Source organism: Amaranthus tricolor, chromosome 10 (assembly GCF_026212465.1).
Source record: "Amaranthus tricolor cultivar Red isolate AtriRed21 chromosome 10, ASM2621246v1, whole genome shotgun sequence".
Lineage (NCBI taxonomy): Eukaryota > Viridiplantae > Streptophyta > Magnoliopsida > Caryophyllales > Amaranthaceae > Amaranthus > Amaranthus tricolor.
The window spans coordinates 15,663,346-15,735,434 of NC_080056.1; the positions used below are offsets into that span (position 1 = coordinate 15,663,346).

Sequence of the window (72,089 nt, forward strand, 5' to 3'; positions counted from 1 at the left end):
ATTTTGACATCTCGAAATAATTTGATGGTGATTTTATAATTAAAGTTTAATTTTAATGTGTTTTGTGCGAATAAGGAGTCATAGGAGTGTAAGGCCTATTTTGGCATCTATAAATGGTTAGAACATACTTCTGATAATATTTATATATACATGGATTAATTGTTGTCGTTTCGGTACCCGGTGGTGTAAGGCAAAAGAGGCATCCACTGCTAGGGAAAATCGATCATTCTTAAACAGGTCTATTTTAATAGATTGGGGTTCGGTCGACAAACCTTAGAAGGTGGTTGTGTAAGGCCTTCTTATGGGCATCTAACACCACGTTCATTCCTTCTTCACTTGTTGATTATGTTTTCAATGATTTGTGAAACCATACTCCTTTGATTAATTAAATAAAAGCTTTAAATGTTTAAAATTTTTTTTCCAAACGTTGACTAGTTTAAGTTGAATTTATATTTTCATATAACTAATTGTAACTTTTTGAAATTTCGTTGTATTTAGAGACAATATTGTATGTGTTTTATGATTAGAAGAACTAGTTACTCCCCAACGATTGTGGATTTGCATTTTTATACAGATAGTGAATGATTACATGATCACTACCGTGCGGGCTGGAAGTGTGAGATTCGATTCTGGGACTTTTCCTGGCACATGGTTTCTTGCTTTTAGACTTTGAGACTTTTGTTTCTTTTCTTTTAAATATGAGTTTTGCTCTAAAATTTAGCTATTTTAAGTTTTATACACTTTTAGGTTTAGGCATATATTGTTGTTCTTATTATTTAAGAGTAAGCGATAATCGTCTTAAAGGTTATTTTCACGAAACTTTTTTTTGTTTTGAAAGATGAGTTGTTATACATTTTCAAAATTTTTGCACGCCTCTTGCAGTCGGAGTATTTTTTTATTATTTTTAATTATAATTTTAGGTTCTTTTATCAGTTTTTTGGGAAGCGTGTTTCTTAAGTATACTAATATTATAATTCGAGAATTAGGTTTTAGATGCCATTTGTCTTAAAGCTTTAAGTGTTTAATTTTCGTTGTTATTTTTTATCAATTATTTTTCTAGTTTCTTGTTTCTTTCAATTTATATGCCAATAAAAATTTCAGGTGCTATAATTTGTAAGTTTTTCTTTTCTAATTCTTTATCATTATTAATTAATTGAATTCCTTAGTAATTTGTAAAAAATAGTCTTTTAACTTTAAGACTTTTGCGAATTACATCTTTAAAATTTTATTCTTTTGAGAACTAATGCCTCTAAACTATCGAAGTCTACACCATTCAGGCCAAGTGACCGTTGACAACCCAAATGACCTTTGACCAACATAAATGACCGTTGACCATCACTAATCACTTTTGACTTTTGTTGACCATCCATAATCACTTTTAACTTTCCTAATTACCAATAGTACCCTTATGATGTCACTTTTACCCATTATAACGATATTTTTTTAAAAAAACGAACGTCACGATTACTTTTTGGGGTACCTCTTTCGAAAATCTGGTCTACGATACGTATATCGAAAAATATGTTTAACATCATTTTTATCAATCATAACGATATTTTTTCAAAAAACAGACGTCGCAATTATCCTTATGGGATAACTCTTTCGGAAATCTGGTCGAAACAAGTACTAATTCGTCTGTTTCCTGACACGTAGAACGAAAAAAGATATTTAAAAGTAATCGCGACATTTGTTTTCTAAAAAAATATCGTTGTGATGGGTAACCACGAAGTTAAATATCTTTTTCGATCTACGTGTCGAGAAATAGGCAAATAAGTACTTGTTTCGACCAAATTTCCGAAAGAATTTTCCCATAAGGGTAATTGTGACCTCCGTGTTTTGAAAAAATATCGTTATGATGGGTAAAAATAACGTTACATATCTTTTTCGATGAACATATCGAAAAATAGGCAAATAAGTACTTGTTTCGACCTGATTTCCGAAGGAGTTATTCTAAAAGGGTAATCACGACGTCCAATTTTTGATAAAATATCGTTATTTGGGGTAAAAAGACATTAAATTGCTAAGACATAGGGGTACTACTGGTAATTAGGAAAGTCAAAGGTCATTATAGATGGTCAACAAAAGTCAAAGGTGATTAGTGATGGTCAACGGTCATTTGGATTGTCAACAGTCACTTGGCTGGAATGGTGTAGACTTTGATACTTTTAATGCAGTAATTCGCAAAAAACAAACTTTAATGTTGTGATTCACCAAAGCCCTAAACTTAAAGGCTGTTTTGCAAATTACTCTTATTATTTTTATGTTAGTTTCCCTGATAAATGGGTAGATATTTTCTCTAGCAGTGAGTGGTTGATCCCAATTTGTTGTATGGAATGACATTATGTGATTAATTGTATTAAATTGAGTCTATGATTAAATCTATGTTTAATGAATCTTAATTTAAATATGTTTATTAACCTTTTAAAAATAAAGGAAAGTTTAAAATTAGGTTTAATTTTGAATTCATGTATATTTAGGTTAAATTCGTATTAAATTATTTAATTAATAGATTTTAGTATTTCAGTCAGTTGATAATAAGATTAGATATAATTCCACTCAAATATTATTGTTTTGTGCCCCGTTAATATAAAATCAGGCAAATTAATTAACTCGTTTCCTTGATTTCAATCCGCATAACTGCACATACAAATACAAGTACACTTAAAAGTTAAAATATGTTAAAATATTAACTTCAATAAGCATAGAATACAGATCAATTAGACCATCAGAATAAGCAACTAGCCAGCATGGAAAGCAACAACAACAGCAGCAACAGCAGCAAACAGCTCAAAGCCAATAACACGAAGAAACAGCAATCGAGTCACAATTTACAAAGGCACACACTAAAAATCAGTTCCATGAACAACAACAACCCGTGCATCAGCAACAATAATTAACAACAATTTTGTTAATTGTTGAGATTTGCTAAACTGTGGTTTTGGATCAAAATTGAGTATTTTAGTACCTTAGTTTCAGACTTCACAAATGTATTAGTAATTTAGGAATGGGGTTGCAAAATATTTTTTAATGGATCAAAAATGACATTATGTTGGATCAAAAATGGGTAGATATTTTCTCTAGCAGTGAGTGGTTGATCCCAATTTGTTGTATGGAATGACATTATGTGATTAATTGTATTAATTGTATTAATGTATTAGTACGTTTTGAGATGTAAGGACTGTTGTTGATAGGGTTGTACTTTTGAATAGAATAATACTTTTAAATCTTTGTCAATATTCAATAACCAACAGGGCTAGACCAGGGAATTTAGGAATGGGGTTGATACGGTTTTGAGATATAAGGAGTGTTGCTGATACGGTTGTACTTTTGAATAGAATAATACTTTTACATCTTTGTCAATATTCAATAACGAACAGGGCTAGACCCGGGAATATAGGAATGGGGTTGCAAAATATTTTTTAATATGTATTTTAAAGGGCGATAAAATCAAAATTTTATTTTTTGCCTTACAACAATAAAGCATGAGATAAAATATGTAATAATATATTTATTGAAAGTCTTTTATACCAAAAAAATACTAATATTTGATTATCGTATAGGTATTGATCATTTTCCTTCAAAGAAAATATGATCATTATTTAAAATTAAACAAACATATTAGAAAGAAATTTGATACGTATATAATTTTGTAGGGTGAAAAAGAATGCATAACTACAATGTGCTCTTGGTTTACTTCTTAACAAAGTATAATTTATTTCTTAACAAAAAGCTTGCTTTATACAAATACATCAGGAAAACTAAACAAATTTTTACATCTATTTATTTTTTTACTGAAATAAACTTAATATTATAACTAATTAAATATGTTTTTATTTAATACTTCTCATTTGATTTTTATACTTTATCCAATTCATTAATTCAATGCTATATATATTCTCTAATCGAATATAATTAAAAATTAAAAAAACTGATATTAATAAAATTTACATTGACACGAATTAAATAAGATCTCATTTCACTATATTTTAACATTTAATTTCTTTAAATTGGAGGATGTATAATACTCCCTCCGAACCAATTTAGATGTTCCATTTGCTTGGGCACGGTTATTAAGGATGGTGTGGGGTCCATTAAAAAGGGTAAGTAGTAAAGGATAAGTAGTAAAAGGTAGTTGAGTAAGTAAAGTATATGGGGGTATATTCATAATTACTTCTGTGAACTAAAGATATTTAGGTAAAAAAAGATTGGCGAAAATAAAAATGGGACAACCAAAAAAAACTTTGCCAAATAAGAAAATAAGACAACTAAATTGGTTCGGAGGGAGTATTATTGTTTATCAACTCCGCCCCTGGTAACATAGGTGACTTTTGTTGACTAAGTAAAATTTAGAGTTCACTTTATTCCCAAACTCAGACATCAGTCATAGTATTAGTTTTTGGTTTTTTTTTTTTTAAATTAAACTCGAATGTATTAGTGGAATATATTATATTTTAAAAATAAAGGTATTTGATAAAGTATATTTGAGATAAGTATGTTGAACTTAGTTTTTGGGTAGGACCTATTTTGACATCTTGAAATATTTTGATAGTGATTTTATAATTAAAGTTTAATTTTAATGTGTTTTGTGCGAATAAGGAGTCATAGGATTGTAAGGCCTATTTTGGCATCTATAAATAGTTAGAACATACTTCTGATAATATTTATATATACAAGGGTTAATTGTTGTCGTCCCGGTACCCGGTGGTGTAAGGCAAAAGAGGCATCCACTGCTAGGGGAAAATCGGACATTCTTAAACAGGTCTATTTTAATAGATTGGGGTTCGATCGATAAACCTTAGAAGGTAATTGTGTAAGGCCATCTTATCGGCATCTAACACCACCTTCATTCCTTCTTTACTTGTTGATTATGTTTTCAATGATTTGTGAAACCATACTCATTTGATTTATTAAATAAAAGCTTAAATGTTTTAAATTTTTTTTTCAAACGTTGACTAGTTTAAGTTGAATTTATATATTCATATAACTAATTGATCACTTTTTAAATTTCTTTGTATTTAGAGACAATCTTGAATGTGTTTTACGATCAGAAAAACTAATTACTCCCCACTGATTATGGATTTACATTTTTATACAGATAGTGAATCATTACATGATCACTACCGTGCGGGCTGGAAGTGTAAGAGTCGATTCTAGGACTTTTGATGACATATGGTTTCTTACTTTTAGACTTTGAGACATTTGTTTCTTTTCTTTAAAGGAGTTTTGCTCTACAATGATGCTCTAAAATTTAGCTATTTTAAGTTTTATATACTTTTAGGTTTAGGTATATATTTATGTTCTTATTTATTTAAGAGTAAGTGATAATCGTCTTAAAGGTTATTTTCGCATAACTATTTTTGTTTAAAAAGATGGTTGTTACATTTTTAGTTTTATAGTGATCACTATTGGACTGTCTTACGATAAGATCATCTCTATTGGACTGGCCTAATTATACATTTTTAGTTTTAAAGTGATCACTTATAATGTTAAAGTGATTACTTATAATTTTCAAATAATCACTTTTTATAATCTGATTATTCATAACCTTAAAATGATTACTTACGATCTTAAAGTAACTAATTAAAGAAATTTATTAATTATATGAGCCCATTTCAGACGACCTATAAAAAAATACAATAAGAGAGACTTTATAGTTGGCGTGATTTTTAAATGAAAAAATATGATGATTTTACAAAAACGACAAATCATTATTTAAATTTTGAATCATTCTTTCTTAAAATAAATTAATACGCCTAATGATTTTATTCTTGAGTCCCAGATTTTACAAGACGCTAAGTCTCTAATTATCTCATTTAATAAAGTTATGATTATTTGAGTTTAAACTTATTTAAATTTTGTTAATAACTTTTATTTACAGCACTGAATATAATGATGATGGACAAAAAATATTGTAACTCCTTCGCAAACCAAATCATCTAAAAAAAATTGTTATATCTTTTATTACTCTTATGCCTTGACGAGTAGTTTGTACGTTACACTTTTGATATTTAATGTTAAGATAACTTTTAATGTCACAATTTTGGATTATTTTAATATCATAATACATTTTATTTGCTAATATTTAATATTTTTGGTTGAATGTAATTACAAGGTTATCCAAACAATACTATAGAATTTTAATTTGGAAATTAAACTCCAATATTTTTCAAACAACTATGTGGATTTGAAATATAAAAATTTAATTCTTTGATATAAAAATTTAACTCTTTAACATTAGGGTTTTTGCGAATTACATCTTAAATTTTTTTTTTTTGAGAACTAATGCCTCCAAACTATCGAAGTTTACACCATTCAGGCCAAGTGACCGTTGACAATCCAAATGACCTTTGACCAACATAAATGACCGTTGACCATCACTAATCACCTTTGACTTTTGTTGACCATCCATAATCACTTTTAACTTTCCTAGTTACCAATAGTACCTTTATAACGTCATTTTTACCCATCATAACGATTTTTTTAAAAAAAAAACGAACGTCACGATTACCTTTTGGGGTACCTCTTTCGAAAATCTGATCGAAACAAGTACTTATTTGCCTATTTGTCGATACGTATATCAAAAAATATATTTAACGTCGTTTTATCCATCATAACAATAATTTTTCAAAAAATGGACGTCGCAATTATCCTTATGGGATTACTCTTTCAAAAATCCGGTCGAAACAAGTACTAATTCGCCTGTTTCCCGACATGTAGATCGAAAAAAGATATTTAAAAGTAGTAGCAACGTTTCTTTTTTTAAAAAATATCGTTGTGATGGGTACGTAACAACGAAGTTAAATATCTTTTTCAATCTACGTGTCGAAAAATAGACAAATAAGTACTTGTTTCGACCAGATTTCCGAAAGAATTTTCCCGTAAGGATAATCGTGACCTCCGTTTTTTTCAAAAATACCGTTATGATGGTAAAAACAACGTTACATATCGAAAAATAGGCAAATAAGTATTTGTTTCGACCTGATTTTCGAAGGAGTTATTCTAAAAGGGTAAACGCGACATCCATTTTTTGATAAAATATCGTTATGATGGGTAAAAACGACATTAGAGTGCTAAGACATAGGGGCACTACTGGTAATTAGGAAAGTCAAAAGTCATTATAGATGGTTAACAAAAGTCAATGGTGATTAGTAATGATCAACAGTCATTTGGATTGGTCAAGGATCACTTGGTCGGAATGGTGTAGACTTTGATACTTTTAAGGCAGTAATTCGCAAAAAACAAACTTTAATGTTGTAATTCACCAAAGCCCTAAACTTAAGGCTGTTTTGCAAATTGCTCTTATTATTTTTATGTTAGTTTTGTTGAGAAAAGAGGCGATATAATACACACACTTTATCCCTTTGTGTTGTTAGATGAGCAAAAATAACCAATCCAATCAAACAAACAATAATAATCCCACAATCAAGCACAATAAAGTAAAAATGCGAAAATAAAGCTCACACGATATTTACGTGGAAAACCCAATGCAGGAAAAAACCACGGGACCGTAAGTGGTACCACACTCTTCTACTAATCGCCAATAAAATTAATGGGTACAACCAAAAATCCTCTCTAGACAACACTAGATGTAATACAAACACCAAACAACCCTAAAACATCACTCAAAAGTGGTAAAATAACAATTAGAGTAAAATTAGGGCAAAATAAAAATCACCCACTTACAATGCACAAAACAACAATCCAACCGTTGAATAGGTAGGTTGGGTAGATAGGAACAACATGTCAAAATTTGACGAAAAACGGAGCACGAATGACCTTCGATCGGATCGCCGAAAGAACCAAAAATGCTACGTTGCACTCCTACTGCGCCTGGTTCTCTTTTCTCTGTTTTGTGCGCAATCTCAATTACAAAAACCAATAAAGGTTGCTGCCATATGTTTTTCCTTTTATAGTATTACCCCTTTTTTTTATTATTATTAATAAATAATAATAATAATATTATTATTATTAGCCCATTATTATCAAGCCCATAATTAAATATATTAATTTGGGCCTTCCTCCAAGTGGGAGGGAATAACCCAACAAATTTCCCCCTCACTCCAACTTGGGGGGTATGACAAGTCCCGCTTTCAAACGGCACACCTCTAACTTGTCTCTTGGAAGGATCTTCGTCAACATATCTGATCCATTTTCATGAGTACTGATCTTCACAATCTCAAATATTTTTTGTTCTATCTAATCTCGAATCCAATGATACCTCCTTCGTATATGTTTCGTTCGACCATGATAGGTAGCATTCTTAGCTAGGTGAATGACACTCTGACAATCACAATGTAACAAAAAATCGTCTTGCTCCAAACCCAAATCCTCAAGGAAGTCCCTCATCCACACTAACTCTTTACCAGCTTCAACAACTGCCACATACTCTGACTCAGTAGTTGATAGAGCAACACATTTTTGCAGTTTAGATTGCCAAGAAACAGCTCCCCTGCAAACGTCATCATGTAACCAGAAGTAGACTTACTAGAATCAATATCACCTGACATATCAGCATCTGTGTAACCATCCAACACAGGTTTGCCAGGACCAAAACATAAACTTACTCTAGAAGTGCCCCTGAGATACCTTAGAATCCACTTAACTGCAGCCCAATGCTCCTTTCTAGGATTAGACATAAACCTGCTAACTACCCCAACAACATGAGCTATATCAGGCCTAGTACATACCATAGTATATACATCAAACTACCTACAGCGGATGAATAAGGCACATTTTTCATCTTTTTCTTATCTTCATCTGTTGTAGGACATTGTTTGGAACTCAATTTCATATGCACTGGCAGTGGAGAACACACAGGCTTAGCATTGTTCATATTGAACCTTTTAAGCACCTTTTCAATGTATTTCTCTTGTGATATCCACAATTTCTTATTTTTCCTATCACGATAAATACGCATGCCTAAAATTTGTTTTGCAGGGCCAAGGTCCTTCATAGCAAAGGACTTGCTCAAACTAGCCTTTAAGTCAACAATCTTATTGGAATCACGACCAACAATCAACATATCATCAACATATAACAAGAGAATGAGAAAGTCACCTTCAGCAAAATTCTTCACAAACACGCAATGATCAGCATATGTCTTGTGGAAGTCATTATCAACCATGAATGACTCAAATTTCTTGTACCATTGCCGAGGCGCTTGCTTAAGACCATACAAACTCTTCTTTAAGCGACACACAAGTTTCTCCTCTCCCTTGACCTCGAAGCCTTCAGGTTGCTCCATGTAAATTTCCTCCTTTAGGTCACCATGGAGGAAAGTAGTCTTCACATCAAGTTGCTCAATCTCCAAATTCATGCTGGCAGCCAAACTAAGTACAACTCTGATTGAAGACATCTTCACCACTGGAGAGAAAATTTCATGAAAATCAATCCCCTTCTTCTGTTCATAGCCTCGCACAACAATCCTAGCCTTGAACCTAGGTGGTTGACCATCTTCTCCGTGCTTCAACTTAAACACCAATTTATTCTTGAGTGCTCGTTTTTCGTTAGGTAACTTTTCCAGATCATAAGTGTGATTCTCATGCAAGGAATTCATCTCATCTTGCATGGCATTATACCACTCCTTACCTTTCTCATGTGACATAGCCTCCTGAAAGTCTTCTGGCTCTCCCCCATCAGTTAGTAACACAAACTCTGTAGTAGGATACCTCATAGAAGGACGTGGTCCTCTAGTAGTTCTTCTCACATCATTAGGCTGTGGTTGCGGTTCAACAACTGGAGGCTCAACTTCAGGTTGATCATCATCACCAATATTGTCATCATCATCCTGAATATCTCCCCCTTCAACTCTAGGAGTCATCTGCGGTAAGACTGGATCAAAATTGATTGGAGTATGAGAGGATGTTTGTTGCTTTGGCTTTTCAATATCTTCAATAGTCTGATCTTCAAAGAACACAACATCTCTACTTCTGAGAACTTTCCTATCTACTGGATCCCATAACTTGTACCCAAGAGCATCTTCAGAGTACCCCAAGAATATACACTGCTTTGTCTTCTTATCTAACTTGGATCTCTCATCTCTAGGAATGTGAACAAAAGCACGACATCCAAATACCCTCAAGTGCGTGTAGGAGACATCTTTACCGGTCCAAATTTCTGAGGAACATCACCATCAAGAGGATTTGAAGGTGAAAGGTTAATCAAGTACACAGCTGTAACCAATGCCTCTGCCCAGAAAAACTTGGACAACTTTGCATGAGAGAGCATACATCGGATTTTTTCTTCAATTGTTCTGTTCATCCTCTCTGCAACTCCGTTCAATTGAGGTGTCTTTGGAACTGTTTTCTCAAGCTTGATGCCTTGACCCTTGCAGTAGCTTTCAAATGGGCCTCTTTACTCACCACCATTATCAGCTCTCACGACCTTGAACTTTCTACCAGTTTCTCGCTCAACTCTAGCCTCAAACTCCTTGAAAGCAGAAAGTACCTGATCCTTGGTTTTCAACACAGTAACCCACACTTTTCGAGAATAATCATCAATAAAAGAAACAAAGTAAAGAGCACCACTATGGTATTTAGCATCCATAGAACATACATCAGTGTGGACAAGATCAAGAGGATACTTTCTTGTAGATGGGGGGCGAGAATGAAAAGCAACCCTATGTTGTTTACCAGCTAAACAATCAACACAGGATCTAAGAGACATACCTGAGACATCAGGGAGATATTGCTTCTTAGAGAGAATCTGCATACCTTTCTCACTCATATGGCCAAGTCTATTATGCCATAACTCACTAGAACATTCATCTGCAACATTTACCTCACCCGCGCAAACCTTCGCTTGCATCATATAAAGAGAACCTTGCTTCTTACCTCGGGCTGCTATGAGATTCCCCTTGCAGAGCTTCCACTTACCATCATTGAAGTGGCTGAAGTAACCCTCTTCATCAAGTCTACCTATAAAAATGAGATTCAATCTGATATCAGGAACGTGTCTAACATTTCTCAAAATCAGCTTACAACCGGTGGAACTCTCCAAGTAAATAGTGTCTTTGCCGACAACCCTGGATGACCCATCATTCCCTATTCTAATACTACCAAAATCACCACTAGTGTAGGACGAGAAATAGTCTTGATGCGAAGTAAGATGATACGAAGCAGCTGAATCAATCACCCAATTGCAGTCATCACCTGCTACATTCAAACACTCTTTATCACCAATGAAGAGCAAATCATTATCACTGATTGCTAGAGCTGTAGTATTTTTCTCTTAAGACTTCGACTCAGATGAATCACCCTTTCTATCTTTTGACTTGTCTCTTTTCATCTTTCTGCAGAACCTCTTAATATGTCCCGGCTTGTCGCAGTAATGACAAATAATTCTACCCTTGGATTTAGACTTGTCTCTGGAATTGTCTCTACCTCGAGAAGGTCAATTTTTGCTTCTTCCCCTATTAGACTCTTGTGCAACATAATGAGCTTCAGAATGGTTGGAGGAACCCATCTCCTTTCTCCTAGTCTCTTCATTCAGCAGACTAGCTTTGACACTCTCCATTATCAACTTACCATCAGGAGCAGAATTTCTAAGTGATACAAATAGTGTGTCCCAACTCTCTGGCAATGAGGAAAGTAGTAATAGTGCCTGCAACTCATCATCTAAGGACATTTTCACTGCAGACAATTAATTAATCAAACCTTGAAAATCATTCATATGTACTACCATGCTATTACCATCGTGAAATTCTAACTTTACCAATTTTCTTATCAATGACGCTTTACTTAGGCATTCTTCCTCTCATACATAGCCTCAAGTTTCATCCACAATTCATAAGCATTCGTGTCATTGGAAATATGTTAGAGCACACTAACATCAACAAATTGTCTAATGGTTCCTACCGCTTTCCGATTCAAAATTTTCCATTTACTTCCATCTTGACCAGTGGGCATAGTCTCATTTAAGATTGGTTCATACAAATCCTTCACATAAAGAATATCTTCCATCTTAGTCTTCCACACAGCGTAATTGGCAGAGTCCAAATAAATCATACCGTGCATACTAGATTTTTCATCCATCATAAACCAACACAAGAGTATCACCCAAGAAAATATAAACCAAGCTCTTGATACCACTATGTTGAGAAAAGAGGCGATATAATACACACATTTTCTCCCTTTGTGTTGTTAGATGAGCAAAAATAACCAATCCAATCAAACAAACAATAATAATCCCACAATCAAGCACAATAAAGTAAAAATGCAAAAATAAAGCACACACGATATTTACGTGGAAAACCCAATGCGGGAAAAACCACGGGACCGTAAGTGGTACCACACTTTTCCACTAATCACCAATAAAATTAATGGGTACAACCAAAAATCCTCTCCAGACAATACTAGAGGTAATACAAACACCAAACAACCCTAAAACATCACTCAAAAGTGGTAAAATAACAATTAGGGTAAAATTAGGGCAAAATACAAATTACCCACTTACAATGCACAAAACGACAATCCAACCGTTGAATATGTAGGTTGGGTAGATAGGAACACCATGTCAAAATTTGACGAAAAACGGAGCACGAATGGCCTTCGATCGGATCGCCGAAAGAACCGAAAATGCTACGTTGCACTCCTACTGCGCCTGATTCTCTTTTCTCTGTTTTGTGCGCAATCTCAATTACAAAAACCAATAAAGGCTGCTGCCCTATTTTTTTCCTTTTATAGTATACCTCTTTTTTTATTATTAATAAATAATAATAATATTATTACTATTATTAGCGCATTCTTATTAAGCCCATAATTAAATATATTAATTTGGGCCTTCCTCCAAGTGGGAGGGAATAACCCAACAAGTTTCCATGATAAGTGGGTAGAATTTTCTCTAGCAGTGAGTGGCTAATCCGAATTTGTTGTATAGAATGATATTATGTGATTAATTGTATTAAACTGAGTCTATGATTAAATTTATGTTTAATGAACCTTAATTTAAATATCTTTATTAACCTTTTAATAAAAGGAAAGTTTAAGATTAGGTTTAATTTTGAATTCATGTATATTTAGGTTTAATTAATAGATTTTAGTATTTCAGTCAGTTGATAGTAAGATTAGATACAAAAACGTGAAAACGAAATAAAGTAAGAAACATTTACATTAACATCTTTTGATGAAATTACTTACCCAAAAGCTTAGAAACAACATAAAGTGAGAATCTTTTGTATGATATTTAGAAATTTGAATAAGAAATTCAAATTGAATTTGGTTAACATATCTAATGCAGTAATTATTACTATTTAAATTTGCCATTTTATTATAAAATTAACTACAATTTTATTAAGAAACAAACAATTTAATATATTTTGTCAATATTTAAATTATGTTAGATAATAACTCTATTTATTATTGAATGTTAATCAATTACCTATAATCAAGAATATTATGTATCATAAAAAACATGTGAATTTCCTAAATCATATATTCTAATATGTAAATATATTGACATAAAAACTTAAAAACAAAATAAAGTAAGAATTATTTACATGACATACATAAATTTTAAGTTAGAAATTAGAGAACAAAACATAATAATAGCATCTTTTAATGAAATTACTTACACAGAAACTTAAAAACGACATAAAGTAAGAATCTTTTATATGATATTAATAAATTTATATAAGAAATTTGGGTGTAACATATCTATAACATCTTTTTTTTTGAAGAATTAAGATTGACTAATTGAAATTGACTGACCTATCTAATACAATAATTAATATTATTAATATTTGGCATTTAAATGTGGAATTAATTACCATTTTATTATGAAACAAACATTTTAACATATTTTGTCAATATTTAAATTATGTTTGATAATAACTCAATTTATTATTAAATGTAAATCAAGAATATTATATTTCATATCAAACTATGAGAATTTCCTTAATAATATATTTTATTATAAAAATATATTGACACAGAAATTTTAAAACGAAAAAAAAAGAATCATTCACATAACATACATAAAATTTAAATTAGAAGTTAGGAAAAAACACAATAATAGCGTCTTTTAATAAATTACTCACATAGAAACTTGGTCACGAAATTAAGTAAGAATTTTTTATATGATATTCAGAAATTTATATACGAAATTAGAAAACAAAATATTTATAACATCTTTTGATTTGAGTTGATATATGATTCAACCCATTAAGCAAGCAAAGGTCTATTGTTTTACTATCATCCCATTTGTATGTTAAAATACATTGTATATATATTATATAACCATCATTTGCTAACCTATAATACATATTTGCTTTCTAGAGTTATTAAACTCTCTTATCACTCGATTTATTTTGTAGCAATAATTAATTCAATTAATAATTGTTAAAAATTTATTATAATGATAACAATATTTGAACGAAAAAATTCAAATAAGATAAAGATAATATGTGATTGAATTATAAACTGAAACTAAATTTGAGATATTAATATTAATATTTGTATGATTTGAACCTAAGATCTTTTGTATTGAAACATGCTGTAGGAGGATATTAATGACCAACTAAGCTAAAAGCTATTTAAGTAACTCTTATCTCTTGATATTTTTATTCACCTTTTCAAGGTATGATTTTTATAAAACATATTTAAAAATAATTTATTAATTATTACTTACTGATTGTTGCGGTGTTTTTTTTTTTTAAAAAAACTCTGTTTTAAATGAAGAGTTGAAGCATGTTCTTGATCATTTATTTGAATTTTTTTATTTAGAGGAGAATGAAATTATGAAAAAGTGGGATTTTTTTACTTAATTGCAATTTGATATGCAGAGATACTTTAATTCATTATTGTTGGTGATATTTTAAATTATTTAATATGTCGAGTTTAGAATTTCAGAGTGTCACTTATGGAAAAATAAGAAAATTCGATGAGATAGACTATTATATTAAATATTATTTTTTAGGGTTGAATTGAATACATAAATTTTTAACATATATATTTATGATTTTTTTTTTTGTGTTTTTAATTGGAATGTTTTTGTCATACATGTGTTCTCACTTAATTTGAGCCCTAAATTCGCCATTGATGATATGTTATGGGAAAATGTATGTCAAATCATACATCATACTAAAAAGCTTGAAAAATTTCAAGTGTGACGATTAAAAAGAGCTTTTGCCAAATGGAACTCAATTATTGGCTAAAGAAAAAATGATATGACATTTAATCTTGAACAATATGACTACCATTAAAGTATCTTTCCTTAGCATTTATTTATAGTTAAATTGAGTAAAATAGAGAATATAATATAATGTATAATATATTGGTGCTAATTTTCAAAATTATGGGAGTAATTTTAGGCATACAACTCTCAGTATTGAGTATTTCAAATGCATAATATCGTCGGTTTATTTTTTAAATATCATATGTTTACATTTATTGATGTTTAAAAAAATCGTGCATTGCATGGATTTCCGAACTACTAATTAATGAATTATTAGTTAAATTTATCAACAATTATCGATTAGCGAGGATAGCTCAGTTGGGAGAGAGCTTCGGACTAAAGATCTGACGGTTGCGTGTTCAATCCATGTTTTCTTTTATAAAGTAATTCGCTTTACTATTTTGAAGTCGATAAAATTTTTGAAATTAATTTTTATTAATTTAAGTGATATTTGTTTAGTTCGTTTTAGTATATACTAGAGAGTGTTTTTTAGTATTTTTGATTGGATTGTCTTTGTCATACTGGTTTTTTCAAAGAGTTTGAGTCCTGGATCCACTACTGATGGTATTATATGGGCAAATGTATGGAAAATTATACATTATACTAACAAGCTTAGAAAATTCCAAGTGTCGTCATAATTAAAGAGAGTTTGTCAAATGAAACTCAATTATTGGCTAAAGAAAAACCAGAAGACATTTAATCTAGAGTAATATCTCTACCTTTAAAGTATCTTTGTCTAGCATTTATTTATAGTTAAATTGAGTAAGTTAGAGAATATATTATACTGCATAATATATTGGTGCTAATTTTCAAAAATATGGGGTAATTTTATGCATAAAACTATCAAAATTGAGTAAATCTATTGCATAATATCTCTGACTTTATTTATTTAATATTACATATTTATGTATGTTGATGTTAAAAACTTGCACAGGTTTCCACTCTAATATTGAATGATTAGTTAAATTTATCAATAATTATTAATTAGCGAGGATAGCTCAGTTGGGAGAGCGTCAGACTGAAGATCTGAAGGTCGCGTGTTCGTTCCACGCTCATCGCATTTTTTTAATTTTTTAAAATTACATTTATTAAAATATCTATCACTTAATTAGATTAACTAATGAGATGATTGGATATGAGTCGATCATACTTCTATGTTAACAATTGGTTTAGGTTTACAGCAGCTCAATCTAAATTTTGTTCGGGTTAAATCGGTTTTAGTCGGATCGAGTTTGGTTTCGAGCATAATTCGAGTAGGATATCACTCAGGTCGCTCATTATTAGGTTCGGGTAATCTTGGTTAGCGGTTATGTGTCGGTTACAAAAATCAGTCACAACTCGGGTTCAGTTTTCCCATTTTTCGGTTGTCAACCGGTTCGGGTACGACTTCGGTTCGGATAATGTCGATTCGATAAACCTAAAAAAAAGGAACACATTATCGGGTCGATTCACTTCGGTTTCGGTTTGGATTATCAGGTCGAATCAGTTTTGAACGCCTCTAAAAATAACCTAGAGTGTTATTGTAATATTGTCAAATTTCATATTCATTAAAACTCTAGTTTTATAGCTCAAATTAGTAAAATTGTCGAATAGATTATCGATGGCAACCATGGAAGCTTCATCAAATGAGGAAGGAGGTGTCTTTTAAGGGTCACGTGACGGTCAAAGGTTAAAATTAACGGTCAACTGTTAAAATCCGTTAAAAGGTAGTGTTTTACAAAGAATTATATTATACTCCCTCCTATTCAGCTTAGGTTTCTCATTTCCTTTTATGGTCAAGTCACCTTAATTGTTCCATTTCTATTTTTGGTATGCACTTTTGACTATTATGCCCTTAGTAGTTTATCCTATTTTCAATTATACCCTGCATTACCCTTATTAATTATTCCTCCCTTTTAATTAAAAACCCATAATACTACTCTCTCTCCTACCCTTAGGGTCCCATTTTGACTTTTCTTAAAATCCGTAAAAAGTCAAATGAGACACCTATCCTAAATAGGAGGGAGTATAAGGTAGTTTTTTGCAAAGAAATTTAGATAAGGTAGTTTTTTGCAATTAATATTATCCCCTAAATTTAGGAATTTAAGATAATGTGTTATTTTAATTAGTATTCAAAATTCAAATCAATCTTTATTTTCGCATTATGATTTTCTACCGGAGTAATCATCAAAGTTATTGTTAGTTTGGTTGAATTGAATTGGTTGTAGTTGTCATTGTGAATCTCGTACTTGTATCATCATCATCATTATTATTATTATTATTATTATTATTATTATTATTATTATTATTATTATTTTCTTTTCTTTACTTGTTTTTTCAGGGTTTGTAAAACAAAAAATTCTCATTTTCTCAAGACGGGAGCAAATACTGAAAAACTTTTTTAGTACTGTAGTTTTGATGTAATCCTTAAGCCTGAAGGACCTATGTTTAATTATTCCTTTTTATTTTTCATATTCAAATTTCAAAATTTTCTTTTTCAAAAAATCTCAATTATTTATTAAATATTAAATAAACTAGTAAACTACTCAATTAGTATTACAAGTATACATAATTAAGTTTTCAGATACGGATTTCCTATTAAAATATACTCTAACTTATTTATAAAACAAATATTTTTAAAAAATGTCTTTTTAATGTCAAAGAATTTCAATAATGTACTCCATTAAGTTATTCAATGATTGTCATATGACTATAATACGAGTATATTTGAAGATGTGTTGCACATATATATTAAAATTTTGATGAAAGATTTTTGTAAAAGTATTTATTGTTTGAGCAATTTAACTAATTAGATATAATAAATTAGTATTAGTTTAAGCATTTTTTTGTCTCCTTTTGTTTTCATCAATTTTTGAAAATAAACATTGAATATTGTTTAAGTAATGAAACGTGAAAGAGCAAAAAATACTTAAAATACATGGATATAAGGTGTACTTGGGGAGAACTATCAGTATGTTGAAAGTGCTTATAATCTTTCTACTGATGAGACCTCAAATCTTGCAATACAACGTTAGCCTTGCCCGGGGTGGTTTTCCTAGAAAATCCTTATGATGCTCAAGTCAGATCGGAAAACAGAAATCAATAAATGTATGATAATATAATGAATGCAAGATTAACGAATTGAAGGATGAGTTCAGATCAATTGAAGGAATATTTGGTTAAGTATATATTCTAAGTAGGAGGCCAGTGTATTTGTAGAGTAACGGTAGGAATATAAAAGCTTAGAGATAAATGAATGGTGCAACATGTATTTATAATGGTAGAATGAAGGCTAGTTAAATGGACATCATGTGTATAACGCGTGGTAATGGTAGGTCATGGTGAGTAATGAGTAGTTATTTTAGAAAGTTAGTAGACTAAGGTGGATGATTTAAGATCTAACTAAATGTTTTATGAGCTTAATTATTTCAGCCCATAACAAATATATGTGTTATCTACTACAATATATATATATATATATATATATATATATATATATATATATATATATATATATATATATATATATATATATATATATATATATATATATATATATATATATATATATATATATATATATATATATATATATATATATATATATATATATATATATATATATATATATATATATATATATATATATATATATATATATATATATCTGCAAAATGGACCTAACCCGAATTTTAATTCGTAACTCAATTAATTGTATTCCAACATTTTAAGGGACATCTTAATTCTTATCATTAACGCCTTTTTGATGGTGATGGTAGTTAGGTTAACATGGTAGTGAATGGTGCTTAGGGTGAGAATGTGATTTAAGAGGTTTTATTTTTGTAAAAAAAAAATAAATCACAAAAATAAAAAAGAAAAAGAATATCTTGAAAAATAATAAAAGTGAACGGATTATTCCAGTTTTAAATGGAATTTGCTATGGTTTTAATAAATGGAAAATTCTACATGGTAATATCGAACGTTTATGAAACGCAAGTGGTATCATTTTTGTAAGATTTTTCCACATGTTACCATCCAGTTTATGCGTTTAAATTTTCGTAGCCTTAAACACTTAAAAACGTTTGGTTGACCGTTAAAATAGAAGTCAAAGCATCTCACCCATGTAATTTCGAATATGACTACAACTTGAAGCGAACTCCACTGTTGGCTGCTGCGAACTCCATTGCTGCGAACTGCAAAAATATGCGATGTTCTTGAACAGGTGATGTTTTTAGCAAACTGCAAAACACTAACTCTTTTATTGAAGCTGTCTGGTCGTGTGATGATTTTATGTAGTCGGCGAAAATTATTTTTTAAAATTATAAGTGTGAATTCATATATTTTATTGGTTTTTAATATTTTTTTAATTAATTGACTGCTTGTATGGATTCGTCTCACGATAAAACTGTCTCATATTAGATTTACTGTTAGCAAAAATACATGTACTTACGAAAAATATGTAAATGAATAAAAAAAAAGTACGTAATAATGAACACAAACGATAAGGGATGGAGTAAAAACTAAAATACTTTCTCATATTCATCCTAATAGTTCTATTTGATCAGGCCCATTTATCAATGTAATAATTCTATTATTAACATCTCTAATTGTGTATAATTAGAAATTGTAAAAAGTTGATATTAATAATCTTTACATTGAAACGAATCAGAAAAGATTTCACTTGACTATGTTATTAACTTATATGTTAAGAATAAAATACAAGTTAAAAGTGATTGATAAACAGTGTCAAAAGTACAATAGGACTATTAAGGTGAATGGAAGAGAGCATTTTATGACCTAGTGCATTTCTCATGGTTGTGCCGGTTTATTGTTTATATCAAAACCTTATAACATACTCGTCTGTTTTACCTCTTTGAAGTTCCCTCCTTCTTGAAGTTTTTTGCTGTGAAATTCCCTCCTAATCGAAATTCCCTTTGCTCTCTTCGAAATCTCCCTCCTTCTTGAAGTAAACCGCTTAATCAAAATTCAGAACATGTATGACTTTTTACCTTTGATTTTATTTGCATTCCAAAAAATAGGCTTGGAATTATTAAAATGATGTAGAATTCGATTAAGCAATTCTTGATTTGATTTGAATCTATTTGTCAATCAACTTGGAGGATGAATTCAAAAATAAGTTAGGGCTTTTTTTTGCGTTTCTTTCCAAAATTGATGGCTTGGTATATGCATGATTTGTTGATTGGAATTAAGGCTTTTAGCATTTCTTGATTTGATTCGAAATGATTTGTCAATGAGCTTAGAGGTTGAATTCAAAATTAGATTAAGGCTTTTTTTATTGCGTTTCTTCCCAAAATTTATAGGTGGCTGAAAATAAATGGTTTTGAGAAAATTATAAAGACAACAGCCAACACTTAGTGAGGGTGAAAACGTCAAAATGGTTAATTAAACGGAAATAGACAAGAATTGAACTGATAATGCAACGTCAGTTAGATAGTGTATGAATTGGATATGAAGAAAAATCTTACAAAAATGATATCGCGCATGTTTTATAAAAGTTCGATGCTACCATGTAGACTTTCCCTTAATAAATTTGAAACCATGTTCCTAACATGTAGAAAAATGATAAAAAATGAATATTTACCTAGAATAATCCAATTTTTTTATGATATTCCTACAATAATCCTAAATATTGATTAACCATGAATAATCCCAACTTTAGGGGTTTTTGCTTAAAGTAAACTTGGGGTTAACCAATGACCTGCTCTAGTAGGTAACTCACCAAAAAGAAATAAACTGAAAATTATTGTAAAATTAGAGAAAAATTTAAATATTCACATAAAAAAATTTTGCATGATAAAAAATCACATTTTTTTTCTACATTTAAAAAAAATGCTTTTCAAAAATTTATTTTAGTTTATCTTTTTTTATAAAAAATAAACTTGCCATAACAAGTAATCCGATTACTAGGTTTACTATATGAAAATAACTCCCAAATTTAGGATTATTCATAGTAATCAATAGGTGGGATTATTATCGAAAATTCATAAAAAAGTTAGATTATTATAAATAATTTTTCCTAAAAAAAGTGCTACAACTCATGTTTTGCCAAACTTCATTGCTACTATAGAGAATTTTCCTATTTATTTTTAACTGTTAAATTAGGCTGGACTTATTGTAAATGCCAGCATATTAACGGGGGGACACAAGTGTACACACTTCATAAGCCAAAGAGATATATACCATCCCAAAACCATATGGCAATAACCATCATTAGGGTGGGTCTTATGCATAAGCTCCAAAAGCAGGGAGTATTCCAAAAAGCTCTCAGCATAAACAACCATCATAGAACACAAAAAACATAGAACTTGATTTAACATTAGAATTGGAGAGTAACATTGAGATATTAACACAAAAAAAACATTATATATAAATATATATATGTGTGTGTGTGTATATATATATATATATATATATATATATATATATATATATATATATATATATATATATATATATATATATATATATATATATATATATATATACACACATATATATATATATATATATATATATATATACATATATATATATATATATATATATATATATATATATATATATATATATATATATACATATATATATAAACATATATATATATATATATATATATATACATATATATATAAACATATATATATATATATATATATATATATATATATATATATATATATATATATATATATATATATATATATATATATATATATATATATATATATATAAACATATATATATATATATATATATATATATATATATATATATATAATTACTAAAAAGACAGAAATGGTATTGAAATTAAAATTGATCAGATATTACCACTTCCATTAAGAAAAAGATGCAACATTAGATGATGGGAGGCGACATATTGCATGAATCAAATGGTGATAACAAGTACAATGACAATGGTTTTTCATAAGTGAAGTTACCAGTAAAAGATAATACTATAGGAGTGTCTCGTAAAACTTTTAAGTCTAAAATAGTCCATTTAGTATTTATTTAATATTATATTATTTTTGGTTAATTGTTTTTTTTTAATTCACAAAGCTCCATAGATAATCACATAGGCTTATCCAATGATCAAACTCCAAACCTACTTTTCATATAAGGGTCTTAGTTATATAGCTTAAATAACATCATTTAAAAATTATTTTATATTTTAACATTTTACGCTCTATCGGTAAGTATCGAAACACTTAGTAAACATTCATAGAAAAATGTTTTTAAAAAATTCGTAGAAAAATACCAAAAGTTTATATTCTGGCCCAAACTTCTAGGAAACATAACAATATGATTTTGTTAACTGTTTTATCTGTAAAGAATATTTAACCCCTTTAATATAATAGAGCATATTTTATTACTTAAAATTCCATAATTAACCATTTTAATGAAATACCGTTAAGGAAATGAACCTAAATGATTTTCTAACTTTTCTCTACTGTGAAGTTCATATAAACACAATCCTAAAGTTTCTAGGCTCATACAAAATTCATTCACAACACACTACTAGATAAAAGACTTGTTGCAACGGTTAAGGACCGTTGCTGTAGGGCTAAAAAGCGTTGCTAAAACCTTTTTGCGACGGTTTCAAACCGTCGTAGTTGCTGCCGTTGCCAAAAGCCTTTTGCAACGGCTTCTTGCATCTTTTGCAACGCTAGCAGTTGTCTGTTGCCAAAGATACAATCTTTTGGCAACAGTTTCTCTTGGACGCACATAATCGTTGCAAAAAGTCTTTAATGAAAAAGCAAAGCAAATGATAATTTTAATAATTGATAGCATAAGATGTAATTAGAAATTTGATTACAAATATTATAGTTAAGAAATTTACACGATTAACTTGTTATATCAAAAACTAATTAAGGATCAATTCTTCCATAACCTAGTGCAACCAAATATTCACGTCTAAAAAGTATCGAACAAAACAAGTTCAAAAAATATTTCCAAAAGCCAGACAAAATTCTAAATATGTTCTTTTACGGCTCAATTTCATCATCATTTTCCACCTCCTTGTCATCAGCTACTTCACCATTTTCCTATGTTAAAAAAAATCAATAATCAACCAAAATGAACTGAATTAAGAAAGCATTTAAAAAGGGAGAAAAGAAGGGAGAATATAATAGATGAATAAGAAGGGAGAAACAAAGTGAATAGAGAGAAACAGAGAGAATAGAGAAAAGAAGCACAAAAAGCAGAAACATAAACTTACCAGATAATTGTTCGATTGTGCTCCTGTAGAGTTATGCTCATTGGATTCGATGTATAGAGCATTACCATTGCTTCCACTCCTTGACATTGAAGGAAGCACAATCTTCACACCAGGGTTAGCTTCAAGTAGCTTTTGAAGATCAGGGTTAGCTTGCAACACTTGATCCATAACTTGTGATTGCATGATTTGTAAGTACGCTTCAGGAAAGATGTAGCTTGAGCTTTTGCCTCCGTTCTTCAAAACAGTATTGGTTACACCTTTGCCAAATGTTCGCACACGCCCGCTATGCTCTGGTTTCTTGATCACGTCGCTATAAGGATCTTTATGGTTAGATCCTTCACCTTGTTGAGATTGTATTGCCTTCATTTGCTCCTATCAATGTGTGAAAAGTTATGTTAAATGAAACGGAGGAAGTAATAGATATACAACTAATCTGAATTAATTTGACACCATGGATCTATACAAAATTTGTCAGATTGGAACCCATCATCATAGCTAATACTTGATCTTACCACGAAATCGTATAGCAAAAACCATATACTTTCTCATGATACAGCAGAAAAAAGAAATTAAATTTTCAGATCAGCACCCCTTGATCTAGTGCTAATGATAACTACTTCCATTCATGATAAACTAATAAACATTCATGTCGCCATAAACTAATATACATTAAGCTAGAGTACCATAAGCAGTTTTGAAACAACAATGCCTACCCCAAGTGAAACTATCAATTCAGAAGTATGGTTTCAGGAAAAAGAGATTGTAATGTAATTTTTAAAGAAAGTAAAATACGTACAATATTTGCTTCTATTTCATCAAAGCTTATTTTGTATGACTTCCAGGGCTTCCTTTTCCTTGATTCGATGTACACCTTTGCTTTTGACGGATCTTCTTTTTTAGGATCTTGTTGTTTCTATTGACAATTTAAATGAATGATTAGTTTAGAAATAATGTCTAAAGTAAGTGAAAAAAAAGGTTTTATCTTATGCATATGGTTACCAGTTGTTCACGAGTGTATGCATATGATGTTGGCCCCATGGTGTGCATGTCACTCGCTAATTGTCGATTGCAACGATTTCTTTCACTTTCAAACTATTGGAATTTAGAATAAAAATAATTGATGTCAATATTTTAACATATCAAACTTGAATAGTAAATATTTGTGAGCAATTACTCTTCGACACTTACTTGAGTTCCCTCATCATCCTAATAGTGCAAGAGTTGTTTAAATTGGCTTTCAGGAATTGTATTTGGACGATGCTTCCACCTTTCTTCGTAAGTTGCATATGGGTAGTAGTATAATGCCTTACTCCTACATTTCCAACCTTTCCACTGACAACCAATAGTTTCTAATGCCCAATCCTTTCCTTTAGGTGAAACCAAGTACTTCCTCTGCATGCAAAGTTTTGCAGGTTATATGAGAAAGAAGCTAAAATATGAGATTTTAATCAGGCTCATTTTGGATACTTAATTGCACTTACTTGCACATAATCCCAGACTTCATCCTTTGCATTCTGTGGTACACTTGGCCAATCGCAATAGTTGAGCGGTAAATACTCCGAGTTCCTAGCCAACGTCCCTAAGAAGAGACTATATTCACTGACGTGTTTTTTTGTAGGACCGATTGGCTGCCCATAACAATTTAGGATGATCGGAGGTCGCTCATTCATTGTTCGTTTATGAACATGAGTCAAAAGTGTGGGACCTCGGCCCGTCTTCTTTGGAGCTGCACACAATATGCAAGCAAAGATAATATGTGATATTGAAATATATATAGAAATGAAAATAAATAATTACAAAATTTTGTGAGGTTGCGTTTTAAACCAGAGTTTTCAGCAGTTGTGTGTTTTCCTGGAGGTTCTACTTCAAGGACTTCGTTGGCTTCATTTCCATGGACTTCATTTACAGCATTTCCATGGACTTCCTTTACAGATGCATTCTCATTGCCTTCATTCTCATTGGCTTCAATCGATACCCTACTTGCTGCAATCTCGATGCCTTCATTCTCATTGCCATCAGTTGCTGGCTGACTTGTTGCGTTTTTTTGTGTTCTACGGAGATTGAGAAAAGAAGACATGGTGCCTGGAGAACAATACATGGTTTGCATTCTTTTCTGTTGCATCTTCTTGTGTGACTGCTTTTGCAATGAAGTTTGCAGCTCTTTATGCAGCTCACTATGCCCATTTTTCTTCTGAGTAGGCTGCTGATCATGGTTGTTTTGCTGCTTATTAGGCTGCTGATCATGCCTATTTCTTTTCTTAGTCCCCTTGTTGGTTACAAGATTACACAAAAACACCAAGCAGCAGGAAAAAAATAAACATCAGCAACATCAAAATAAACAGCAGCGGTAACAAATAAATCAAAATAAAGTTAATAGAGACCTTGGTGACAAAGGGAACCTTCTGTTGCTCTTTTTGTGGTACTGGTTGTGGATGTTCTTTTGGGAGGTAATCAGTCATACATCTTCTCTTTGATGATCGACCATCTTTTGTGATTTTTACAATTGGTACCTATATAACAATGAAAAAAGCAGTATACTTTATAATAAAAAAGCAGTACCTATATAACAATTAACCTTTACTTTATAATTACTTTTGAACTAGTTACATCTTCATCATCTTCAAGCTCGTCGTTCGGAATGTATTCTTCATCGTCACTTCCAAAGCCTTCAACTCCAGCATTTCCAACGTACATGTTTGTGTTAGCTTCAAGTAACTTTTGTGCTAACTTCCCACATCCTTTAGCTTTCATACATTCATAATTTTCCTTCATTGTTTCAAGCCTTTTCATCTCATATTTAGTCACCACTGGTGCTTTTGCATGAACTTTGTTGCTACTCTTTTTCATCTGTCAATCATAGCACAAAATTAGTACAACCATCAGATAGATCCAAAGGATGTAGAGCATAATGCCAACCAGCACTAGTAGGTAATTCAACATAAAAAACTTGACGCGCTTGAGATGCCAAGATAAAGGGTTCTCCATTGCAAATTGTTCTATTTTTATTAACCATAGTTAGTTGGCCATCATCAATCATTTCCGAATGATACCAAACACATTTAAACAAGACAACATCAATATACCCATGATAAGATATCTCAATTATTTCTTCTATACACCCATAATACATGACATCTCCAGAAATTGGATTATTATCCTTCCTACTAGCAAAACTGTCGGTCAAAGCACTTAGAAAAACACCACTATTCTACGTGACAAGGTTTCTCTCTCGTTTCATGGTATAAAACCTATACCCATTCCCAAAGTACCCACTGTACTTTTTAGCCACAAATGAAGGTCCCATAAATAACCATTTGACATGCTCTGGCACTTCTTGTCTTTGGTGTAGCTTTAATGCAATTGTCTCTTTAAACCAATCTTTGAAATCTTTGCTATGGCTTTGGGCAGTATCCCATTTTCTTTTCCTTTGACTACCAACTACTTCCTTGTGCTCACTACAATACAAAATAAAAATTAAAACAATTATGAATTTATCTCTTTAGATATAATATAAAATCCAAAAATATCAAACGACATATGTGAAGTTAACTTACTTAATGTATCTCTCAACTTCCTTACAATTACAATTGAATAAGACATATTGACGTGCTTGGCTCCAGGAATTGTGATCAGTCATAAATCCACCTCCTTCCTTCTTTGAAGTCTTCCCTCTCCCCTTAATAGGATAGCCAAGCTTAGGGAGATATTCTTGTGGGGTGCTAGGTTGATTGGGATGATCAATGGGACCTTTAGATTTCCCTTTTGATTTACTCAAATATCGAACCACAAACCTTGCACATTCTTTAGCCAAGAATCTTTCTGCCATTGAAGCTTCTGGATGACCCTTTTTTTTTACATCTGACTTTAATTCCCGAAGATACCTCTCAATTACATACATGCATCTTAATGAAACTGGTCCACCAAGTTTGATTTCTTCTACTAGGTGAACCGGTAAATGGACCATTATGTCAAAAAATGCCGGTGGGAAAATCCCCTCAAATTGACAGAGAGTTTCGACTATCTCAGATTGGAGATTGTCGAGATCTTTGGGATCAATAGATTTTTTCCATAAGCCTTTGAAAAAGTTTGACATCCTAATTATTGGAGTTGCAACATGTGCCCTTAGGGTTGTCTTTGCGGCAATAGGAAGCAAATAATGGTCCATTTACCGGTTCACCTCTTATTATACCGCAACGGGTGGTCTGAATCCAACCATTTGCGATGACACATATAGCAATACTTGTGACTATATTTCAAGTACATAGAATCTATCTCATAATGACAACAAGGGCAAGCAAATTTTCCTTTCGTACTCCAGCCCGATCACATTGCATAACCCGGAAAATCACTAATGGTACCCACCAAAGCTACTTGCATGTCAAACCTTGTATTGGTTGTAGCATCATATGTTTCTAGGCCAAACTCCCACAAATTAATGAGGTCTTTGATAAGTGGTTGTAAATAGACATCAATGGCATTTCCAGGAGACAAAGGTCCAGGTATAAGTAATGAAAGCATTAAAAACTCGGACTTTGTTGCCAACCATGGAGGCAAGCTGTAATTGATCAAAATGATTGGCCAAGTACTGTACACAATGCTCATTGTGTTAAAAGGATTAAAACCATCAGTGGCTAATGCAAGTCTCACATTACGGGGTTCCTTGGAGAAGCTTTCATATATTTTGTCAAAGTTGATCCAAGCTTGACCATTGGCTGGATGTTGCAAAAGCCCATCCTTCTCTCCTGCAGTTTTATGCCATGTCATAAAACTTGCTGTTTCGGCACACATGTATAACCTTTGCAACCTCTTCTTGATTGGGAAGTACCTTAGAACTTTAGATGGAATTCTACGAGTTTTTTCATTAGGATTGTCATCTTCATCATTATCCTTCGATTTCCACCTTGAAGTTCCACAGACATGACAACTGGTTGCGTTTGCATGCTCCGCCCAATATAACATGCAATCATTAGGGCAAGCGTCTATCCTTTTGTAGTCCAACCCCAACAACTTTAAAACTTTCTTCGCTTCGTGCATAGATGTGGGCAATATTGCATCATCGGGGAGAACTTCCTTGAAGAAATTTAGTAAACCAGCAGTTGCAACATCGGACAACTTATGGTTACACTTGTAAATGTAGAGGCGAATTGTGAAGGCAAGTCTAGACATTTTTTTGCAACCCGGATACAACTCTTGTTTGCCTTCCTCTATTAGGCGAAAAAACTTCTTCGCCTCTTCATTTGGCCCTTCTCTCAAAGCATCACTCAACAACTCTTGTATACGATCATTAATGTTTGATGGTTCATCGTGTTGAGGATCCTCAACTTCTCTTTCAGGGCTCATCCCACCTAGATGAAAGGTTTCATCGTTTCTTGGCACAAAGCCATTGCAAATAATATGATCTCTTACGTCATTTCTACCATACCAATATCGATGATGGCAATTAGAACATGGGCAACTAATCTGGTTCCCTTGGGACCTTATAGCAAAGGCTTTCTCAATGTATTCATCCGTTCCTTGTTCATATACATGACTCCATCTAGGAAATTCCCACCAACCCTTACTTCCCTTATCCATCTCGTAAAAATATATCAGAACTATAAAAATTCAATAATTAAGATAGTGTATGTACACAACTAACTAACAATACCTAAACTATAGAATTGATGATCGATAAACTTGCTTACTATAAGACTACGCATTCGTCTTCCTAATCAAAAAGCAAAAGACAAAAGATAGATTTTCAACATTTATTTAAATACCAACAAGGATAACGTCAGCAACAGATTTCAAACTCAATTTTCTTAGCCAGAACATTTGAGCAGTAACTGAGTTAAACTAACATTTGATTTGCAATCTCTCAATTTAAACTAATCCAAAATTTGGAAATATCCTTAGCAATTCGCAAGAGAATAGAAAAAAGATCATCACAATAACAAACACCCGCGCAATCAAATCAAAAATCCTGAATATGAAACAACTTCGACCCACTGTTATTTCAGTTGTGCAATTGATAAAATAAAGTTAAATTAGTATTCAGCTGAATGATCTCTAAATAAATTACCCCTAAAATGCACAGAAATCATGCAAGATTCTTACTTCCAACAATCAATAAACCTCAAAGCTTCACTAATCATCGCATTAGATTAAGTTTATAAGATACAAAACCAACAAAACTCTTAATAAATTACAACATCAAACCCTAAAGACGTAAATTACGGCTAAGTGAAACCAACAATCACAAAAAACTACTCAACAATTCAACAAAAATCAAAATTGTAAGAAAAAAAAATCAAAATTAGGGTTTATTACCCTCAAATCCGACTGTGAGGAGAGGGGAGGAATACGAGGTGGCCGGTAGCTGTCGGCAGGCAGTGACGGCGCCTGTGGGCTGTGGGCGGTGTGGCTGAGAATGGGGCAGGGGAGGTATTGGGAGTCTGGGAATCGCGTGAGCGTGAGGGAGAAGGAGAAGTGGACAACCGGAGAACAGAAGGAATGAAGGAGAAGGGTTTTAGGTATTTTTAATATATATTTTAATAAATATTTAATATATATATATATATATATATATATATTTATATATATATATATATTAATAAGGAGGGTTTAATATTTTATATATAGGAATTTAATAAGTCATCTTCAATAACAATAAATAACACTTAGAAAATATAAATAGTATAAATAAGCTTTTTAAAAATGGAAAATTAAAAAAATGATATTATAAATAGTTTTGGAGAGAAAAAATTGCATAACAAATTTGACACATGCATAAGTTCTTGCAACGGGTGTAAGATAACCGTTGCCTTTTCTAATCTTTTGCAACGGTTGACTTGAAACCGTTGCCTTTTCTTATCTATTGCAACGCTTTCATTGTACCCGTTGCTAAAGCTGTTGCTATAAAATAAACCGTTGCCAAAGGGTGTTGCCTATGCTCTTTTATCTAGTAGTGACAATAAACTACACAAAAACATCACAAAACATCATTCTTACGTAATATAAATTTATAAAATTTACATGTATGCACATTAACGCAAAAATACACATAATAAAACATATATCCATCAATAATACCATATAAATGAAAATTTATCAGATTTATATATTTATCATTTGTGACTTTAATTTAATATCATTTAGGGAAATAATCACAATCCTTGAAAACTTTGAATATAGGCATATGAATAACATTTCTAACATTAATATATATAAAAATATCATAGATTTTCAATGTATAACATGTGTATATTTAACTTAGAGTAAACACTTTATTGTCATATCTTTCACATATTTAAATAAATATAATATAAATACAAAGTAAGAAGGTTAATAAGTGTGTTCTATTAGTCACCGATGATGAAAGAGAATTAATATGAAAGGGGAACTCCAAAATAAGAGAACATAAGCTCCAAGAATAATCTTCAAGGTTTCAAGAATAATAATCCAAGCTCTCAAAATAATACTCTCTCCATTTCATAATGAAGTTCTCACTAGTAATGTTCACGAGGAATTAAGAAAAATAGAATCTTGTAGATAGTTGATATAGTATTTTATGGAATAACAGATTTTACAGAGGAAAAATGGAAACCATAAATATTATAAAAAATATTAAAAGAAAGTTAATGGAAAAAATATGTGGAACATAACTAATAAAAAATTATTTTTATAAAGTTAGTGAGAAACATGTGAAAACCATAAGGAATATATAAAATGTTAAATTAAAGTTAGTGAAAGATATATGTGGATCGTAAGCATTACTAAAATATCAAAATGAGGATGAATAAAGTTGTTATTGTCCAAAATTTATGATATAATTCCAATGAAACACTGTAAAATGACAAATGAGAATGTTTTTAAGGAACGGAGGGAGTAATAGTAGAAACTTACAAAAGTTGATGATTTCTACTTAGAAAATAACAACTCTACTTTCTATATTTATTACTAACTCCAATTCTCAATCAACATTCAACATAAAGTTCAAATCTCTCAACATCATAAGTCGCTTTTCGACATGTCTTACTTAAATGCAGATAACCTCTAATTCCGACCCAAATCCAATGATTTAAGAGTAATTACTCACAACTCCAAGTCCCATATTTTTTAAGAACAAACTATGGTGTTAAAATAAGTAGAAGGTGGCCGAAAATCCACAAAAACCAAGGTGTTCAAAATTTGCTTACTCTTAGTTGTCCGAAATGTTTTAGGGCAAAACATAATCTTTAATGCTCCAATTAATGCAATTGTTGGGGTGAAATATATATATATATATATATATATATATATATATATATATATATATATATATATATATATATATATATACATATATACATATATATATATATATATATATATATATATATATATATCTATATATATATGTATATATATATATATAAATATATATATATATATAAATATATATATATATATATATATATATATATATATATATATATATATATATATATATATGTATATATATAAATATATGTATATATATATATATATATATATATATGTATATATATAAATATATGTGTATATATATATATATATATATATATATATATATATATATATATATATATATATATATATGTATATATATACATATATATATATATATATATATATATATATATATATATATATATATATACATATATATATATATATATATACATATATATATATATATATATATATATATATATATATATATATATATATATATATATATATATATATATATATATATATATATATATATATATATATATATACATATATATATATATCAAATGGTGATGAATACAATTTTCATGAAAAAAATTAATCCCATTATTTAAACTAAAATGGCCATTAGTACAAACAAGAATAATATACATTCAACAGGATAATGCTCCTTATATATGCAAGTCAATTATGCAGATCCCATGCAAGTAGATCATCAGACTTAGACGATTCTATGTACGCTTGTTATAACTTATATCGTACATAATTTCAAAGCTTTAACGCTATTGTACGCCTATTTATATGACTCACCATCTATTTCAAAAGATGGTAGAGTTTGTGAAGGTTAATAGGAGGTTGAAAACTCTCTAGAGGGGGGGGGGGGTGAATAGAGAGTTTGGGCTTTTAAAATTTTGTCCAGCAGTTTGTCTCAAGAGTTTGAGGAGTCTTTCAAAACTGTTTTCAGAAACAACTTTGAGCCAATTTTGTTAACAATAACGTATGTGCGGAAAAATAAACTTTAAAGAATATAACACACGATATGTTAACGAGGTTCGGTTCTAACTAACCTACTCCCCGCCTATGGGTTCTCTATCTACCCGTAGGATTTCAACGCCTTTTATTAATCCGACTTTAATACAAAGAAGATCTCACTATCTTCTCTCACCAAGTTCTTCCCCTTGAAGAACCGTATTAAAAGTCCCTTTAATAAAAGCAAAATCTCAAATCTCACAATAGAGATTCAATCCAGTTGAACACTTTAAAAAGTATTCTCAAGTTGGCGTATTAAACTTAATCTAACTCCTTTTGAACTCTAAAGCCTATTACAAATGTAGGAGTTAGATGAACTAATAATGATCAAATAGAAATTACAACGCTTTCAAAATACTTAGAGCAAATTTTAATTCAAGAGAGAAAGCTATAAGAAGTGGTGCAAAAGGTGTATGTCGATGTATCCTTAGTTCTAAAATGAAGCCATGTATTTATAGTGCTACACCTCCACACAATTTGAAAAACAATAGGCTCCTTTCCCGTTATTCTTTGTTGACCTGGTCGTACAGCGCCTTACTTCAAGACCTTGAGATTTTCTTCAAACTTACGTGTACTGATAGCTTAAAATAATTTCGTCATCATTGTCCAATGCTATGCTGCCACGTTAGTACTTATACAAGATATTGAATTATAAGCATAAACCAGATTCAACAACGTTTAAATAAAATCTATTATTAGAATAAATTCAAATAATATCCTATTAATAGTAAACTCTATTTTTAGCGCATCATCTATATAGCCGTTTATTATTTTTAGCAAAATACGTGTACCTTTAACTAATCCAATTATTAAATTAACCTTAGTACGTATTTGGGTATGTATTTAACCACGTATTTAACTTACATGTTTAACTACAAATTATTTCAACACTTACGATAAAACGTGTAACAAAAAATACTTAACTTTATTTCAAATAAAATCAAAGCTAATTTTATTGAACCTTGACCTATTAAAATATTTCAAATATATATAAAGGATCATTGACTTGTAAAAATATTACAAATATAATTACAAAATCAACTTTAATTAAACACGTTATTTTATTCAAGACTTTGAAACGACCTTTCAAGACTTAAAACAATCTTAAGATAAACTTAAGTTAATAAAGCACATTCTAGTGTCTTTGTACTTAAACATATATATCAAACATCAAATATATCAAATATGATTTTGGACTAACTTAAACAACTAAATGTAATTACTTAATTTATTTGTTTAACTAATATGCGTTTTGAATTATCATCATTAAAGAAAATTAAGAGTTGAGTCTTCAATCTCCCCCTTGATGAAAGTCAAAACCATATTTACTTAAATCATATTTCTAAGCCAATATAGATATATATATAAAAAAACTTTAATATCAAATAAAATGTTCAATAAGATTTTGAAAATAGTTTCAAAATAAAACAATATAAAAACAGAATAGTATAAATCAGTGAATACTATACTTCCTAACCATCATGATCATCATTTAAGCACGCAAACAAGAAATCCAATCAAGTTACATGCAAATATAATAATCATTACCATAGTGTAACATCACATCAAAACTTTTCAGAACATAGTTATGACTATCAAGTATTATGATCATGAGTAATAATCAGAATTTAACAAATTTTCGATTTTAATATCTCCATTTTTACAAATTTTCTTAACATGTTTATCTCATCTTTAAATATGAACATCATATAACTTAATATAACTAATCATCCAGCAATATGATAATCAGATCATCTAAACATGCAAATAATCAAAAATCAGAACATGCAAATGCAAAACATATACAACTATCTCCCTAAGCATAAGCATATTCCAGAGCACATCATTGACATAACTCAGTAATAAGCAAATCAAACATGCATATATTTCCCAAGTATCAATGGATTTCAAGAACATATTATATGCAAAGATGAAATCAAAGCCATACATATCAAACATGCAAATAGACATGCAAATAGACAGACAGAACATGCACATAACAACAAAATATTACATCTCTCCCCCTTTTTGACTTTCATCAAAAAGTAAACAAGGAGATTCTGAAAATGTTGGGATTGTTATCAAAACAAAAAATTGTTTGCAGAAAAAGAAAATATTGTTCATCAACATATAAAAAGATTACTTCCTGGACCTTCTCTTCCTTTTCTTGGAAGGAGCCGGTTTTCCAGGAGTAGCATGATCATCATCAGTAGGTGGAATGATTTGAATAGGAATTGTTTGAACACCATCATCAGCAACTTCATCAACATTCTTATCAGTCTGCTCCTCATCATCCTTGTTCTCTTCTCCTCTTTCTTCTCTCTGCTCCTCTGCCTCCTCCATAACCTCATTCTCTTTTGGCACAGCAGCATCATCATCAGCAACCTCTTCCTCCACCACCACATCTTCTACTACCATGCCCTTCATTTCTTTCATAAAGGTGTCTAACATAGAAGTCAGAGTAGACACTTTATCATGTAATGTAAGTAGGGAAGATTTCATTTCACCAACCTCCAAGTCTAGAGACTGAAGTCGGGATAGAGTGGTGTGTACTTGGTTGGGAGGTTCAAGACGTGTTAGCCGCTTACCATGGATGTTTTGAAGATCCTCTTTATCAGCAGAAGACAAATTAGAGTATAACTCATATTTGTCATTTACTTTAAAAATACAAAGAGGTGGGAGGATTTCACTAGACAAGGAAATTGGACCAGAACAATCCACTTCCTCTTCGTCAGAGAGCAGATTGAAATGATCAAAGATCAATGTCAAGAGATTGGCATAAGGAAGAGCACAATTACGAGTTTGTGAGCAACAAAAACGCATTGTAGAGAAGATTATTGAAGAGAAATCAACATTTTTCATAGTAGAAATTTTCCACATTAAAATCAGATGAGAATCCGTGACCAACTCACAAGAAGTGTTTCGTGAGAAAACAGTTCTAACAAGGATGTAATGCAACAGTTTTCCATTTAGATTCAAAGCGTTGTGGGTTAGTTGTTTGGTAGAAGAAAAATCAGCATAAGATTCAAGGACGAACATATCCTTAGCATCTTGTAATGCTAAAAGATTTGGAGTTTGATCATCCAATTTATGAGAGATTTTTAAAATGTCATTCATTAGGGTTTTGGAAATTAAAATCTCCTGACCCTTAACAAAACTTCTTAAAACTTGTTCTCCATCTTCAAAAAGCATGGATAAGTTTGAATAGAAGAATTTTACCAAACAAGGATAAGTTTTAGAACCAGGGCACAAGCGCATACCTGGAGCAGATTGTATAAAAGCAGAGATAATTTCAAAATCTTCAAAGAGAAAGAAATTATAGTCAAGAATATCTACATAAGACAGAGATTTTTGCCTAAATACATCAACCCATCGTCCATAGGCAGTGTGATTCTCAAACCATATTTTAGGAACTTCAAATGTGTTTAATGGCGAAGGAACCGGGGAAACTGGTTCAGCCATTGGTGTTCTTGATGATTCGCCCTTCTCATACTTAGATGAAGATTTACTTAAACGTTTCTTGGGTGCCATGAGAAAGATTTTGAAAGATTGGAGAGGAAAGTGAAAGAGACGGTTAGGGAAAGAAAATCAGAAAAAGATTTGGTGAGTGAATGAGGAGGCAACGTATTGTACTATCCTTTAATAGTCGTCCAATACAATGCATTTGTACTTCCCAATACAACGATTTGACAACTCAATTGAATTCAAAGGGTTAAGAAGCTTAACCGGTTTGTGTAATAATCATGAACAAAATGGTTCATTTTTGCTTTTAGACATAAACAAGTATAAATGCAATTATGAGATTGAATTGATTTTAACTAAAATAATGAACATGATTTTAATGTATTGTTGACGTCCAAAATTAGTTTTAAACAAACAATTTTGCTTTAAAATAACTAAATATCCTTTATTAATTAAAGGTATTTAATTATAAATCCCATTTTATGTAACAAATAATTTTTAAGAAATTGAAATTAATTTTCAATTCTTAATCACATGTATAAACACACACATAAATTGTCAATCATACATGCAAACATATATTGCTCCCCCTTAATTCATGCTAAGAACTAAGTAACAATTAAAGTCTCAATCCTTTTATTTTTATTTCATTTTTCTTTTGTCAATACTCCCCCTTAATTCATGCAATATTATTTAGCATGCCAAGTTCCATGCGTATATATGCAAAACGATCAACACTTAAAGGTTTTGTAAATATATCCGCTAATTGATTTTCAGTAGGTATAAAAGATAAGGAAATGTTACCTTTTTCAACATGATCCCTTATAAAATGGTGACGTACCTCAATGTGTTTTGTTCGAGAATGTTGCACAGGATTCTTTGTAATACAAATAGCACTAGTATTATCACACTTTATTGGTATGCCTTTGAGATCAATTCCAAGATCTCTAAGTTGTTGAGCAATCCATAGAATTTGAGAACAACATGCACCGGCAGCAATGTATTCAGCTTCAGCTGTAGATAAAGCAACTGAATTTTGCTTTTTAGAATACCATGAGATCAATGAATTTCCTAAAAATTGATACGATCCTGAGGTGCTTTTTCTATCAACCTTGTATCCAGCATAATCAGCATCTGAAAAACCTATCAAACCAAAATTTCCACAACTAGGGTACCATAGACCAAAGTCTTTAGTCCCATGTAAGTATCTAAAGATTCTCTTAACTGCCGTTAAGTGAGATTCTTTTGGGTTAGCTTGAAAACGAGCACATAAGCAAACACTAAACATTATATCTGGATGACTAGCAGTTAAATACAATAAAGAACCAATCATACCTCTATAACTCTTTTGATCAACATTCTTACCATTTATATCTTGGTCAAGACTTAGTGTTGCACTCATAGGCGTATTGAGTTCCTTACATTGATCCATATTGTACTTCTTTAACAAATCTTTAACATATTTACTTTGACAAATGAATATGCCATCTTTCTTTTGCTTTATTTGTAGTCCAAGAAAGAATGTTAAGTCTCCCATCATGCTCATTTCAAACTCTTTGCACATAATTTCAGAAAATTCCTTGCACAAAGAATCATTAGTGTTGGCCTCTTAGGTTTTGATGATGACTTCACTTCTAAATAAACAAACATGTTTTAGAGATTGTTTTGTAGGCAAATATCCGATTTTGTTAATCGTTGATGAAGCCTATGACTTGGTTCATGGAAGTTGTACATGTCTCAAATATCCAAGAAGTTGGATAATTGCTTTGGAAGTCAATTTACTGTTCCCAGAGTTAAAGTCCTAACGAAAGTTGTAGATGGAGACAATGCGCTGTTCCCCACGATACAGGTCTGAAGAAGACATTGACTGGAAGTTACGAAAATTATGTTTTCTGTTTTTAGTTAATGTAATATGATTAAAAGTTAAATTAGTTGCTTAATTAAATTAATTTATTAATTGGCAAAAAGTTTTTTTATACGCCTAAAATGAGGAGAAGACTTAGTCTTCATTTTGAATAAGTCTCCTTTTAATTTTGGACGGCTAAAAATAAGATCTCCTATTTTTTAGGAGCTCATGTTTTCAAAACTCCTATGCTATTTTTAGCCTAAGGAAACTGATTTAATCTTTGAGCAAATGACAGCCGGTTATTCATTCTCATGTAACTTCACTATCCTTTAATTTTGAGAACGTGGATGATAGTGGGAGGTTTTGTCTGAGGTAACTGCTGTCTGTTCCCACTATAAATAGGAGGAAATCTTGCTCAAACCGATATCCAAAAAGAGTGTCTAATTAAGGGAGATCAATTAAGAAAAATATTCAAAGTTATTTTAATGCCAATTAATTCATTATATTTTTCTTGAGCAACTACTTAATTTTAATCTTCTTAGAAATTGGCCTATTAAGGGTAATATAGTGTTTTTGTTGTAACTAGACTTAAGGGAAGTCTAGGGGTATAGAGAAGCTTCAAGAGAAGCGTGAGAAGAGAAAGAGAAGGAGAGAAAAGAAGAGAAGAGAAGTAGTCCTAGAGTTGAGAAGCTTCAAGTGAAGCATATTTGTTTTATGTAATTGTAACGAATTGCCTAAAACATAGTGAGAATTTTGAAATCCCGGGGGGGTCGTGGTTTTTCCCTCTTATTAGGCCAAGAGGGTTTCCACGTAAAATCTTTGTCTCCTTTTATTATTTTTCTTTTCGTTTTTAAGTTTAAGTTTTGCTCTTTACTAGATACAATTCCGCAAAATTTGAGGCAAAAATCTTAAACGTAATATACAACAATTCACCCCCCCCCCCCCTCTTGTTGTATTCAATCATCTATTAGCATTCCTACATTTAGTAGCTCCAAACAATATATCATCAACATATACTTGAACAATTAGAATATCTTTTCCTTTAGTTTTAATGAAAAGAGTTTTATCAATTTTACCTCGTTAAAATTCATTTTCAAGTAGATGTGAGCTAAATCTGTCATACCAAGCTCTTGGAGCTTGTTTTAAGCCATATAACGCTTTATTTAGTTTGAATACATGATTAGGTAGATCAGAATTTTCAAATCCTGGAGGTTGTTTTACATATACTTCCGCTTGCAAATATCCATTTAAGAATGCACATTTAACATCCATTTGATATAGTTTAATGTTCATGTAAGAAGCAAAAGCAAGCATAATACGGATAGATTCTAACCTTGCAACTGGTGCGAAAGTCTCATCATAATCTATACCTTCTTCTTGATTATAGCCTTGAGCCACCAGCCTTGCTTTATTTCTTACAATATCTCCATCCTCATTAAGTTTATTACGAAAGACTCATTTAGTTCCAATGATAGTACGATCTTGAGGTCTTTCAACTAGATCCCAAACTTTGTTCCTTTCGAATTCATTTAACTCATTTTGCATAGAAATAATCCACTCTGGTTCTTGTAATGCTTCTTTAACATCCTTTGGTTCTATAACAGAAACAAAAGTAGAAAATCTACATAGATTCTTAAGAGAGGATCGAGTTTGCGTACCTTTATTTGGATCACTTATAATGTTTTCTGGAGGATGTTGATATGATCTTCTAATTCTTCTTCGTAGTATGGATGGTGTGCTTTCATGCAAAGAACTTGTGCTAACTTCATTTGAAGTTTTTCTCATTGGTGTATCTAACACAGTATGCTCAGTAGGTATCTCAAGTTCTTGAGGTTGGGTCTCAAGATCAGATAGTGAGTCTTCAATGTTAACAACCTGTTTTCCTTCATCCTCAATACTTTGTATGATATCCTGCATGTTATTCTTTTTAGCTGCACTGGTAACGTTAATATTCAGTTCATCATCACTTAAGTCATCAAAATGCTTATTAAGGCTTAACGCTTTAAACCCTTCGTTTGATGTTTCAATATCAGATTCATCAAAAACAACATGTATACTTTCTTCAACAATACCCGTACGCTTGTTCAACACTCTATAAGCTTTGCTATTTAATGAATATCCAAGAAATATTCCTTCATCACTTCTAGCATCAAATTTTCCCAAATTATCTTTATCATTATTATGAATGAAACATTTGCAACCAAATGGTCTAAAGTAAGCTATATTTGGTTTTCTTCCTTTGAATAACTCATAGGGGGTTTTCTTAAGTATGGGTCTTATAAGGCATCTATTTAAAACATAATTAGCTGTGTTAACAGCTTTAGCCCAATAGTGTTTAGCTAATCCATTTTCAATAAGCATTGTCCTAGACATTTCTTCTAAGGTTTGATTTTTCCTTTCAACTACACCGTTTTGTTGAGGTGTCCTAGGAGCTGAAAAGTTATGGGTTATTCCATATTTTTCACAAAAAGAGTCAAAGCCTAGCTGGTCAAACTCTCTCCCATGGTCACTTCTAATTGAGACTATTGGAAGGTTCAGTTGAGTTTGCATCTCTTTACAACGTCTTGAGAATGGTTTCAAGGCTTCACTTTTATCCTTTAAAAAATCAACCCACGTAAATCTTGAATAATCATCAACAATAACTAAGATGTAAGATTTACCTCTTATGCTCCGTACACGCATTGGTCCACATAAATCAATATGTAAGAGTTCACATGGTCTAGATGTACTTACCATTTTCTTCGGTTTGAATGAACTTCTTACTTGTTTACCTTTAATGCATGCGTCACAAATAAGACTTTGTAGATAGTCAAGAGCTGGAAGTCCCTTAACTAGATCTTTGTTTACCAACTTCTGCATGGTGTGTATATTGATATGACCAAGACGTCTATGCCATAGTTTTGGATCATTAGTAATAGCTTTCAAGCATTTGAAATTCTGAGCTGCAATTTCGTTAGTAAGCATAAACATTATCATTTCTAGGAGCAGTTATTAAAGTATCTCCGGTTTTAGGATTTTTAACAACACATTTTTCTTTATCAAATATTACTTCATTACCTTTATCACATAGTTGAGACACGCTTAGCAAATTGAATTTTAAACTGTCAACTAAATAAACATCATCAATAGTTTTAGATGGATTCTTACCAATTTTACCAACTCCTAAAATTTTACATTTACCTTTATCTCCTAGGGTGATTGAGCCACTGCATTTTTCTTTAATTTCAGAAAATAAGGAGCTTTTACCACTCATATGCCTCGAGCAGCCACTATCTAAAATCCACTTTTGTTTAACCTACAAAACAAAAAAAATAACCTATCTCAACCTTACTTGGCTATCCAAGTGACAAATTTTGAACCATATTCAGGATAGACCATGTTGGGTGGTCTTGTCCCTTTAGGAACCCATATTTGCTTAACCTGTCCTCGTAATTCAAATGGAAAGGAATTCTTGATTATGTGATTTTCCTTACGTCTGTAAGGACATGCAAATCTCATATGTCCTCCTTTGCAACAAAAGGTGCAAGTAGGTGTACGTTTATGTTTATATGCACTTTTCACAAATGTGGTTTTACTCTTATAGTTATGTGTAACATTATCAATACCACGTTTATCACTAGTTGGTTTTTGTCGTGTAAGCATTTTAGTGAATTTAGAATCAGATTCATTTAGCTTGTTTAATGCTTGTAGATTTTTCTCAGACTCATGTTTCAAGGTTTTGATCCTGGCTTCAAGATCATTGTTCTCATTCTTAAGATCAATGAGCTGTTTAGTTTGGCTGAGATTCCGTTCTTTCAAGACCTTGACAGTCTTTTCAAGTTTAATTTTTTCAGCCTTTAGCGATTCATTTTTATCTAAGATTTCTTCACACCCTTTAGCATAATGTCGAATTCTATCTTCTAAGGTGTCTTTTTCTTCTTTTAGGATTTTTTCAATTTGAAACATATTGACGAGTGTTGTAACTAGTTCATCTTTTGAGCAAGTATTAAGAAAGTCACGTACCTCTTTTTGATTTTGATCTAAATCATCATCATTATCATTATTAGCCATAAGACATACATGAGCTTGTTCATCTTTAGTTTCAGATTCGGATGTTTCTTCAGAATCACTCCAAGTTGCAACCATTCCTTGTTTCTTTTTGTTCTTCTTGTAGGATTCCTTTTTCTTCTTTGGACAATCCTTTACGAGATCTTCTGTAGAACCACACTCAAAGCAAGCAAGTTTGTTAGTCTTAAAATTTGATTTAGAGTTAGAATACTTACCTTTGCTTCTGGATTTAAATTTCTTAAATCTTTTTCGCATCTTCATAATTCCTTCAAGACCTTTAGAGATCAATGCAAATGGATCTTCTTCATCATCGCTTTCTTCATTTTCACTTGAAGATTCATGATGATTCTTTGCCTTTAGAGCAAGATTTTTCATGGAAGGTATTACATCATTTTCTCCATCATCATGTAGGGTAAGTTCATGAGTTGTGAGTTTTCCAAGGAGATCATCAAGTGATAGAACTCTCAAGTCTTGAGCTTCCTCAATGGCGGTGACTTTTGGACCCCATTTGGATCTTGGAAGACATCTTAAGACCTTCTGGACTTTTTCTGCATTATTAAAAGTTTTGCCAAGAGAATTCAAACTGTTAGTAATCAAAGTAAAACGAGTAAACATTTCATTGATATTTTCATCCTTTTTCATCTTAAACATTTCGTATAGATGCATGAGGATGTTGATCTTTGTTTCCTTCACTTGACTTGGTCCTTCATATGTCACAACCAGCTTATCCCATATGTCTTTAGCACTTGTACATGAAGAAACTCGATTGAACTCAGTACCATTCAAAGCACAACATAGTTGATTCATTGCCCTATAATTCTTGGAAACCCATTCCAAATCAGTTTGTGAATACTCGAATTCAGACTTTATAACATCATTTCCATGAACATCCTTTTTCATGGGGATCTTAGGTCCTTTAGTTATGATTTCCCAAAGTTCCATATCTTGATCTATCACAAACATTTTCATCAAGGTTTTCCAATGTGAGAAATTTGTACCGCAAAACAAAAGTGGTCTTGAACACGAACGTCCTTGAGCAAACAACCCTTCTACTATTGGATCCATCACAAGATATTACTCTTTTTATGTGAAACTCAGCTCTGATACCAATTAAAGGTTAATAGGAGGTTGAAAACTCTCTAGAGGGGGGGTGAATAGAGAGTTTGGGCTTTTAAAATTTTGTTCAGCAGTTTGTCTCAAGAGTTTGAGGAGTCTTTCAAAACTGTTTTCAGAAACAGCTTTGAGCCAATTTTGTTAACAATAACGTATGTGCGGAAAAATAAACTTTAAAGAATATAACACACGATATGTTAACGAGGTTCGGTTCTAACTAACCAACTCCCCGCCTATGGGTTCTCTATCAACCCGTAGGATTTCAACGCCTTTTATTAATCCGACTTTAATACAAAGAAGACCTCACTATCTCCTCTCACCAAGTTCTTCCCCTTGAAGAACCGTATAGCAAGTCCCTTTAATAAAAGCAAAATCCCAAATCTCACAATAGAGATTCAATCCAGTTGAACACTTTAAAAAGTAATCTCAAGTTGGCGTATTAAACTTAATCTAACTCCTTTTGAACTCTAAAGCCTATTACAAATGTAGGAGTTAGATGAACTAAGAATGATCAAATAGAAATTACAACGCTTTCAAAATACTTAGAGCAAATTTTAATTCAAGAGAGAAAGCTATAAGAAATGGTGCAAAAGGTGTATGTCGATGTATCCTTAGTTCTGAAATGAAGCCATGTATTTATAGTGCTATGCCTCCACACAATTTGAAAAACAATAGGCTCCTTTCCCGTTATTCTTTGTTGACCTGGTCGTACAACGCCTTACTTCAAGACCTTGAGATTTTCTTCAAACTTACGTGTACTGATAGCTTAAAATAATTTCGTCATCATTGTCCAATACTATGCTGCCACGTTAGTACTTATACAAGATATTGAATTATAAGTATAAACCAGATTCAAAAACGTTTAAATAAAATCTATTATTAGAATAAATTCAAATAATATCCTATTAATAGTAAACTCTATTTTTAGCGCATCATCTATATAGTCGTTCATTATTTTTAGCAAAATACGTGTACCTTTAACTAATCCAATTATTAAATTAACCTTAGTACGTATTTAGGTATGTATTTAACCACGTATTTAACTTACATGTTTAACTACAAATTATTTCAATACTTACGATAAAACGTGTAACAAAAAATACTTAACTTTATTTCAAATAAAATCAAAGCTAATTTTAATGTACCTTGACCTATTAAAATATTTCAAATATATATAAAGGAACATTGACTTGTAAAAATATTACAAAAATAATTACGAAATCAACTTTAATTAAACACGTTAATTTATTCAAGACTTTGAAACGACCTTTCAAGACTTAAAACAATCTTAAGATAAACTTAAGTTAATAAAGCACATTCTAGTGTCTTTGTACTTAAACATATATATCAAACATCAAATATATCAAATATGATTTTGGACTAACTTAAACAACTAAATGTAATTACTTAATTTATTTGTTTAACTAATATGCGTTTTGAATTATCATCAAGAGTTGAGTCTTCAGTTTGGTTTCTATTTCGGGGAAAAAGGTTGAAACTGATGACATTTGAATGGTGAGTTACATAAATAGGCGTACAACAGCCTTAAAGCTTCAAAATTAATGTTTGCTAACGTTTAATGTGCAAAAAGGTCACGGTGGAACAATTTGGTAAACCTTAGGGTTACCACGTGGATTTTTTAAAAGTTTTGGTTACTATGTGGAAAACCCAAAACTTCAGGATTATCATGTGGAATTTCCATTTTTTTTATTCATATTTACTGTATATTCCCTATGGTAAGTAGGTTCATCAATTATGGTCAACAAACAATATTCAATTTTTTTTTTAATTTTTCTTATGTAAAATTTTTCATTAATTTTTCTTACAATTTAACGATACATCATTATTATTTTTAAAAAATAAATTTCTTCATCGGTACAAAGATTTAAAGTAGTTATTAAATATATTTTTCTATTTCATTCTAAAAAATGAAGTGAATGAAACTTTAATTAATAAACTTAAACTTTTAAGATGAATAATAATTATGACTAGATAGCAAATTTAAATTTATTGTAGACCTCCTATATCAAGCGTCATTATCATAATAATCACCACTCAATAAAGAGCTCATAAAAAGAACACAAATTCTTGTGAGAGACGGTCTCTTTAAGATCATCTCTAATTGGGCACCCAATATATATTTTTTGACATATTATAAGTAGGCATTATGATGTAAATAGCTAGGCATTTAAGATATTGTGAGTAGGTATTAAGGATATAACAGGTACGCATTAAGAATAATATAAGTAGACATTAAGTTTTAATAGGCTGGGTTTGAGAGGTGTCGCTCTCTCAAGAGACTAGCTGAAACTAGAAACAACCTATTGCCATCATAATAGGCTGGGTTTTAATAGGCTATGGATGCACAAAATTGCCATGATGTAATGAAGGTAATGGTAAAGCAATAAGCTACTTGCTAGATTCAAATTTCAGCAAATTTGCAACCAATAATTTCATACTGATGTTGTAGGTTACTTTCAAGAATAATTTCTTGTACTGAAATAACAACAAAAATGACAAAGCCTCAATCCCTATTCCAAAACAAATGGAAATGGTTGCATAAATCGAGATATAACCTCCGGTGATTATCCACAAATGTTCTACACTTAAATCCATATGATCTTACAAATCGAGATATCAACTAATCCTCAATATGATCTTACCATATGACAGTGGAACAAGTATGATCATCTATTTAATGAAGATACTACCAATAAAGGTGTCAATAATCTAAGTCTTCCATCATTTTTTGTTTACCAAAACAAGTAGGCTTTAGAGGTGTTATTTGGTGAAATACATTTTCCTTGAAAATTATTTTCAATGAAAACTATTTCAAATGAATAATGCAAATAATAATTTATTATTTTTTTTTTGTTTGATTTGATGAAAGAGTCTTGGAAGAAATAGAAGTATTGGGGATGGAATGGTGGAAAATTGGTTTCCTTTTGATATTGAAGGAAATGTTCTCAAAGTGATGTAAAATCTTTCCACGTAAATTTTTCTTTTAAATTCTTTTCAAGCCAAACAACCAAAAATGGGAAGTTAGTTGAATGGGAAAATGTTTCCCCCAAAATAAACACTCTTAGTAGCACACACTGGATAACCCCCTCCCCCAATTCCTAACTAACATACCTCTAGTTAAGGCAATAAAGCAATGTCTACAACCCCATCTTCTGCAACACGAGTGCCAGTTTGGCGATAACGTCCTTTGTAAATTCTGCTCAGAGGGTTGCTACTTCATCCCGCAGTATCGTTCGGGATTGAGCAGCAACACACTCTTTGCCGAATGCCTTCTGTAACACCACGCGGACGCCTCCTTTTCCGACTACCCGCCCACTGTGGTCTTTCTCTAAGAGCATATGCAATGCGTCAACAATGCCTCTTGGGGTGAACTCCCCCGTAGCTTCTTTTTCCTTCCAGCCCATCTATTCAAATAAAAAGTAACATATATAACAATTAGTATAAGTAAATCAAAGACAAAGAATATAAAACAAATGAAGAATATACTTAATAATTTCGAAACTCAGCACAGCATTAGCAACCTTCTTCGTTCCCGGATCATTAATGGTAAATTTACCACTTGCATCTCGGGAATGAAGCCCGCAATACTGATCTCGCACCCAATCTCCAGCAGGAGTATTCACAGACGCGGAGGTAGTCATAGATGAGGGCGTGGATGAACTATGATTGGGACATAAACCCGCATCCACCCACTCTTTTCAGAACTCATCGTACGTGTTTTGGCCCAAGCGATGGTAAAACTTTCTTTTGCTTGCTAATTCAGAAGCTTTACCACGCTTTTCCTAATTAATCATTTGAAATCAAATGTCATATATTAGTTTAATAACTGAATCAAAAGAAGTAAATTCAAATCAAAAACTATAATATAATATGAAATACTTACTATTTCAATGGGAGTTGTTCTTTTGGCAACAAAAGCCTCCCATTCTCTCTTCGATATGTGACCTCATATTTCGTACGGCATCTTTGAAGATGCTTGCTCTCCACCTTCGTTTCTCGTTTTGACATTTTTGGTCGTACAGGCACGCCTTTTTGTGATCCAGCAAGTTATTAGCTTAGATTTGAAATCTCTGAATCTTTCAGCAACAGCTGAAAGAAACACATTCTTCTTCTCCTTATCGCTCTCGATGTGAAATTGATTCTACAAAAAAATAATTATATTTATTAGTGTTAATTAAATTAATTTTAAAGTGACACTAAATGAATAAAAATAGTAAAGTTGCTTACCACAGTATCATTCTATAGAGAGTTCTTCGAACCCTCTAGAACCTCGTTCGATGCGTGAAATATGGAAATCTTGTGGATACATAGGCCCACTTGTTTTTCATATTGCCTACGCCATTTTCCGCAGGGTTGACCCGATGCATTGTATTCCAAATGCATGGGTGCTATGACTTTGAGGTTTTTCGTAGGACTTCGCTCTTTTCTTTTTACTGGTAGTGGGAGCATCCATTATTAGTGAGGCATCTTCAGTCTCATAATCATTGTCAAGTGGTGGAGCTTCTTCAGCCATACGCTCGTATCTCACAATTTGGTCCTCTTCAGTGTCGTAACTGTATATGATGCTCATTATCCAAGGTCTCAATCTCGGGGACAATTTCGTCTCTGAATAGATGTATTGTATATCTACCTGAAAGAGTATAAATAGAAATATATTAGAACACAAGCTAAGTAATATGAAGAATATGACTATAATTTACAATTCTAATATGTTCAACACAATAATATATATCAAATAGTGTTGTGTGCAAAGTTTCATGCAAAACAAACCAAGTTTTAGCTACTTTATGTGCGAAAGTGCCAAAAAAACTTTAAAAGGCTTAAAATTCATACTTGTGAATCACTTAATTCAAATGTATTCCTTCCGTGTGATCTACATGCATATAACCAACATCTACATCATCTTGATCCACTGATTTTGGATTGATAAAGAGAGGGGAGTCTTCAAAAGCTTCATATTCTTCTTCATCCTCAACATCACCTATACCAAGGATGCTTCTTTTTTCCGGTACAACAATAGACCATTTTTTATCAAACGGGTCTACAATGTAGAATACTTGCTTGGCTTGTGTGGCTAATATGAATGGCTCCTCACTATCACGTAAATGAGCTAAGTCTACAAGAGTGATTCCACAAGGGTCGTCATTTTTTATGCATCGTTGATTATTATCTACCCATTTACATTTGAAACGACCAATATTGAAAGTAGAGTAGTCAAGCTCCCATATTTCATGTACCCGCCCGTAGTATACCAATTTAGCATCAACCGGCACTTGATCCTTTGCATACGCATAAAATGTAGATGACGCCAAAATAAAAACCCTGTAGAAAAGATGACTTCTTGTCTTGACCCTCAGTTCAAAATGTGAAGCCATTGACATCGTAACCCCTCATATTTGTCGACATCATCACAAGCACCAAAAGCTAACCATTTAACACTTTCACATACACCCTTGAGTTCTTTGCATATTAATCGATTATGAAACCAATAAATAAACGTCTTGTTATGCAACTACATCAATGCCCTATCCCCTTTAGAAGGATGTTTTGCGCGCAATATATCAAAATGCTCACTCAAAAAAAGATTAACTTCAGGAATATGATGCAACACATACAAGTGTGGTTGTAGAAGGCTGTCTTGAGGAGATGTGACCGATTTTGAACCAATTGTTCCTTTTCCCTCAAGCCTTCCTTTATGTCTAGAGGTGGGAAGTCCAATAGGTTTTGCCATGGCCAAATACTCAGCTATAAAGTTACTAATCTCATCGCTCACAGTCATACTCCCCTCGGGTTGTGCTGGATTCCTCATCCTTGTTTTGTAAAACACCAATGTTTCTTTCAAAAGGATAACACCACCTTAAAAAAACTTGACCTAAAAGCTTGATCTCACGAACGAGATGGACAATAAGATGAACCATTATGTCAAAGAAAGAAGGTGGAAAATACATCTCAAATATGCATAAAGTTACAATCACGTCGACTTGAAGAGCATCAAGTTTAAAGGATCAAGAGCTTTACTATAAATTGTGTTGAAGAACAAACACAGCTCGGTAATAGCATATCTCACAAGTTTTGGCAGTATTGCACGGATTGCAATTGGTAAGAACACTTGCATCATTACATGGCAATCGTGAGATTTCATGTTTCCAACTTCAGCTCAACATTTAGGCTCACAAATCTTCATATTGGATGAGTACCCAGACGGAACCTTAATGTCATTAAAAGACTCACAAAATGTCCGCTACTCTGCTTTGGACAATGTGTGGCAAGCTGGAGGCAAATAAACTTTGTCATTACTCATCTTCTTCTTACCGCCCTTTCCCTTGTTATTGCCGTCAACTTCATCGGCTCTATTTCTTTTCTTACTCACCTTAACATGTGCCCACAACTCCGAACGAAGACCCTTACATTCAAACCAATCTCGCACGGCCCTAACATCCTTTGTCTTACCCGGAATGTTCATGAGAGTCCCGAGTATAGAATCGCATACTTTTTTCTCTATATGCATAACGTCAAATTAATGCGTAACCTGTAGATCTATCCAATATGGAAGCTTCCAAAAGATTGATTCTTTTTTCCATAATTGGTCTCACCCCCTTGCACTTGCCTTGTTTTACCAAATACAGTCTCAACTCTCTTAACCTGTTCATACACCTCATAACCGGTCAATGGTCGACAAACTATACGGTCCTCAACCTCCCCATTGAACATCTTCTTCTTCTTACGATATTGGTGATCTCGTGGGAGGAACTTTCGATGGTGCATGAATACGTGTTTGCAGTTAGGAATCCACGTGGATTCCATGTCATCGATACATATTGGGCATGCTTTCTTCCCTTTGTTCTTATACCCCGATAAGTTTTCATATGCCGAAAAATCATTAATAGTGCATAAAAGCATTGCATGCAAGGTGAACTCCTCATTAGCATATGCATCAAACACTGAAACGCCTTCAACCCACATTTTTCTCAAATCCTCAACGTGAGGTGCAAGATATGTATCTATGTCATTGCCAGGTTGTTTAGGACCCGAGATAAGAAGCGAAAGCATAATGTACTTACGCTTCATACACAACCAAGGTGGCAAATTATAGATCACTAACAGTACCGGCCAAGTACTATGTTGAGAAATAAGATTGCCGAATGGGTTCATTCCATCCGTACACAGTCCGAGCCTTAATTTACGAACCTCATCCCCAAAAGTCTTATACAACCTATCAATACTCTTCCACTCTGGAGAATCAGATGGATGTGTGAGCAAGTGACCTTTCTTCACCCTATCTACATGCCACCTCAAATTTAAAGCATCTTTCTTTATAGAAAACAAGCGCTTGAATCTAGGTATTATTGGAAGATACCACAATACCTTAGCCGGGGGCCCTTTAGCTCCCAATAACCCGCACCTAGGACACTTATCTGAGTTCTCGTTTTCATTCCGATACAAAACACAATCATTTCGACACGCATGAATCTTTTGGTACTCTAGGCCGAAAGTACACATGAGCTTTTTGGCATAATATGTCGACTTTGGAAGTTCATTTATCTCAGGAAGCATATCACCTAACGCTTCTAATAACATTGTGAAACTAGCGTTACTCCAATTGAAGTTTGACTTAATGTTGAAAATTGTCAACACTGATGTTAGTTTGGTGAACCTTGTACATCTAGGGTACAAAGGCTTTTGAGAAACATCTGTCAAAAAGTCAAAAACACGAGAACGTTTTCCTAACTCATCCTTGACTCCCTCCATCATCTCATCAACACGATCCACATCCTCATCGACATTCTCTTCATATGTCTCATACCCATCAACATGATCTACTACATCCTCATTGACATCAGTCACATTATTGACGTCCTCAACAACACTTTTCTCTTTGTAAACTCCCTCATCACCATGCCAAACCCAAACATGATATTGAGACCTAAAGCCACGTCGAAGTATGTGCTCCCAAAGGATATCAACACAATCTACCTTTGATACATTGCCACAAGTGACACATAGGCAATAAAAACCAACTCCCCCCGTTCTAACTTGATGTTCAACCGCAATACTACAAAATTCTAATACGCCATCAATAAATTTTGACGATTCAATGCTTTCATACATCCAAGAACGATCGTTGTCATCCTAATTAGTGTGATTAATTAATTCAAAACAAAATTAATACACAACTGTTAAACATATATACTTATTTATAACAAACATTTTTAAAAAATTACACAAATATTTAACAAACTAATAACATAAACTTGAATAATGTAATATTCATAAATAAATGGATATCTTTAGCACTAAATTACTAAATTACATGTTAAAAAATAAAGATATGAACTTGCAAATTAGTAAAATAAATACAATTACCTTTATTTTGTGGGTTATGTTATCTATAATGAAAAATAGAGAAACAAAATTAGTATACAAACAGTTCCCTAATTTCTGAGTGTTTTCATGAATCTCTTGCAAAACTTAAATGCTTAACAAATTAAAAAGAGAAAAACTACCTTAATGTCATGGGTTTTGAAGATGAACAAGACCAAAATACTGTAGTGTTTTTTGAGTTTGAGAAAATGTAACAATACTGCTATTACGTTTGTGGAGATGAAGAAGATGAAGCAAATGAAGATGAAGATGAAGCAGTTTTTTCAATGGGTTCGAGAGAATTCAGCGTAACAGCATATGAAGTCGAGTTTGTGAAAAATGAAACGTTGAATGGCGGGTTTTAATTTTGTGTGAAACTATTATTTGCTGCGGGCAAACACAAAAACCGCAGCAATTAAACTAATCTAGTAACAGTTATTTGTTGCGGGCACTAGCAAAACCGCAGCAATTATTATTGCAACTGAGAATTTGCTATGGGCAAACGTAAAACCGTAGAAATTAATTGATTGTTTTAAAAAAATTCTTTTTGCTATTTATTGCTGCGTCTATGGAAAACCACAGCAAACGACAAGTAGCAAATAAGGTTTTTTCCACTAGAGTCAGTCCGAAAACGATAATAAAGTGATTAATTAGATAGAAAGTATTTTTGATGAAATAAATTGACTATAGAAAAGTAGAATTGTATACCATTTTCCATAGTTCCATGAAGTATTTATAGTAGTCTCTTGTAGGGTCTTTAGAGGTTTGATTCTTGATAATGGAGATAATGTAAGTAGATGTGGGAATAAGCGGGAGTTATATTAGAATGGTTGTGGCTATGGTGGGTGGTTTAGGGTATGACTTGATGTGTTACGAGCTTAATTATTTGACCTCATAACATGAGCCCCATGCATAAAAGTAATAGAGGAGGAAATGTAATCTAGCTAGCGCATCAATCTTTATGCGGAAAACAATCATACGCATGATGTGAACCAATCAAATGTTCAGAGGAAACTATACAATTAGGTCAAAATAAGATAAACTTTTAAATTTCGACCGGGGGAAATATGCTTGGTGGAAGCCCCATGAATTATAAACGTTTGGTCTTTGGGCCACTTTTGATGATTATCTTGATATGATGATTCAGCATTTAAGCTTGATATGATTAGGGTTGTGCAAAATTAGACCAGACCGGCGGCCTAGACAAAAATCGATTGAACATGGACCAGAAGCATCAGGTTCGATATCCGATCCTTAAAAATTCTTGATTCTGGGTTCCTATCCGGTCCGGACTTGTCTAAACCCCGAAAATTTAGGGTTAGACCGGATAGGACCTACTAATAAAAATTAGTTTCCCAACTTCAGAAATCGTACATATAAATTCAAGTTCATGATCGTCGACATTAAAGAGGACAACAAATCCGTGTTGAAATACCACCATGTGTCGGTCACAAATACCATGAATCTCATTAAACTCTTGCATACATTTTTGCTTTTATTCTTGAATTAATTTAGTTCTTGTGAGATGTAATTTTTAAAAATTTTAATAATTAGTAAAAAGGTATGAGTTACAAAGTAGTCGGTCAAACCAATCCAAACCTGGACTGGACTGGACTGGTATTTTTCAGGTTTGACCAGAACCCAACCGGATGTAACAGGTCCGGTCTCTGGTCCTCAAAATTTCAAAATTCGGTCTTTCGATCCAACCAGTTCCGGTCCGGATCGGTCCGGATTTGGACCGATGCACACCCCTAGATATGATGATATGTCCCTGGAATGAATCATCTGGGACTTAGAAAAGGAATCATACTAGATTAACCCTTGGAAAGAATCCATGAAAATTTGGATCAGACATAGATCGGCATTGCCCAGACGTCAATCACCCGAGACTTAGATAACGAATCATACTAGGTGAATCTATCTAAATAATTAAGGAATATTAGGATTGAAAATAGGTTGTATTGCCTAGCCGTCAATCACCTGGGATTTAGATAAGGAATCATAGTAGGTGAATCCTTCGAAAGAATTGATGAATATTTGGATTGGATATAGGTCTACTAAATAAGTGATCGATTTATCAAGCTGGTGATGCTCGCAATGATAGCTTTGACAAAGCCAAAAATAAGAATCTGAGTTATCAAGCTAGGTGACAATCGCAAGGATCCTAATTACATATTAGGTCAAAGTTTAAATAATTAAGATAAATACTTAGAAAATATCGCCCAAAACCAATCATTTTGCTACTTCAATAATAATAATTTGACTTTCAAACAAGGTGAAAGCTTAGATGATTCCATAATATGACAAATAACGCCCACGTTTTGGAACTTCCATAATAATATGACTTTTAAACCAGGTGAAAACTTAAATGAATTTATACATTCATCATTGAAATCCACATGAATGTAAGATCTAATATAATAAGAATAATAGTAGTTAAGTATTGAATTCCCATGTAGACACAATAAAATATTCTTTCAATATGTGTTAATATCATACTTCATCACTTTTCACGTTGACCCATTAATACAACAGATACGAAACACCCGGTATATGTTGATGAATAAAAGCAAGAATAATCGTATGATATCATCAAATTAATACAATATGTTCTTCAATCGGCAAGACCTGATGAATGACAATAAATAATACAACATTTGACATGTAATAAATCTCGGATATACTTGGTTGATAATGCCGATAAATCGTTTGAATGATCATAGTTATTAATCTTAGTGGGGAGTTTTTTTTTTGTTCACCAACATGTGACTATTTTTTTTTCTCTTAACAATGATCAAAGCAAGTTCGTTTGATGATATGTTCACAAAAATAATGCTGATAACATTCTTTCATTGAACAAAGGAGTAGCCAAGAGTATTCATGGGAGTGTCACATGGCATTAAATGATTTGGCCCATAAAATGGTCAAAATAAACTTTTTCACTCATATTTTATAATTTCAATATTTTATTTTTTTTTTTTGTTAAAAAAATATAAAAATTATATCAAAACATAGGATTTTTTTGTCAATTTTTAGAGATCCATTTTACTATATTTTACAATTAAAAAATTATATTTTTTTTGATTTGTTTTACATCACTTGTAGAAAATAGGGGAAAGAAAATGATCAGATTTTCTTCCTTTATTCGTTATTAAGAAAAACTTATGAATTTGCTTTTGTAAATGATGTGGAGGAAAGAGAAATGAAAAAAGATGAAAAAAATGGGCAGATCTCCAAAATTATATATATATATATATATATATATACATATATATATATATACATATATATATATATACATATATATATATATACATATATATATATATACATATATATATATATATATACATATATATATACATATATATATATATATATACATATATATATACATATATATATATATATATATACATATATATATATATATATATACATATATATATATATATATATATACATACATATATATATATATATATATATATACATATATATATATATATATATATATATATACATATATATATATATATATATATATATATATATATATATATATATATATATATATATATATATATATATATATATATATATATACTACCTAATTTATACCTCTTTTGTAAAAACTACGTTATATAAAAGTTTTTGCAAAAACCTACCTTATATAATACAATTTTTTGCAAAACACTACATTTTAACGATTTTAAGCCTTTCACCGTTACGTTTAGCCTTTGACCGTCACGTGACCCTTAAAAGGCACCTTCTTCTTCATCTGGTCCGTACCGGAATACGTTTCTGTACCGGAACCGGAACTGGCACCGGTTCTTTCCGTTGAAAGTGACGCAACTGCGATGTGGATCAATGACCCGAATCAACTAGAAGCCGCAATTAAAAGTGATTAATTTGGATAATTCGATTAAAAACAACAACCCAGTTGAGATTCAAAATTCTCAACAAAAGCCAAGGTTTTTTACCAGTAAATTAATTGTTTCTGAGTATGTCGGGTTAAATGGAAGCGGGTCAAAGAGTAATGGAGGTTTAAAACCCGAATCCCGAGAGCTATTGAGTTTTGGTGGAGGTATAGCAAAAGAAGTAGTATTAGAAATTCGAATGGAATCATGATCTTACATCTGGGGTGATAATGGCGTCGCCAGGCATTGGAAAATCAAGCAACAATGGTGGAGCTGATTCAGAGCATTCCGATTTAGAAGCGTCGGCAAAAGAAGTGGATAATTGTATACTGATAGTTGAAATCCAATCAATTGAAGTAAAATTATGAAGACCAAAAAAATTGAAAACGAAGATACATAATGGTCAACAACGACGCGTTGGCCACTGAGAAGCTCCTTAGCAGCAATGGCGCCATGGAAACTTCATCAAATGAAGAAGTTGGTCTCCTTGTAAGGGTCACGTGAGGATCAAGGGTTATACTTAACGGTCAGAGGCCAAAAACCGTTATAAGGTAGTGTTTTGCAAAGAATTAAATTATATAAGGTAGTTTTTTGCAAAATATTTTTTATCAGGTTGTTTTTTACAAAAGGAGGTATAGATTAGGTAGGTTTTTTTTCTAATTTTATATATATATATATACATATATATATATACATATATATATATATATATATATATATATATATATATATATATATATATACATATATACATATATATATATATACATATATATATATATATATATACATATATATATATATATATATATATATATATATATATACATATATATATATATATATATATATATATATATATATATATACATATATATATATACATATATATATACATATATATATATACATACATATATATATACATATATATATATATATATACATATATATATATATACATATATATAAACAAATATATATATATATATATATATGAAGACTCAACTTTCTTAAGAATTAAGGGGAGATTGAAGACTTAATTCTCTTTGATGATGATAATTCAAAACGCATATTAATTAAACAAATAAATTAAGTAATTACATTTAATTGTTTAAGTAAGTTTAAAATCATATTTGATATACATTTGATTTATATCTAAGTTAGAAGTCGATGTAATATGCTTAAAGAACTTAGGATTATTTTAAAGTTGATTTTATAAGTTCTGAAATATATTTCAAAGTCTTGAAACAAATTACAATTACGATCAGGTTAGTTTCGTAATTATATTTGAAATATTTTAATAGGTCAATGTTCCTTGAAATTATATTTGAAATATTTTAATAGGTCAATGTTCCTTGAAATTATATTTGAAATATTTTAATAGGTCAAGGTTCATTAAAATTAACACTTAATATTATTTGAATAAAGTTTGAATATTTTGTTATACGTTGGTAATTAACGTTTAAATATTTTATATTTAAACTTGGTTTTAAATATGTGATTAAAATTATTTGGTGATTAAATATAGTACAAGGTACACATGTTTGGTTATTAATTGTACACGGCTATATTTAAGCGAAGATCTAGATTTACTATTTTGTGGATGAGATTTAAATTATGCTAAAAATAGTAAATAGCGATCCTAAAAAATAGGAACTAATTTAAATAGTTATTTAAATGTTGATAAATCTGGTTTATACTTATTATTCAATATCTTGTGTAAGTACTAACGTGGTAGTATAGCATTGGATAATTATAAACACAATGACGAAATTATTATTAAGCTGTCAGTACACGTCAGTTTGAAGATAATCTCAAGATCTTGAAGTAAGGCGCTGGATGACCAGGTCAACAGAAAATAACGGGAAGGAGCCTTCTTGTTTTTGAAGATGTGTTGAGGCGTACACTATATATATGAGGCTGCATTCCAGAACTAAGATGCTGCTTTTGCTACAACTTTCTCTCTTGAATTAAAATTTGCTCTAAGTATTGAAAGAGTTGTAATTTCTATTTGATCATTCTTAGTTCATTTAACTCCTACATTTGTAATAGGCATTAAAGTTTAAAGGAGTTAAATTAAGATTAAAACGCCAAACTTGAGAATACTTTTTAAAGTGTTCAATTGGATTAAATCTCTATTGTGAGATTTGGGATTTAGCTTTTATTAAAGGGACTTGTAATACGGTTCTTCAAGGGGAAGAACGTGGTGAGAGGAGATAGTGAGATCTTCTTGATTGTATTAAAGTCGGATTAATAAAAGGCGTTGAAATCCTACGGGTTGAAAGAGAACCCATAGGCGGGGAGTAGGTTGGTTAGAACCGAACCTCGTTAACATATCGTGTGTTATACTTTAAAGTTTATTTTTCCGCACATACGTTATAGTTTACGAATTGGCACAAAACTGTTCCAGAAGACAGTTTTGACAGACTCCTCAAACTCTTGAGACAACCTGCCAGAAAAGTTTAAAAAGCCTATACTCTCTATTCACCCCCCCTCTAGAGAGTATACAACCTCCTATTAACTTTCATTTGGTATCAGAGCTGAGTGTCACATAAAAAAAAGATTAATATCTTGTGATGGATCCAATATCAAGGTCGTTCGTGTTCAAGACCACCTTTGTTTTGCGGTACAAATTTCTCACATTGGAAAACCTTGATGAAAATGTTTGTGATTGATCAAGACATGGAGCTTTGGGAAATCATAACTAAAGGACCTAAGATTCCCATGAAAAAGGATGCTCAAGGAAAAGATGTTCTAAAATCCGAGTCCGAATATTCACAAACAGATTTGGAATGGGTTTCCAAAAATTATAGAGCAATGAATCAATTATGTTGTGCTTTGAATGGTACTGAGTTCAATCGAGTTTTTTCATGTACAAGTGCTAAAGAAATATGGGACAAGTTGGTTGTGACATACGAAGGAACAAGTCAAGTAAAGGAAACACAGATCAACATTCTCATGCATCAATATGAAATGTTCAAGATGAAAAAGGATGAGAATATAATTGAAATGTTTACTCGTTTTACTTTGATTACTAATAGTTTGAATTCTCTTGGAAAAACTTTTACTAATGCAGAAAAAGTCCAGAAGGTTTTGAGATGTCTTCCAAGATCCAAATGGGGTCCAAAAGTCACCGCCATAGAGGAAGCTCAAGACTTGAGAGTTCTATCACTTGACGATCTCCTTGGAAAACTCACAACTCATGAACTTACACTACATGATGATGGAGATAATGATGTAATACCTTCCATGAAAAATCTTGCACTAAAGGCAAAGAAACATCATGAATCTTCAAGTGATAATGAAGATAGCGATGATGAAGAAGATCCATTTGCGTTAATCACAAAAGGTCTTGAAGGAATTATGAAGATGCGAAAACGATTTAAGAAATTTAAATCCAGAAATAAAGGTAAGTCTTCTAACTCTAATTCGAATTTTAAGACTAACAAACTTGCTTGCTTTGAGTGTGGTTCTACAGAACATATCGTAAAGGACTGTCCTAAGAAGAAAAGGCAATCCTACAAAAAGAACAAGAACAAACAAGCGATGGTTGCAACCTGGAGTGATTCCGAAGGATCATCCGAATCTGAAACTGAAGATGGACAAGCTCATGTATGTCTTATGGCTGATAATGATGACAATGATGACTTAGATCAAAATCATAAAGAGGTACGTGAATATCTTAACACATGCACGAAAGATGAATTGGTAATAACACTCCTTAATATGTTTCAAATTGAGAAAATTTTAAAAGATGAGAAAAACACTTTAGAAGATAGAATACGTCATTATGCTGAAGGTTGTGAAGAAATCATTAATAAAAATAATTCGCTGAACGCTGAAAAATCAAATCTTGAAAAGACTGTCAAGGTCTTGAAAGAACAGAATCTCAGCCAGACTAAACAGCTTATTGATCTTAAGAATGAGAACAATGATCTTGAAGCCAGGATCAAAACCTTGAAACTGGAATCTGAGAAAAATCTACAAGCATTAACCAAGCTAAATGAATCTGAATCCAAATTCACTAAAATGCTTACACGACAAAAACCATCTAGTGATAAACGTGGTATTGGTTATAATAGTGTTACACATAACTATAAGAGTAAAACCACATTTGTTAAAGGTGCATATAAAAATAAACGTACTCCTACTTGCACATTTTGTTGCAAAGAAGGACATATAAGATTTGCATGTCCTTAAAGACGTAAGGATGATTACATTATTAAGAATTCCTTTCCTTTTGAATTACGTGAACAGATAAAGCAAATATGGGTTCCTAAAGGGACAAGACCACCCAACATGGTCTATCCCGAATATGGTTCCAAATTTGTCACTTGGATAGCCAAGTAAGGTTGAGAAAGGTTATTTTCTTTTGTTTTGTAGGTTAAACAAAAATGGATTCTAGATAGTGGATGCTCGAGGCATATGAGTGGTAAAATTTCTTTATTTTCTGAAATTAAAGAAAAATGCAATGGCTCAATCACCTTAAGAGATAAAGGTAAATGTAAAATTTTAGGCGTTGGTAAAATTGGTAAGAATCCATCTAAAACAATTGACAATGTTTACTTAGTTGAAGGTCTAAAATTTAATTTGTTAAGTGTGTCTCAACTATGTGATAAAGGTAATGAAGTAATATTTGACAAAGAAAAATGTGTTGTTAAAAATCCTAATACCGGAGATGCTCTCATTACTGCTCTTAGAAATGATAACGTTTATGCTTTACATACTAACGAAATTGCAGTGCAGAATTTCAAGTGTTTGAAAGCTATTACAGATAATCCAAAACTTTGGCATAGACGTCTTGGCCATATCAATACTCACACCATGCAGAAGTTGGTAAGTAAACATTTAGTTAAGGGACTTCCAGCTCTTGACTACAAACAAAGTCCTATTTGTGACGCATGCATTAAAGGTAAACAAGTAAGAAGTTCATTCAAACCTAAGAAAATGGTAAGTACATCTAGACCATGTGAACTATTACATATTGATTTATGTGGAACAATGCGTGTATGGAGCATAAGAGGTAAATCTTATATCTTAGTTATAGTTGATGATTATTCGAGATTTACGTGGGTTGATTTCTTGAAGGATAAAAGTGAAGCCTTGAAACCGTTTTCAAGACGCTGTAAAGAGATGCAAACTCAACTAAATCTTCCAATAGTCTCGGTTAGAAGTGACCATGGGAGAGAGTTTGATCAATTAGTCTTTGACTCTTTTTGTGAAAAATATGGTATAACCCATAATTTTTCAGCTCCTAGGACACCTCAACAAAACGGTGTAGTTGAAAGGAAAAATCGAACTTTAGAAGAGATGGCAAGAACAATGCTTATTGAAAATGGGTTAGCTAAACACTATTGGGCTGAGGCTGTTAACACAGCTAATTATGTTTTAAATAGATGCCTTATAAGACCCATACTTAAGAAAACTTCCTATGAGTTATTCAAAGGAAGAAAACCGAATATAGCATACTTTAGACCATTTGGTTGCAAATGTTTTATTCATAATAAAGGTAAAGACAATTTAGGTAAATTTGATGCTAGAAGTGATGAAGGTACATTTCTTGGATACTCACTTAATAGTAAAGCTTATCGTGTACTAAACAAACGTACAGGTATAGTTGAAGAAAGTATACATGTTGTTTTTGATGAATCCGAAAATGTAACTTTAAGTGAAGGTTTTAAAGAGTTAAACCTTAATAAACATTTTGATGATTTAAGTGATGATGAACTGGATATTAAAAATGCTAATGCAGTTAAAAAGATTAACATGCAGGATACCATACAAAGTATTGAGGATGAAGGAAAACAGGTTGTTAACATTGAAGACTCACAGTCTGATCTTGAGACCCAACCTCAAGAACTTGAGATAGTTCCTGAACATACTGTTTTGGGTACACCAATTAGAAATACCTCAAATGAAGTAAGTATAAGTTCTTTGAATGAAAACACACCATCCATACTACGAAGAAGAACTAGAAAGTCATATCAACATCCTCCAGAGAACATTATAAGTGATCCAAATAGAGGTACGCAAACTCGATCCTCTCTTAAAAATCTATGTGCATTTTCTGCTTTTGTTTCTCTTGTAGAACCTAAAGATGTTAAAGAAGCATTACAAGAACCAGAGTGGATCATTGCAATGCAAAATGAATTAAATGAATTCGAAAGAAACAAAGTTTGGGATCTAGTAGAAAGACCTCCAGATCGTACTATCATTGGAACAAGATGGGTCTTTCGTAATAAACTCAATGAGGATGGAGACATTGTAAGGAATAAAGCAAGACTGGTAGCTCAAGGCTATAATCAAGAAGAAGGAATAGATTATGATGAAACTTTCGCACCTGTGGCAAGGTTAGAATCTATCCGTATAATGCTTGCTTTTGCTTCATACATGAATATTAAACTATATCAAATGGATGTTAAATGTGCATTCTTAAATGGATACTTGCAAGAGGAAGTATATGTTAAACAACCACCCGGCTTTGAAAATTCTGATCTACCTAATCATGTGTTCAAACTAAATAAAGCGTTATATGGCTTGAAACAAGCTCCAAGAGCTTGGTATGACAGATTTAGCTCACATCTACTTGAAAATGAATTTCAACGAGGTAAAATTGATAAAACACTTTTCATTAAGACTAAAGGAAAAGATATTCTAGTTGTTCAAGTATATGTTGATGATATATTGTTTGGAGCTACTAATGATTCTTTATGCAAGGAATTTTCTGAGATTATGTGCAAAGAGTTTGAAATGAGCATGATGGGAGACTTAACATTCTTTCTTGGACTACAAATAAAGCAAAAGAAAGATGGCATATTTATTTGTCAAAGTAAATATGTTAGAGATTTATTAAAAAAGTACAATATGGATCAATGTAAAGAAGTTAATACGCCTATGAGTACAACACAAAGTTTGGACCAAGATATAAATGGTAAGAGTGTTGATCAAAAGACTTATAGAGGTATGATTGGTTCTTTATTGTATTTAACTGCTAGTCGTCCTGATATCATGTTTAGTGTTTGCTTATGTGCTCGTTTTCAAGCTAATCCAAAAGAATCTCACTTAACAGCAGTTAAGAGAATCTTTAGATATCTATATGGGACTAAAGACTTTGGTCTATGGTACCCTAGCTGTGGAAATTTTAGTTTGATTGGTTTTTCAGATGCTGATTATGCTGGATACATAGTTGATAGAAAAAGCACTTCAGGATCATGTCAATTTTTAGGAAATTCATTGATCTCTTGGTATTCTAAAAAGCAAAATTCAGTAGCTTTATCTACAGCTGAAGCTGAATATATAGCTGCCGGTGCATGTTGCTCTCAAATATTATGGATTGCTCAACAACTTAGAGACCTTGGAATTGATTTCAAAGGCATACCAATAAGATGTGATAATACAAGTGCGATTTGTATTACAAAGAATCCTGTGCAACATTCTCGTACAAAACACATTGAGGTACGTCACCATTTTATAAGAGATCATGTTGAAAAAGGTAATATTTCTTTATCTTTTATATCTACTGAAAATCAATTAGCGGATATATTTACAAAACCTTTAAGTGCTGATCGTTTTGCTTATATACGTATGGAACTTGGCATGCTAAATGATGTTGCATGAATTAAGGGGGAGTTGTAACAAAGAGTAATATCTTAGAGTAATGGCATATGAGTAAAAGGATTGAGACGTTAATTACGTAAAAAACCAAGTATGTATTAAGGGGGAGCATTACGTATTATTGTGATCATATATGTTTATGCATAAATTTAAGAATTGAAAATTTGATTTCAATTTCTTAAAAATTAGTTGTTTTATAAATATGGGATTTATAATTAAATACCTTTAATTAATAAAGGATATTTAATTATTTTTTTTAAAACAAAATTGTTTGTTTCAATTGATTGTGAACATCATCAATGCATTAACAATGTGTTAATTATTTTGGTTAATAAGTTCAATTAATCTCTTAATTGTATTTCCACTTATTTACGGTTGAAAACCAAAATCAACCACTTGTTCACCATGATACACAAACCGGTCAAGCTTCACACACCCTTTGCATTCTCTTGTGTTGTCAAATCAATCAATTTAATGAAAGTACAAATGCATGTACTATACTCCTTTAAATGTGAGTAAAACGCTTTGCTCATTCATTTGCTCACAAAATCTTTTTCTGATTTCCTCTAAAACCGTCTCTTTCACCTTCCTTTTCAAGCTTTTCAAAATCTGCTTCAATGGCACCTAAAAGAAGGCTAAGTAGATCCTCTTCAAAATCTGAAAAAGGAGAAACATCTAAATCACAAATGGCTGAACCTATAACCCCGGTTGTTTCACCATTACACACTTTTGATGTTCCTAAACAATGGTTCGAAAACCATACTGCTTATGGGAGATGGGCTGATATTTTTCGACAAAGATCACTTTCCTTTGTTGATTTACTGGATTATAATTTCTTCTTATTTGAAGATCTTGAAATTATTTCATCTTTCATTGAATCTACCCCTGGTATGTTCTTAAGTCCTGGTTCTACTACCTATCCAACTATGGTAAAAGTTTTCTATTCAAACTTATCTTTTGTTATGATTGAAGGAGAACAAGCTTTAAGAAGTTTTGTTAAGGGTCAAGAGATTGTGATTTCGAAAACCCTTATGAATGACATTTTCAAATTTTCTCAAAATTCTGATGATCAAACCCCTAATATTTTAGCATTACAAAATGCTAGGGATATGTTCATTCTTGAATCTTATTCCGATTTTTCTTCTACTAAACAATTAACACATAATGCTTTGAATCTTAATGGTAAACTGTTACACTACATTCTTGTAAGAACCGTTTTCTCTCGCAACACTTCTTGTGAATTGGTTACTGATGCTCATCTTATACTGATGTGGAAGATTGCTTCTCTGAAAAATGTTGATTTTTCTTCTATTATTTTCTCCACAATGCGGTTTTGTTGCTCACATTCTCGCAATTGCTCTCTTCCTTATGCCAATCTTTTAACATTGATCTTTGATCATTTCAATCTGCTCTCTGATTTAGAGGAAGTTGATTGTTCTGGTCCAATTTCATTATCTTATGAAATTCTTCCGCCTCTTGGTATTTTTAAAGTAAATGGCAAATATGAGTTGTACTCAAATTTGTCTTCAAATGATAAAGAAGATCTTCAAAAGATTCATGGTAAGCGGCTTACACGTCTTGAACCTCATATCAAAGAACACACCACTCTTTCCCGACTTCAGTCTCTAGACTTGGAGGTTGGTGAAATAAAATCTTCCCTACTGGGTTTACATGATAAAGTGTCTACTCTCACTTTTATGTTAGAATCTTTTATGAAAGAAATGAAGGGAATGGTTGTAGAAGATGTGGTAGTGGAAGAAGAGGTCGTTGATGGTGATGCTGCTATACCTCAAGAGGCTGAGGATAAGGAGAAGGAAGAAGAGGCTGAGAAGAATGGGGGTGATGAAGTTGCTGATGAGGGTCAACCTATTGATGTAAATGTTGCTGAGACCACTCCAATTCAAACAATTAATCCAACCTTTGATGAAATAATTACCCCTGGACAATCCAAACCTTCCAAGAAAAGGAAGAGAAGATCTAGGAAGTAATTTTCGTTGGTTATGCATGTTAAGGCTTTGATAAACAATATTTTCTTTTCGGCAAACAATATTTTATTTTGAAAATCCCAACATTTTAAAACTCCTTGTTTACTTTTTGATGAAAGTCAAAAAGGGGGAGATATACATATATGTATGTATTATGTATGCATGCTCACTTGCTCTACTTGCTTTATATTTTGATAATGTTTTGCATGATTGCGCATGATTGCTTGCTTATACATGTTCTGAAATATTATGTTCTAAAAAATTGTTAAATGTTTTGCTCTGATAAATTGTTCTGTATGCTTAACATTCATGCTTAAGGGAGACATAATGTATATGTTTAAGGGAGATATGGAAATTTTGTTGCATAACTTGATATTTGATTGCTGATTATAGATTATTATTCATGATCATAACTTGATAATCATGTCTTTGATAATAAAGTTTTGATATGATAATGATGACCATCATATTTGCATGTATTATGATTGGATATTTGTTTACATGAACAATGATTGTAATAATATGATATAATACTGTTCTATTTTGAAACTGTTCTTAAAATCTTGAAGAATGTTTCTGAAAAATAATAAAGTCTCGAAAATGTTTTTATTTAAATATGTTTTTCATCTCATTATAACTTAGAAATATGTTTTAAAGTAAATATGGTTTTGACTTTCATCAAGGGGGAGATTGAAGACTCAACTTTCTTAAGAATTAAGGGGAGATTGAAGACTTAATTCTCTTTGATGATGATAATTCAAAACGCATATTAATTAAACAAATAAATTAAGTAATTACATTTAATTGTTTAAGTAAGTTTAAAATCATATTTGATATACATTTGATTTATATCTAAGTTAGAAGTCGATGTAATATGCTTAAAGAACTTAGGATTATTTTAAAGTTGATTTTATAAGTTCTGAAATATATTTCAAAGTCTTGAAACAAATTACAATTACGATCATGTTAGTTTCGTAATTATATTTGAAATATTTTAATAGGTCAATGTTCCTTGAAATTATATTTGAAATATTTTAATAGGTCAATGTTCCTTGAAATTATATTTGAAATATTTTAATAGGTCAAGGTTCATTAAAATTAACACTTAATATTATTTGAATAAAGTTTGAATATTTTGTTATACGTTGGTAATTAACGTTTAAATATTTTATATTTAAACTTGGATTTAAATATGTGATTAAAATTATTTGGTGATTAAATATAGTACAAGGTACACATGTTTGGTTATTAATTGTACACGGCTATATTTAAGCAAAGATCTAGATTTACTATTTTGTGGATGAGATTTAAATTATGCTAAAAATAGTAAATAGCGATCCTAAAAAATAGGAACTAATTTAAATGGTTATTTAAATGTTGATAAATCTGGTTTATACTTATTATTCAATATCTTGTGTAAGTACTAACGTGGCAGCATAGCATTGGATAATTATAAACACAATGACGAAATTATTATTAAGCTGTCAGTACACGTCAGTTTGAAGATAATCTCAAGATCTTGAAGTAAGGCGCTGGATGACCAGGTCAACAGAAAATAACGGGAAGGAGCCTTCTTGTTTTTGAAGATGTGTTGAGGCGTACACTATATATATGAGGCTGCATTCCAGAACTAAGATGCTGCTTTTGCTACAACTTTCTCTCTTGAATTAAAATTTGCTCTAAGTATTGAAAGAGTTGTAATTTCTATTTGATCATTCTTAGTTCATTTAACTCCTACATTTGTAATAGGCATTAAAGTTTAAAGGAGTTAAATTAAGATTAAAACGCCAAACTTGAGAATACTTTTTAAAGTGTTCAATTGGATTAAATCTCTATTGTGAGATTTGGGATTTAGCTTTTATTAAAGGGACTTGTAATACGGTTCTTCAAGGGGAAGAACGTGGTGAGAGGAGATAGTGAGATCTTCTTGATTGTATTAAAGTCGGATTAATAAAAGGCGTTGAAATCCTACGGGTTGAAAGAGAACCCATAGGCGGGGAGTAGGTTGGTTAGAACCGAACCTCGTTAACATATCGTGTGTTATACTTTAAAGTTTATTTTTCCGCACATACGTTATAGTTTATGAATTGGCACAAAACTGTTCCAGAAGACAGTTTTGACAGACTCCTCAAACTCTTGAGACAACCTGCCAGAAAAGTTTAAAAAGCCTATACTCTCTATTCACCCCCCCTCTAGAGAGTATACAACCTCCTATTAACTTTCATTTGGTATCAGAGCTGAGTGTCACATAAAAAAAAGATTAATATCTTGTGATGGATCCAATATCAAGGTCGTTCGTGTTCAAGACCACCTTTGTTTTGCGGTACAAATTTCTCACATTGGAAAACCTTGATGAAAATGTTTGTGATTGATCAAGACATGGAGCTTTGGGAAATCATAACTAAAGGACCTAAGATTCCCATGAAAAAGGATGCTCAAGGAAAAGATGTTCTAAAATCCGAGTCCGAATATTCACAAACAGATTTGGAATGGGTTTCCAAAAATTATAGAGCAATGAATCAATTATGTTGTGCTTTGAATGGTACTGAGTTCAATCGAGTTTCTTCATGTACAAGTGCTAAAGAAATATGGGACAAGTTGGTTGTGACATACGAAGGAACAAGTCAAGTAAAGGAAACAAAGATCAACATTCTCATGCATCAATATGAAATGTTCAAGATGAAAAAGGATGAGAATATAATTGAAATGTTTACTCGTTTTACTTTGATTACTAATAGTTTGAATTCTCTTGGAAAAACTTTTACTAATGCAGAAAAAGTCCAGAAGGTTTTGAGATGTCTTCCAAGATCCAAATGGGGTCCAAAAGTCACCGCCATAGAGGAAGCTCAAGACTTGAGAGTTCTATCACTTGACGATCTCCTTGGAAAACTCACAACTCATGAACTTACACTACATGATGATGGAGATAATGATGTAATACCTTCCATGAAAAATCTTGCACTAAAGGCAAAGAAACATCATGAATCTTCAAGTGATAATGAAGATAGCGATGATGAAGAAGATCCATTTGCGTTAATCACAAAAGGTCTTGAAGGAATTATGAAGATGCGAAAACGATTTAAGAAATTTAAATCCAGAAATAAAGGTAAGTCTTCTAACTCTAATTCGAATTTTAAGACTAACAAACTTGCTTGCTTTGAGTGTGGTTCTACAGAACATATCGTAAAGGACTGTCCTAAGAAGAAAAGGCAATCCTACAAAAAGAACAAGAACAAACAAGCGATGGTTGCAACCTGGAGTGATTCCGAAGGATCATCCGAATCTGAAACTGAAGATGGACAAGCTCATGTATGTCTTATGGCTGATAATGATGACAATGATGACTTAGATCAAAATCATAAAGAGGTACGTGAATATCTTAACACATGCACGAAAGATGAATTGGTAATAACACTCCTTAATATGTTTCAAATTGAGAAAATTTTAAAAGATGAGAAAAACACTTTAGAAGATAGAATACGTCATTATGCTGAAGGTTGTGAAGAAATCATAAATAAAAATAATTCGCTGAACGCTGAAAAATCAAATCTTGAAAAGACTGTCAAGGTCTTGAAAGAACAGAATCTCAGCCAGACTAAACAGCTTATTGATCTTAAGAATGAGAACAATGATCTTGAAGCCAGGATCAAAACCTTGAAACTGGAATCTGAGAAAAATCTACAAGCATTAACCAAGCTAAATGAATCTGAATCCAAATTCACTAAAATGCTTACACGACAAAAACCATCTAGTGATAAACGTGGTATTGGTTATAATAGTGTTACACATAACTATAAGAGTAAAACCACATTTGTTAAAGGTGCATATAAAAATAAACGTACTCCTACTTGCACATTTTGTTGCAAAGAAGGACATATAAGATTTGCATGTACTTAAAGACGTAAGGATGATTACATTATTAAGAATTCCTTTCCTTTTGAATTACGTGAACAGATAAAGCAAATATGGGTTCCTAAAGGGACAAGACCACCCAACATGGTCTATCCCGAATATGGTTCCAAATTTGTCACTTGGATAGCCAAGTAAGGTTGAGAAAGGTTATTTTCTTTTGTTTTGTAGGTTAAACAAAAATGGATTCTAGATAGTGGATGCTCGAGGCATATGAGTGGTAAAATTTCTTTATTTTCTGAAATTAAAGAAAAATGCAATTGCTCAATCACCTTAGGAGATAAAGGTAAATGTAAAATTTTAGGCGTTGGTAAAATTGGTAAGAATCCATCTAAAACAATTGACAATGTTTACTTAGTTGAAGGTCTAAAATTTAATTTGTTAAGTGTGTCTCAACTATGTGATAAAGGTAATGAAGTAATATTTGACAAAGAAAAATGTGTTGTTAAAAATCCTAATACCGGAGATGCTCTCATTACTGCTCTTAGAAATGATAACGTTTATGCTTTACATACTAACGAAATTGCAGTGCAGAATTTCAAGTGTTTGAAAGCTATTACAGATAATCCAAAACTTTGGCATAGACGTCTTGGCCATATCAATACTCACACCATGCAGAAGTTGGTAAGTAAAGATTTAGTTAAGGGACTTCCAGCTCTTGACTACAAACAAAGTCCTATTTGTGACGCATGCATTAAAGGTAAACAAGTAAGAAGTTCATTCAAACCTAAGAAAATGGTAAGTACATCTAGACCATGTGAACTATTACATATTGATTTATGTGGACCAATGCGTGTATGGAGCATAAGAGGTAAATCTTATATCTTAGTTATAGTTGATGATTATTCGAGATTTACGTGGGTTGATTTCTTGAAGGATAAAAGTGAAGCCTTGAAACCGTTTTCAAGACGTTGTAAAGAGATGCAAACTCAACTAAATCTTCCAATAGTCTCGGTTAGAAGTGACCATGGGAGAGAGTTTGATCAATTAGGCTTTGACTCTTTTTGTGAAAAATATATATATATATATATATATATATATATATATATATATATATATATATATATATATATATATATATATATATATATATATATGTATATATGTAAATATATATATATATATATATATATATATATATATATATATATATATATATATATATATATATGTATATATATATATATATATGTATATATATATATATATATATATATATATATATATATGTATATACATATATATATATATATATATATATATATATATATATATATATATATATATATATATATATATCTATATATATATATATGTGTGTGTGTATATATACACACACACACACACACATATATATATATATATATATATATATATATATATATATATATATATATATATATATATATATATATATATATATATATATATATATATATATATATATATATATATATATATATATATATATATATATATATATATATATAAAAGGAAAAATAAGATAAAAAAAAACATAAACATCTTGATAAACATATAGGGCATCCATTATGGTCTGAGTTGTTGAAAAAAAAAAATGCTCCTTCCAATTTAATTCAATTGTCCTATTTGGTTTGAGCATAAATATTAAGAAAATGAGGAGACCACCTAAAATAGTAAACTCATGTGCAATATTGGGTACTTTTAATATTAAAAATTAGAGGGCATCACCAAAAATAGTAGAATCATGTGTAATATTGAGTATTTTTAATAAAAAGAAAATGAGGGGGCCACCTATAAATTTAGATCTTAAAATAGAAATGAGACAATAGAGATGAATTGCCCTATTAATATTAATGAAAAAAAAATGTATCTGCTACTAATCATTTTCTGCGGTTTTTAATATACGCAGCAATAAATAAGAAAAAGAATTAGAAAAAAATGATCAACAAATGCTGCGATTTCCTTGTTGCCCACAGCATATAACCTTATAGATTATCAAATGATGCGATTTTTGCTTTGCCCGCAGCATATAACATCATCAAAAAATTGCCTTTTAACGTTAAATTGCAAAATATTCATCTTCATTCTGCTGTTTCATTAAACTACCAGCGACTGTTTCATTCTCTTTCAAAAACCTCTTCAAAAAACCCACGACTGTTTCTTCTCTTCAATCCCTCTTTTTTATCATCTTTGTTCTTCCTCTTCTTCATCATCTACTGCTTCAAACTGCACGACTGTACGTGCATTTTTGTTGCTCTTCTTAAACCCACGAAAAGCCCACGAAATGTGGGATTAGTTCTTGCTCTTCTTCAAGGTATAATTTTTTAGAGCTTAGTTCTCTAACCCATTGTTGTTCAAGCTTCATTAATTGTGTTTTAGGGCTTAGTTTTTTTTTATACTTATTTATTTTTAATTGTATAGATTATACACAACCCAAAAAGCACGAAAATTCAAGGTATAATTTTATTTTGATTATGCAAATTGGGTTTAAATTTATCATAATTTATCAATGTGAATGTAGTTGTTGTTTTTAAGTATTAAATTTATCATATATTCATGTTTTGTTATATTTTTAAGTAATTTCTTATGTGTATGTACTTATGGATCTTAAGTTTTAAATTTATCATATATTTCATGTTATGTTATATTTTTAAGTAATTTCTTATGTGTATGTAGTTGTGGATTTGAAGTTATATATATAAATATAAATATAAATATAAATATATATATATATATATATATATATATATATATATATATATATATATATATATATATGTATATATATATATATATATATATATATATATATATATATATATATATATATATATACATATTTATACATATATATATATATATATATACATATATATATATATATATATATATATATATATATATATATATATATATATATATATATATATACATATATATATATATATATATATATATATATATATATATATATATATATACATATATATATATATACATATATATATATATATATATATATATATATATATATATATATATATACATATATATATATATATATATATATATATATATATATATATATATATATATATATATATATATACATATATATATATATATATATATATATATATATATATATATATATATATATATATATATATATATAT

At 31.3% G+C, this 72,089-nt stretch overlaps 1 protein-coding gene and 1 non-coding gene across 2 annotated transcripts; one reads left to right on the forward strand and one right to left on the reverse strand.

The window, feature by feature from the left end:
- The first annotated feature begins 16,158 nt into the window (after positions 1–16,158).
- TRNAF-GAA (transfer RNA phenylalanine (anticodon GAA)) lies at positions 16,159–16,231 on the forward strand. Its single transcript has one exon. It is a non-coding gene; the product is annotated as a tRNA-Phe (tRNA).
- An 11,478-nt stretch (positions 16,232–27,709) lies between these two features.
- LOC130824893 (uncharacterized) lies at positions 27,710–28,960 on the reverse strand. Its single transcript, XM_057689914.1, has one exon. It carries the CDS (start codon positions 28,958–28,960, stop codon positions 27,710–27,712), a length of 1,251 nt encoding a protein of 416 aa, XP_057545897.1.
- Positions 28,961–72,089: the final 43,129 nt, after the last annotated feature.

Excerpts from the sequence above, each read along its gene's own strand:
- LOC130824893 (XM_057689914.1), bottom strand. The coding sequence starts at position 28,960 with ATGGATAAGGGAAGTAAGGGTTGGTGGGAATTTCCTAGATGGAGTCAT.